The following is a 67,830-nucleotide window of genomic DNA, read 5'->3' on the forward strand; positions in this document are numbered from 1 at the left end:
GGGCTGCTCAGGAAGTTCTAGGGACAGCTGGACAGCCTGCACTCGGGCGGAGGTGGTCGGACAGAGACACAGGGTATTCGTAGGCCATGATTATGGATTCCTTGCGAAAGGTGACAGGGCAGGGATATTGCCCATAGTTGCCCCAGGAGTCGAGTCCCTCGGGTCCACCCTCCCTGTTCTGTGTGCGAGACCAGGCCAGTGAGTTCCTGTGGTCCTGCCACCAAGGCCTGTGGACTATGGGCACAGTTCGCCGGTAGCTGACTCTGCTGTTGCTTCATTCTACACCAGGCATGCCTGGAGGGTGGGGACACAGAGGACTGAAAAAGTTAGGCCCTGTCTTTCAGGAAGCTTCCAGCCGGGAAGGTAGGGAGACTAGGAAGGGGGAGCAGGCCAGCAGCATGGAACCCTGTTTGTAACTCCAGAGGACTAGAGCTGCCAGAGTGAGGAGGGCACGGCCTGGGGGCATTGGGGTGCACCTGTCCCCGGGCTTTCTGGACAAGGGAGGCAGGAAGTAAGCTGTGGAAGTCCTCAGTTGGCCAGACTGCCACCTGCTTTGTTGGTTCCAGAATCCTAGTAAGCAGAGGGCCCTTCTCCAAACCCAGTGTGGAGTGCCTTTCCCAAGCTCACGAGCCCTACATGGCCCAGGTCCGCAAACCCCCAAGGTTGCCCATCCTGGGCCAGTCTCCTTTCCCCCAACTTGGCTTTCAGCCCGCTGCTCCCCTCTGCCTGGCCGCCTGCAGCCACTAGCCCCAAGGAGCCTGCTCCGGCCATCCCGCTGGAACCCAGTTCTCTGGCATGCTACCCATGCGGGCCGTATCCTCACCGGCCTTGGGCTTAGTGATTTGTGTACACAGCTCCGCTCTCCACCAGAATGGTCCGCTCCTTGACACGGGGCTGGGTTGAGGGCGAGTGAGGTGGGCCCAGTAGGATGAAGAGTTTGGAGGCTGCGTAAAGGGGAAAGGATGGGCTGTGGCGTCTTGAGGACCCAGATTCCCGGGTCTGTGTTCCCATTTCTGAGCTATGTGGGCAACCCGTCTTTTGTCTTCCCATCTCTGTTTCTCTGCACACTGGGGTGCTGGGCCGAGCGCCTGTTGTACGCCCCACGCCAGGGATTACCATGAGCCACTGCGGGAGACGGGCTAACATGGGGAGCGGCATTTGTACCCCAAACATAGTGGGTACGGAACACAAGTACTCGTAGAGCGAGCACTGGTTTATACCCGTCCTCTGTCACCACTGGGTTGGAACCTGAGATTCTGTGGGTTGGGAAGGGCAGGGCAGCCAGGGATGAGGGCATGGGAGGCCTTCGGCACTCTGGGGCTGGGGAGAGACTTGTCTGGAAGCAAACTGGGCCGGCTGCGAGCCTCTGTCCCCTTGATACCACTGGGACCTCGTCAAGCAGGCCGTCTGCTGTTCTGTGCTCATCCAGGACTTTTCTCCTTGCCGCCTTTTCCATAGTGGATTACCCCCTGCCGCTGCTGCACACGCCCCCTGCCCCCGTGGTGAAGAGGCCTGGGGCCATGGCTGCCCACCACCCCCTGCAGGTACTGTCCCCTCCACCTTGCTCCTGGCCTGGGGCAGCCTCCCTTGCGTGGGATGGCTGGGGCTGCCTCCCTAGGGGGTGGGGGGGCCCTCCTCTGTCCTTGCTGTCCTTGTTCACCTGTTCTGCCATCTGCTTGTCTGTCCCCGGTATGCTGGTCTGTTTCACTGTGACCACGTGTCCCCTCTGTCCCTCTGGATCTCCGTTAGTGTCTTTCTCAGCCTCTGATCTCTGGGGTCTCCCTCAGGAACCCTCCCAGCCCCTGAACCTCACGGCCAAACCCAAGGCCCCCGAGCTGCCCAGTGCCTCCAGCTCCCCCAGCCTGAAGATGAACAATTGTGGACCCCGCCCCCCGAGCCATGGGGCCCCCACACGGGACCTGCAGGCCAGCCCGCCCAGCCTGCCACTGGGTAAGCTTTCTGCCAGGAGGGCATCCTTTGGCCCTGGGCATGTCCTTCCCTTCTCTGGGTTATAGTTTCTGGAAAATGGGTTAGACCTGCCTTTGTTTCCACACTTAGCATCTCAGAAGCTCCCCTGCTTACTGGCCCTCCACCAGATCTGACCGGGCATCCCCACATCAGGGATCCAGGCCACTGAATTGCACAATTTCAGGGAAAGCGGTTCTCTAGTCTTTGGCACACTGTGCAACAGCCAACGTAAACAGTGCCCCCTTGGAGATGTGCGGTGTAGGGGGCAAGAGGGGACCCCGAACCAGGTGAATAACTTGCAGGAGTAGCTTGGTGTGGACAGGGTTTACCCCCTCTGCTGCCCTTTGTCCTCCCATAGGCTTCCTCGGTGAAGGGGATGCTGTCACCAAAGCCATTCAGGACGCTCGGCAGCTGCTGCATGGCCACAGTGGGGCGTTAGAGAGTTCTCCCAATGCTCCCTTCCGGAAGGTATGGCCCCCCACTCCCCTGCACCAGGGCTTAGGGATCTGACAATAGACTTCGGCTGGGGCAGAAGACCCAAGTCTGAGGCCACCAGAGGAGGGGTGAGTGAGGAAGGCAGTGGGGTGATGCAGAGGGCAGTGGAGTGATGTGCCGATTTCCTCTGTCAACCCCAGGACCTCATCAGCCTGGACACGTCCCCGGCCAAAGAGCGGCTGGAGGAGAGTTGCGTGCACCCCCTCGAAGAAGCCATGTTGGGCTGCGACATGGATGGTGAGGGCCTCAGGCGACGGGCTGGTGTGGAGGAGGGCTCTCCTCTGATTCCCACAGGGCCCAGGGAGGGTCAGGTTGTCTCTGTCCCTGATGCCTTTTCTCCCATAGTCTGTCTCTGGAGTCCCCTTGTGTGTCTGTCCCTTCTCAGTCCCCAGTTTCTGGCTGGGCCTCTGATGAGGTCTTCTGCTGGTGTCCATGGTGGCTGTGGGCGCCCCACCATCGCCCCCTAGTGATAAAGTTGGAGATAACTGCCGGCCTGGGAGGCCTCCTTACCCTAGAGGAGCTGCCCTGCTTGGCTGACTTCAGCCCTGTCCCCTAGGCTCCCGCCACTTTCCCGAGTCCCGCAACAGCAGCCACATCAAGAGGCCCATGAACGCCTTCATGGTGTGGGCCAAGGATGAGCGAAGGAAGATCCTCCAAGCCTTCCCAGACATGCACAACTCTAGCATCAGCAAGATCCTTGGTAAGGGGCAGCGAGTGGGGTGTCAGGGGGCTCCAGGAGACCGTGGTCTCCTTGCTGGGTGACAGTCCCCATCGCCCTGACTTTCAGAGGAGTCTGGAGTCACAGGGGTCAGGCAGGATGTTTAGAGGCTAGGTCCTGGGGTCTTGTATCGTTGTAGGGCTCTGCACCTAAGTAGTAGGGTGTGTGTGTATATGTGTGTGTGTACGTGTGTGTGCACGCACATGTGTAGATACACATTTTTAAACACCTGGTCTCTCCCTAATCTGTTATGCTTGCCCAGGCCCTTGGATCTCTGGCTCTGGCAGGAAACAGGAAGGACTGGTGTTTCTGGGCTATCATTAGAAAGGTCTTTTAATTTTATATAATAATTTTTACAAAAAGTTTTAATTAAACTCTCGAGAGTCAGATGCTCTCCTGACTGAGCCAGCCACTGCCCCAGGAGAAAGCTTTTTTAAAAATTCTAGGTCCTGACTGGAGGTCAGGGAGGGATGGAGGGCAGGTGGGGCTAGAAGTTGGTCGTTGTCTTCAAGACAGAGGCCCCCACGTCTTATCAACCAAGACAGTTGACAAGGTGTTTTGCCTTAAGCATGGGGCTGGGGGACTGTCTGTTATTGGTGGCCTGGTGTTGGCTGTTTTGTTTATGCAAATCATGCAGACCAGAGGCCTCCCAGAAGTTGCTGGGTGGTTGGAGACATGGGTGTTGGGTGTATAGACACCAGTACATGTGCCAGCTTCATTCATTCATTCATTCGCTCCTCGGACTCCGAGGAGCACCCGTGTTGGGCCGGGTTCTTGCTAAATGCTGGTGCATAGATTCCCTTGTGGTCTCACTTGGGGACCCACGTCTCGGGGGGCCCCTGCAGGGGCTGGGGAGGGTGGGCGGAGCCCCGCACTGATGCCCCCCCCCCCCCCCGGCGGGCTGGGCCAGGCTCCCGCTGGAAGTCCATGACCAACCAGGAGAAGCAGCCGTACTACGAGGAGCAGGCAAGGCTGAGCCGCCAGCACCTGGAAAAGTACCCCGACTACAAGTACAAGCCGCGGCCCAAGCGCACGTGTATCGTGGAGGGCAAGAGGCTCCGGGTGGGCGAGTACAAGGCCTTGATGAGGACGCGGCGCCAGGACGCCCGCCAGAGCTACGTGACTCCGTGAGTCCCACGTCCCTGCGCTGCGAGGGCTGGTGTGGGGCTCCGGGGTGCTGTCTCTTGGCCTGGAACGCCCGTGTGGGGGGGGGCGTTGTATGTGGGTCTCCCTGCGTCCACCCCCCCCCCCCCATGGGGCTGCAGGGGTGTAGGAGATAGGTTTGTGCCTGGCTGGGGGGGGATGGCCATGTGTACCTGGAGGAAAATGTGCATGTGAATCACAAGCTCCATGAAAAAATTCAGGGCTCCTAAAAACAAAGGTGATCCGGTACAGGGAGTGCCTGACTTGACAGAAGCAAGTACCTTCATGGAGTCTTGCAACTGGAAACACAACTCCCCCTCCACCCTCACCCCACGCCGGGGCATTTAAGTTTAACTTCCAAATGCTGGATTTGTACGTGATTCCCTGGGAGTATCCGGGGAGCACGCTCAGGCCCTGAGACCGCAGGTGTGTGCTGGTCTGTGGCTGACTGTGAACATGACTGTGGGGAGGCCAGCCCTGGGGGTGAGAGAGAGCTGAAAGCACGGTGGTGGGGAGGGAGGGCATGCCCCAAAGTGGCTCAGGTGGTGGGGGCTGTTAGGGGGTGCAAAGTGAGGGTCCCTTGAAACGTGCCTCTTCTCTGCCCTGTAGCCCCCAGGCCGGCCAGCTGCAGATGAGCTCCCCCGACGTCCTGTACCCGCGGGTGGCAGGTGTGCCCCTGGCTCAGCCCCTGGTGGAGCACTACGTGCCCCGGAGCCTGGACCCCAACATGCCTGTCATCGTCAACACCTGCAGCCTCAGGGAGGAGGGTGAGGCCACGGAAGACAGGCACTCGGTGGCGGAGGGCGAGCTGTACCGGTACAGCGAGGACGAGGACTCGGAGGGCGAGGAGAAGAGCGACGGGGAGCTGGTGGTGCTCACAGACTGATCTAGCGGGATGGATGGGCCGGGCCTCCTCCCCCCGGGAAGACCTGGCCCTCAGCCCATGGGTGCAGCCAGCCGGCCTGGACTCTGTTGGTACTTGGACTTGGGCCTGTCGGGGAGAGGGGCGCAGCTGTGCACTTGTAGATAGCCTCCTGGGGGGGAATGCCCTCCCCACCACCCCTGCGGCCGTGCCCAAGGAGCTGCTGGCCTTGCTGGGCAGGACCTGTAGGGTGCTCTGGGGCTGAGGGCCTCGTCCGGCGGGGCTCATGTCCGGTGGGGCTCATGGCCAGCGGGCACTGTAGTACGCTCCCCTCCTGCGGGTCTCCTCACTCCAGGGGTGTGGCAGCTCCAGACCTGTCCCCCTGGGACCACATGCTTTGTTTCCATTCTCGTCCTGGCTGGACCAGCCCCTGTAGGACCAACACCCTCTTCCATCCCACACCCTGCCCCCCTTCTCAGATCGCTCCTCTATCCCAGGATCACTTTGTACTCCGTGCAAAAAGGTCTGGCTGTCCTTCGCTGTCTTGATCTTCTGCCAAGCCTGTGGTGCCTCTGGCTGCTGTGTTGATGCGGGCGCGTGTATGTGTAGGGTTGCGCACACGCGTGTTTCCATCTGTTCACTTATTGCACAAGGGATTTACTGAGCGCCTGCTCCGTGCCAGGCACCGTTGCTAGGTTCCTGTGGGTGTGTCTCTCGATGCCACTCTTGCTTCTCTGGGGGCCTCTCCGTGCTTCACTGTCCCCAAATTGCTACCTCTTTGTCAGTCTGGGTGTCTCAGGTTGTGTGTGTCCTGTGTGTGTTTCTGTCCTCGTTTCTCTGCAGGGCTGTGCTTTTCTCCCTTTCTTGGGGTCTGCCTCTGCCCTTTTGGACACTGCTGGTCAGCCCCAGGGCCCACCAGCCGCCCTGACCTCCCCCTGCCTTTCCCTTCATTCCCTCCCTGCCTCTCCTCTGCTGGCTGGTTCCCACAGAGCCATTTTTAGCTCCGAGCAACATGGGAATGTGCTCAGCCTCCAAGGGGGTCTTAGTGCCCCAGTCCCTGGTCCCAGCCTGAGTGCTGGGAGTTAAGGATAGGAGGATTGATGCCCCCGCCCCCTTCCTGACAGTTGATGGAAGCCCTGGAGAACCAGGGCTGCTCCTCATGGCAGCGGGTGAGTGGGCAGTGGGAGGGGGCTCCCCATTCTCGGTCTGGTGAGGGGAAGACTGCCCCTCCCACCTGCCCCTCCTGGCTCCTTTCCCCTCCCTCACTCACTGGGGAAGTTGCCTCAGCTCCTGCTCACAGGGACAAGTTGTGTCCCTAAGAAGAACCCCACTGGCACCTGACTCCAAAGATCCAGAACAGCCCTTGGGTCAGGGTGGGAAGGGAACCCCAAGGTTCCATCGAAGCAGTTGTGGTGTCTGTGCCAATCCCCTCCCCCAGTCACTTTCTCTTCCTCCCCCCCCTTCCCTTCCGCCCAACTTCTCTCCAGGCTGTTTCTTTTTTTATGACTGTAAACATAGATAGTGCTTTATTTTGTTAATAATAAGATAATGATGAGTAACTTAACCAGCACCTTTCTCCTGTTTACACTTGGGGAATTTTTTTGTTTTCTGTTGGCATAATAAAGACAGACCATTTCAGAATCTGGTCCTTGTGAGTGGGGGACCTGGGAGGCTGGCCTGGAGCCACGAGTCCTAACTGGCGCTAGCCCAGGCACCACTGCCCCCTTGTGGCAGCTCCCCAGAACTTCGGGTGTGGGTTCTGGGAACCAACCTCTGAGCCCAGGGAAGCCCAGGCCAAGCCTTTGGAGGGACAGAGGCCACCCAGAGAGCAGCCTGCACCCCGAAGAAGACACTGCCCCTGCCTCCAGGAGGTAAGCTAGACCTCCCCACACATTGGTCTACCCCGGTCCTAAGAAGGTAAGGCAGCAGGGAGAGCACCGTAAGCAGTCAGGAGGCCACTTCTGGCCTTGTGGCCTGGGCTGGTGTCAGGTCTCCCGTCTGGGCTTCATCTGTGGTTAAGCCTTAGCTGTAGTCCTTACCTCCTTTTGGAGAAGGAGCCCCATGAAAACCTAATGAAAGTGGTGGACCCTCCTCCCAGGAAAGGGCTCCCATGGATGCCCCAGTCCCATTTAGGAGCCCTCCAGGATACTGAGTAATGAAGCAGGGGCGCCAGTGATGTGCTTCAGGGCGCTGTGACCTTTGTTTTGAATGAGGCTTTCAAACACGTAAGGCACTGAGAAGTAACAGCCCATTAGACTTAAAAGGGCTGATGACAAACCAAAACTTCCAAAATGCTTAACCACCATCAATAAAAAGACCAACTCTTTATCAGATATCAGTCCCGGTGTATGGAGTGGGGGCAGCAAAGCTGAAGGGTAATTCTAGTGGAAGAGTGAGACCTGGGTCAGATTAATAGAGGTGGTGTGTTCACAACCGAGGAGATAGAGAGTGGTGATGAGAGAAGTTAGGTGTGCTTCATTCCAGGGTCTTTAACTTGGGAGTGAAGATTCCCCCAGGAATTACTAGGTCCTGGCTACTGGCCTTTGCGAGTTTTTCCTGGCCCACACTCCCAGAGCTTCTCCTCTTAGCTCAGGTGGAATTAACAAGCACAATCCAGCCTCCCTGGCCCCCCAGGGAAAGACGGAAGTGGTCCTTGGGAAGATGAGCAAGGGTGCCCTCTAGTGGTCATGGGGAGAATTGCTCATTTTAACTTGGCACTGACATCTCCCATCAGACTCCACTACCTCCCACAGTGTGTTTCTAACCAAATCAGGGCCGTCTGTCAGGACACTCCCAGCCAGGCTCACCCTCATCCTCTGCCAGTCCTGAGTTCCTCTCACTTCCCCATTCCCAGGTCCTCTGTGGCCTCGCTGACTGTGGCCAAAACCATCCTCCTCCCACTACAGGAACCCTTGTCCTGCCCTCATGGAATCACATGCTCTGGATCCTTCCAGGATGGACAGTACCCTCCATGAGGACTGTTGGTTGGTGCCCTGGAGCCCTACCCCTTCTGCCCTGGGAGAGGCAGCATAGGGTCAGGCAGGCGATGAGGCCAGGAACAGAAGGTTCTAGTCCTTTCCGGGAAGCCTAGGGCATTCTCTGCCCTCTCTGTGCCTCCTGCAAAGGCTGAGGGTCAGAGCCCAGCAGAGATGAACCTCTGCCCTGGTGTGCTTTGGCTAGAGCTCCTGTAGAGCCCACGCACTCTCTGTTCTGCCCCCTCCCCATCCCTGGGGAGCTGGTTAGTCTGGGGTTGGCAGTGAAAGGCGAGAGAGGTCTCCAAGCTTTGAGGGGGAGGGGTGTCCTAAACTACCCCTCCCCCCCAACCCTACCCCCCACCTGTCTCCTCCTCCTGGAGCTCTGGAGGAATGAGGAGGTTTTCTCAAAGGCAGTGGGGTGGTGCCTGCAGGTTCGCTCCTTTGGTGCAGGTGGTGGCGGGGGGCCGTAGGGGCACAGGATGGTACCTGGGGGGCCCTGTCCCAGCCATTCCCTGCTCACCACTGCAACACCGTCTCCAACGCTGTGACATCAAGGCCCCAGGAGGCTGGAAACGAAGCTGCCTTCACAGTGGTTATTTCTGCCCTCAGCTCCAGAGGTGGATCTGAGAGGAACAAGGAGGGTGGGCACTGCCCTTTAGTCCACGAGAAGACCCTGCCCACGAACACCTGACCCCATGGTACCCTTGAGGGGCCCTGCCTGCCCAGCCCTGGCACATCACTGGGCAAAGCCCCCCCGACCACATCCTCTCCCATACCCTTCCTGGGCTTGGTACAGCTACCCCCCCACACACACACTGGATCACCGTGACCTTGAAGGCCCCAGCTGCTGGGTCTAGCTCTGCTCCAGTGGTTGCCATGGCATCCGGTACTTTCGCCGTCAAAAGCCAAACAGCCAGAGTCTACCTGGCAGGCGGCCACTGCTCTCCCCGCTCTTCAGGGTACTGGGTACCTTCCGGCGGGCCCTGGAGGCAGCGCAGCGGTAGCAGCCCAGGCTGCCGACGGGGGTACCCTGGCTCTGCTTTCAGCTTCTGGTCTCCCTTCCCTCCGGCCTTCTGAGAAAGTAACAGATTCGTTCCAGAAATCATCCTTGCCTTCCCTGCAGCAGAACAGTACCCCCTCCCCCTCAACAGCTAGGAGCTAGGCCGGGGGGCAGTAAGAAATCCTGAGTACCCTCCCCACTGGGTCTCTTGTCTGGTTACCTACCACCTGGCGGAGCCCCAATTCTAGCAGGACGGTCAGAGGCAGAAGAGTGACAGCACTAGCTATGCCCAGGCCTACCCCGGACCAGGAGCACAGGCCTCATGAGCCAGGTGCTCAGAGGGTAGGGGAGGAAGGGGGCAGCCCCAGGGAACCCTGGAGAGGGGTGCAGCCACCCCTACCCCCCACTGTGGGAGAACTAGTCCATTATACCCTCTATGTCAAAGTCAAATCCTCACCATAGGCACTCAGACACAGAGTGGTCCAGAAATGGCCATTTTAATGCAGAAAACCATGATAATTTACAAATGAATCACTTTTCTAGGCCAGAGCCTGGAGGCTGTGAGGGCAGAGAGGAGGTGGAGGCCGTCGAGAGAGTTGGGGACCAGGACCAGCAGCTCCGCACCTTCACGACCCATCCCGCCCAGGCTCTTGGCCGCCTGGCGAACCCCAAAGTCCCTAGCCCCGCCCCCTTGACTCCCACTACTCATTTCCTAGCGGGAAGTCTTTGGGCCAACTTCAGGACAAAAGGTGAAGAGGGAGAGATAAATCCTTGGAAGCGAGGGCCTGGGGGGCAGGGAAGGGAACAAGGTGGGAAGCTGCTGGCCATGGTGGCCACCCTACTCTGGCCAAGCACAAAGCAGAGCTGGGCTCCGGAGGCCCAGGAGGGCACCACTCCCTTGCCTTCCCTCCCAGCAGGTGGCAGAGGGACAGAACACAAGCACAGAGCCAAAAGGGGAGGGGAGGGGGAACACAGGTCCTGGGGCAGAAGTGTGGGAAGGGGTGGTTTGATTGGATCTGGCTTGGAGAAAGGAAGGGGATCTCGGAGGAGGCGGCTTTAGGGGAGCCGTTAACCCTAGTTCTAGATCATTCCCCCCAGATATATACATCCATCTGTCAGAGTTGGTATGATGCTGGTTTGGGCTCATCAGCACCTCCCACGTGGGGCGTGCAGGGGGAGATGGGCTGGAGGCTCAGGGCACTGGAGGTAGAAAGGAGCCCTCCCACCTCCCCCTTTCCCCAAGCCAGGAAGGTCAAAGACACATCTAAGGCAGCCCCGATTCCAGCGTGGCCTGAGGCCAGGAATACCGGACTTCCCAGAGGTGGTTGTGGTCCAGGCCCTGGCTGACTGCAGGCACTTCCCCACCCCCAAATCTGGCATGGTGAAGGGGACCCCCAGAGCTGGGTCCTATCAGCCCCTCCAAACAAAGGAACGTGGGCTCCAGCAATATCCATGGGGTGAGGGCGGGGGCTGGCAGCAGGGGTGGGGCCTTCTCCGTGGACACCCACCTGTCCCCTCTCCCACCTTGTCCAAGGGGGCAGACCCCAGAGCAGGACTGAGCCCCGGAGAACGGGTCTGGCCGGGCAGGTGGGTAAGGGAGAGATGGGGAAGCTGGTCACTTTGGCATCTCCAAGGCTGACACCTGAGGCTTCACCTTGAAGTACTGATGGAACCGGATCACTGCGTACCTGCGAGAGGGAGAGCAGGGGAGCCCGGCTGAGAAGGCCGGCCAGTGGGGGAACTGGGGGAACTCATACCCTGAGCAATTCTCACCAGCTCCACCCCCAGGGCAGGGGAATTTTTTTTTTTCTTTCAACTATTTATTTTTCTTAGACTGGAGCAACCCTTCCCTAAATGCCGCCCCCCCCCCCACCCAGTTAAGCAGTGTAAAGTACACTTACATCTTTATAAACAGCCCTCCAGGACTTTTTTTTCAGTTGGCAAAACTGAAACTCTACCCCCCTTAAAAACCACCTTATCCCCCCCCCCCCCCGCCCCCCAGCGCTTGGCAAAAGCCACTCTAGTTTTATTTTAAAAATTAAGTAACCACACCACATGTGGGGCTCACTCCTAACCCCGAGGTCAAGAGTCATGCTGTACTGACCAAGCCAACCAGGTGCCCCTCTGCTCTGGTTCTGTGAACTTGACTAACTCAGTTACGTAAGTGGAATCCTACAGTGATGGTCTGTTTGTGACTGGCTTTCGCTTAGCAGGTCCTCAGAGGTCCTACGTTCTAGCATGTGACCTGGTTTTCTCTCTTTAAAAGGCTAAGTAATACTCCCCTGTGTGTGGAGACCACCTTTATGTCCTTAGTCAGCCGTCATGGACATGGGGTTGCTCCCGCCTCTGGGCTCTTGTGAATAAGGCTACCGACACGGGTTCGCACATCTCTCTCTGACCCCCTGCTTTCGACTCTGGCTGCGCACCCAGCGGTGAGAATGCTGGATGGCCCAGGCATTCTATTTTTAAATTTTTGAGGGAGCTCGGTATTGTTGTCCCCAGCAGCTGTGCCCTTTTATGTTCCCGCCAGCAGTGGCCAGGGGTTCCGATTTTCTGCATCCTTCCCAATGCTGGGTTTCTGTTTCTTTGATAAACAGCCATCCTAAGTGTGAGGGGGAGATCTCAGCTGTGTCTTTGGCCTTTTCACCAGTCACTGTGAACACTGTGAAGTCGGGGTAGTGTCTCCTTCCCAGCTGAGGGTGGGTGAGTTAGGGGCGGGCAGGGCAACAAGACCAGACCAGAATGGAGAAAGGCTAGACCACACGATTCCTGGTCCTTGAGGCCATGTGTATCTGAGATGATGGAGCCAGGAGTCAGTACTCCAATACGGACCCCAGGTCGGCCCTAGTACCTCACTGGGAGGAGCTGAGCCTGATACCCCCGGCGGTAAGCGTTAAAACCGCCCCAGTGGCCTCAGAGAGTCACTTCTGCACTCTGGAAGAACTCTGCTCCCTCTGCCATATAATGAACACTTCCTTTCACCACCAGGCTCTGTGGCTAAGAACAGTGGCTGCAGAACGGGGTGCAGTGAACTAGGTCGTTAAGATGTAGGAGGGAAAGTCGTTAAGATGTAGGAGGGAAAGTGAATCTGCTATGAGGCGTGATGGGAAGGTGCGAGAACTTCTGACTACTTTCAGCGTGGTGCGCTGGGCTCAGGTGTTTCCCCTAGAGTGGTGACCCCACTGGATATGGGGTGACTGGATTGGGGACAAGTTAGCAGAGCAGAAGAAGGGACTTTGGGTATTGTCTCTGGACTGTCTTTGCCCCCACACCCTTGGCTCGAGCTACTCCTTTCTCCCACTCCCCATTGCCCCAACTCGCCCTCTGTACTCACCTGAGGAAGTCAAAGTCGATGGTGGAGAACTGGTTCTGGATGAGGGCCCAGAGTGCCCAGAAGAAGTGAGATGCCTGGAAAGGGACCAGAGTAAGTCAGCAAGGCAACCACGCCTGCCTGTCAGGAACCCCATAGAGCCAGGCGCTGGTCAAGTCACTGGTCAGCATTTGGAGGCTTCACTCCCTTGAGAAAAAGGCAGAGCTCTACCTGCCCCAGGTAGGGGTCCGCCGGATGGAGCTTCTAATGCTAAGCATAGCTTCATTCCTGGCATCTCCCCTGCCCAGGGGAGTCTCCTGGGTCCTTCAGGGCCAAGGCACCAGGATGAGATGAACCCCTCCCCCAGAGCACAGGCCCAGTCCCATCAGGGGGACCCCCTTAACTGACGTCCGCCAGCCCCTTTCCCTCTTCTGTCTAGATGTGGGCTGGGTTGGGAAAGGAGTGTGGGTGTGATAGCACAAGGCCCTGAGTCTGGGCTCTAAGCCTTCAACTGCTTCCCGCCTTGACCAGAGGAGCCCTCAGGACCAGACCACCCCAGGCTCAAGAAGCCAGAGCCTGCTCCCAGCTGTCCCTGAGCAAACAGTGGTGACATCATGACTAGCCCGAGCCAGGGCCCCCTACCCCACCCCACATCCTGCTCAGTCGGGGCTTGGCTGCATAGCACCTACCTCCACTTTTCAGGACTTCAAGGGGCATATAGACCAATTAGCAAAGCATCAGTAATGATGTGAAAACATTTAGCAAGAGGCCTAAGTGCAACAGTTAAGAAGAAGAACCTGATGGGAAATCAGGTCTGTGCCAATGAGGAAAACAGGAGCGGTAATCCAAAATGACAGGTAAGTAAAGATTCTACGTGAGCTCCACGCTGTATTGTGAAATTCAGGGCAGTGGACCTGTCCTCCTGCTTCTGCGAGGCTGACGTTAATAAGACTAGTTAGCAATCCCCTGGGCACACACTGGAGGAGTCCGGCCATGAACCAGGTACCCTGGATGAATGACACTCCAAATCGAGAACTGACAGCTCGGTAATTTGAGCAGGAAGAGCGTGATGGGAGAAACTTATATGCAGTTGAGTCAGTGGCGGTCCTTAACAAGGAGGATTGGAACGGACATGCTTTATCTCCTCCAACGGCTTAAAAAAAATGAGATGCATTTAACGGCAGCATGAAAGGCTCAAGTTAGACACTAGAGAGAATTACTGGTCCAAAGGAGAGAACTGCTGAAACAGGAAGCTGGGCTCTTTTTTGAAAGTCTTTCCCTAGGAAAGAGAGACTTGGATAGGGGATTGCAGGCAAGAAGGCACCTCCGAATTCTGGGCATGCCCAAGAGGGCTCTTCCCAGACCTCACTTCCAGGGTGGGGATTCAGGAGCAGGGGCTGGGGCCTCAGGACCTCACTTCTTACCCTGACCTCTGCTTCCTTTGCCCTGGGCTATTGGAGGAGCTGGGGGTGCCCCCCCGACCACCACCACCCCTGCGAAGGCACTTACCAAGGCGAACTTGTTGACTTGCACATAGAGTCTCTCCACCTCCCTGGGGGTCACAGCCATGCCCTTTTGTGCCTGTAGGTAGTAGTGCAGCCATTGTAGCTGGGTCTCCCGGCCAGGGTAGCGGCAGTAATCCACCTCGTTCACACCTGAGGGGGAAGTGGCCATGAGGCAGTGCCTGAGAGGCGGGCCCACCTGGGGCGGGGGGACTCCTCCAGCTCACCGGTATCCCCTGCTCCCCTAGAAACCTTTGTGTACATCCTGTGGGGCTGTGCCTAGGAATACAGCCTCTCGACCACCGAACTTATCCAGTGTGGGGAGCCAGGGGTGCTGCTTTCCATGGGATGGAGGAAAGCTGAGGCAGACCGGTTGCAGGGCAAGGCACAGTTTTGGGTGTGACAGGGACCCCTAAGACAGCATTGCTATACCCCTGTGCCTTTCACAGCAACTACGGCCCACAGGAGGTGCTCGGCCACAGCACCCCACCCAAGGCCGCCTCTTTGGTGGGATGCAGACCAGTGAGCCCCGCACAAGGCCTTTGCGCCCACGGGCCAGGGTCTCCCATCTGGAAGTGTGGGTCTCTGACTGCCTCCTGGACCAGTGTTGAGCTGGCTCCTTCAAAATATCACCCAGGGAGCTTGGTAAGAAGTTCCCAGGCACATCTAGCCCCGTGTCCAAATCTCCAGATAACTCAGAAATGCAGCCAGGCTTGGAACCCTGGACCAGGCGGCTTCCATTCCTTCCGGTCCTGCCCTCGAGTTCTCGAGCTGCTGCCCGCCCAACGCACCCCAGCCACATCCCTGACCCGGTGGCAGAGCCTGGCCTTCGAGCTGGGACGGAGAGCTGCAGTTCACTTAAGACAGGAGCAGGGCCACCCTGCCCATGGTTTCTTCCTCTCTTTTCCTCCCTGTCCTTCCCAAGCTCCCCTCACTCCTGGAGAAACACACTCCATCTCCTGGGGTCCCAAGAGGATGGCTGAGAAAGAATCCTCTGGTGCAGGTGTAGAAACCCCCAGAGTAGAAGCTGCTCCCAGGCAGCCAGGGAGAGGGGAGGTTAGGGATGGAATGCTCACCTTCTGCCTCCCAGGACTGGGTCTTCCTGCTCCCAAGAACCCAGGAGTGTTCCTTCCCCAGCTCCCAGTCTCCTTCCCTGCCTTCCTCCCCCTCCTTCATAACCTGAGAGCACAACGCAATCTGCCCCTTGGGAGAAATTCCAGCTGGATCTTGCTCCATGTGGGGCAGGAAGGCTTAAGATGCTTCAGAATGATCCCTTCTGGAAAGGCCAGCAGGTCTGGCAGCAGAGTGCCCACAGGCCCAGGGCCCTGCCCAGCTGAGGCCCCACTGTCCCGTAGGTTCTTAGATGCCGCTGCTGGCCATCCTGGGAAGTCACACTCTCAGGTACAATGAGTGCTTGACAGACCCCGTCACCTGGGCTTCTCAAAGGGACACAATTGGGCAGGCTTAGGCTGGGGAACGGCCAAGGCTGGACCAGGTACGTGGTGGCTTGACAGCTGGCCTGGGTGTGCCTTACCTGTCCTGCGCCCCAGGGGCTGGCCCCATTCCCCTGAGCACCCCACACTACCCGATTGTCGCTCCAGCCCCAGTGTCCAACTCCATCCCCGAGTCGCCTCTCTGGTCCCATCAGATCCTTTAACAATGAAGCTCTCAAGCTGGAAAAACCTGCCCAGCTTCTTTCACACAAATGCTGCTATTGTACAGCCTGGGCCTTTCCTCAACTGGCCAGCACAGCCAGACACCTCTCATCCAATTGCATCCGTACCGGTGCCGGCCTCCTTAGCTACCAGAAAGCTAGCTACCCTGCCTAGTACCAGTGAACACCAGTAGGAGGCTTAGCATGTGCTCCTCTTGTGTGTGGAGCTCACGCTGATGAGAAGTAGGTACAGTTAATACCTCCACTTTCCAGAGGCCCAGAGAAGGTAAGTAACCAGCCTCAGGGTCACACAGCTAGTAAGCCTCAAAGCCAGGGTATGAACATGGACAGTAAAGTTGCAGAGTATATGCTTTTAATGAGTTCCACCTAGATTCTCCTCAGGGCACCAGCTTGTTCTGCTCCTTCTCTGCAGGCAGGATCCTTATGATCATGCAGGCAGTGCTGGGCAGAAGGCAGCCTGAGCAAAGGGACAGGCAGAGGCTGTGCCTGGCCCATCTACCAGGGGTAGAGGAAAGGGGGCTTTTTCTTAATATTTTTTTACTTTTCTAAAGTAATCACCGATGTGGGGCTTGAACTCATAACCCCAAGATCAAGAGCCACATGTTCCGCTGACTGAGCCAGCCAGGCCCCCAGGGGTCTTTTTCTAACTCTCATGCCAAGCCCAGGATCCTAGGGAGGGGACACTGTCCTCATGAGTACCCAACTGTCCGATGGGCTGGCGGGGGTCTGCTCTGTGTGGGGGTCTGGCCTCACCCATGAGCCTTGGAGCCCCCTCAAGGCAGGCTGTGCCTCCCCTCCCTGAGCTGTGAGATTTTGGAGGATGGGCTGTCACGCCTCCCCCCCAGGGAGGGCAGAGCCCCGCCCCCATCCTCACCCCGGACCTGGACCTCCATCACGAGGAAAGTATCTTGGACTGAGACAAACAATACCCTTCTCACCTGCAAACTCGTTGAAATGGTTGCCAATGTCAAAAGCTTGGTAGTTGTAACCGGCGTACTCATAGTCAATGAACCGTACGTGGCCTGTGAGGGAAGACAGCGGCCATGAGGGTGGGTCCCGGGAGAGGGAGACGGAGCCCGTCAAGTCCCCACAGACCGGAATGCCCCTGTGGCAGCAACCCAGCCCAACCCACCCTCCCTGGGGGTGCCCTCGAGGCTGTTCCTTTGTCCCCCTGCCCCTGAGCTGTCCGCACACAGATGGGTACTCAAGACATCTGTCCTCCACGTGGCTGAGGACCAGAGGTAAAGGTCGGGGCTCCCCGGGGGTGGAGCTCTCATGGGGCACACAGAAAGGTTCTGTCCCTAGGAGGGCCCAGGCCACCCCAGACGTCCTCAGAAACCCAGAATATTGCAGCAGGGGGAATGGCTCAGGTAGCCTCACACGGAGGACCTCCACAGACCACAGCATAGATTTTTTCCAAGTGGAAATTTATTTCCTTCTCCCTTTTCTTAAGTCAACTTGAGACCTAAACCGGAAGGCCGCCTTTTGCTCATCCCAGGGCCGGTCTGAGCAAGGGCAGCCGGAAGGCCGCCGATCGCCAGGGTACCGCCCAGCTGTGGCCCAGCCAGAGCCGGGGAAGGCATACCTTGGGTGCTGTCGTAGATGATGTTCTTGCAAAGCAGGTCATTGTGACAGAACACCACCGGGGAGTCCAGCTGCGACAGGTGTTCCTTCAGCCAGGACAGCTCCTGCTCCAATACCTCCACCTTGGGGACATCTACGGAAAGGCTGGGCGGCGGCAAGAAAGGATGCAGGTGAGGGGGAGGGCCGACAGCAAGATAGGCGCTGGGCCTCCGGAGTCCTGAGTGCTGGCCCCATCGCTACCTGTTCCTGCAGGGGACCCCTGGCCAAATGGGCCGCCCTTTAGACCCTCACTTTTGTCGTCTGACGCTAAGACGTCCTGATCTCCTGACTTCCTGCAGTTACTCTAAGCAGCTTATTAAAACACGGTGTAAGAGCCTTTTGCAAAGCACGTCTGTCCCTGATCCAACAGTGTCCCTGCCACTTCGTGAGAGGGCGGGGAAGGTAAGTTAGGAGGCACAGGAGGACAGGAGGGGGCAATGCGTGTCTGCACTCAGTTGTTCCACACGAGAACGAGTGCAGAGGTCTGCTCTCTAAAACAAGACTGGGGAGGCCTCACAGTGCCCTGCGGAGGGGCTGGAGAGCACAGACACTCCTGATCCGTCCCCCTCCTCCTCCAGGAGCTGGTGTCGCAGGAGGAAAGGCCCAGGGAGCTCATAAAGGCTAACTTCTCATTCCCAGAGAGGCCACTCAGGACCACTGAAGGAAGCAAATAAACTGCTTCTTGGGCTCACTCCTCCAAGACCAAAGGAATATTAAGGGCTTTCAGTCGAGCACTTGCTCTGTAGCTCCCCAGTGACTTGTCCCCTGCACCCTGAACTAGGAGCATGTGTGTCCTTGTCCCAGACCACGCCTACGTGCGCAACTTGCATGCAGGAGCACAGATGACAGAGGCCACCACTCTTTCTGCCCTACCCCTTCTCGTGGTACCTAAGGTCTCGCTGCTGAAAGAAACCTGTGTTGAGGAACGAATGAATGAATGAATGAATGGGTCCTTTGGTGCCGGGAGCAGAGGTCATGGGGAGGCTGTTGAGAGCACACTGTTCTGGGACGCTCTGAACTTTGGTCCCCAGGAAGCACACAGGTCTGTGTACACTGAAAAGCCAAACATTTAGCACAGCCCTTAAAATCCAGAACCACCAGTGGGTGGAGGGGAGTTGGCTGGGGTTTTATCTCCTGTTCTGTCTCCATGTAGCTCCTGTTTGCTCTCTTACCCGGGGCAGCCCGAGTATGTGCGGGAGGATGAGTGGGACATCCGTCCGTCCTCCCCACCCTCCCAAAGGATGCCCCGTCCCCCCAACACACGGCCCGGAGGCCAAAATGTGGCAAAGAGCATTCAGCGACTAAGGCGTCCCCCTGTCCCCCCGGGAAAGGCTAAGCGGCAGGCTCCCTCCCAGGCTTTGAGACCCGTCAAAGCTGAAGAGGATCTGAGGCCTCTCGTCCAAGTTGTCAAGGAAATGGAGGCTCAAGGAAGAGCAGAGTCCTTCCAGCTTCCAGATGTTTCTTGCACAGCTGAACCCTCTTCCCCCTCACCTAAGGGAGGCAGTCCTCAGCCTATTCACGGATGCAAAATCAAGCCAGACCTCCTAATGGTGAGGGTCCCGGTGCCCCTCAGAGGCTCTGCACAGGCCACTCTGGGCTCGGGGGGAGCCTGCCGGGGAGGATCAGGGGAGGCCTTCCTTTATCCTCACTGGAGTTTATCTGGGATGCCCGGTCTACATAAACGCATTTCAGTCTTGGCTCTCCTTAAGACAATATACTTCAAGATTTTTTTTTTTTTCTTGCTCCAAGACCATCTAAAGATAAGAATTAGGAGGCCTCCTTTGGTTTGCCCAGGTCTCAGCCTGAAAACCACGTCTTTGACATCTAAGATACGTGCTGCCCAGGCCCTGACCGCCGCCTGACCCCACCTTACCCAACCCCAAGGCCACGCAGATGGTTACTAGAGGAGCCATCCAGGGCTTCTATCTCCCTGAGCAGCCTCCCTCTGCTGCCCCGCTTCCCACCCCGGGCCACTTGAAAGCCCGCCAGCTTTGCTACCTCAGCCCTGACACCACTAGACTTTCTCAAGGCTGTGGGGTTGGCAAAATAGTAACCGCCACCGCGTCACAGAAACTGTCACACCCCAGGCAGCCTGCTGCTCCTAGTCCCTGGTCCCTCAGAGGCAGCAGGATGAGGGTGCAGGGTCCCCGCACCCCATCCCAGGGAAGCCTGGGGGTTCCTGATGAAAACACTGCTGCTTGGGGCTCAGTTAGTTATCCCAGGGTCGTGATCCCAGGGTCCTGGGATGGAGCCCCATGCTGAGCTCCCTGCTCAGTGGAGAATCTGCTTCTCCCTCTCCTTCTGACCCTCCTCCCCACTCATGCTCTTTCTCTCTCAAATAGATAAATAAAATCTTAAAAAAAAAAAAAAAAAAAAAAAAAAAAAAAAAAAAACAAAACACTGCTCCCTGCCAAATGTCCCCACAGCTCTCCGGATATGGGCGGACGGAAGTACCTTCTCCCACAGCAGACAAGTGTCCCAGCTTCCTGGCGTATCACCTTTGCCCTGATACCACACAACCCATCTGCGTCTCCTCCTGGTCCCCCAGAGCAGGGACCACCCCCACCCTCTATGCCCAACCAAACACCAAGGCCACCAAATCTATTCCCACAGGGTCCCTAATACACCTGCCACTCTCCACCCCACTCTCCCCCCCACATCACCATGACGCTGCCCAGGGATCTTGTTCATTCTTCCTGAGTGGGTCGCCCTATCTCCAATCCCTACCCCCACTTCCCCAAATCCCGCCCGACTCTGTCCCTTACAACACCAGAGAGCCTTTGTCCTAAACCACAGTCATGGTCCCTGCCTGGCGCAGAGGCCCCTGCAGTGACTTCCCACTGTCTGCTAAACAAAATGTTGGCTCCCTAACCTGGCTTCAAAGGGTCCTCCCCTGGGCGCCTGGGTGGCTCAGTGGATTAAGCCGCTGCCTTCGGCTCAGGTCATGATCTCAGGGTCTTGGGATCGAGTCCCGCATCGGGCTCTCTGCTCAGCAGGGAGCCTGCTTCCCTCTCTCTCTCTCTCTGCCTGCCTCTCTGTCTACTTGTGATTTCTCTCTGTCAAATAAATAAAATAAAAAAAAAAAAAAAAAAAAAAAAAAAAAAGGGTCCTCCCCGTCTCATTCCGCCCCACCACCCACAGCCCTTCCCAATCTCTCCAGAAGGCCCATTCCAGCCACCCTCATCCACTTGCCACCCATGAGCCAAGTGAGTTCACACCGTCTCTGCCAGCCCGAGCGGCCTCACTTCCCAGCTCTGCCCCTCCTGCCTCTGCCAGGAAGACCAGCCCTGGTTCTCCCACCCTACATGCCTTCTTTTGTCACTGTGCAAAGGCAGGTCCTGTTTACCCAGATGGTTCCTAAGCTCCTTGAGGGCAGGACCAATGTCACGTCCATATTTTTCATTGTGAAAAATGTTGATGTTTGTGAAATGCAGGATTGACTAAATCAGGAGTATTAAACTGTAACTCGAGCTCGCGAGTTGCATCTCGTCCCGGTGACTGCTCACCACTGCCCCACTTGGGGCAGCTTAGGTCATTTACGACACACACTGTCCCTTAAAGAGGCTCTGAGAAGTTAAACAGCTCAATTTGCCAAGGTCAAAGGTATGACAAGAGCAAAGGTGGTCAGTTCTTCAAGGACCACTCCACCCCTGAAGGTTACATGGAAATAGTACAGAAGTCTAGGCCTGGAGCTGCCACTGACCTTGGGCAAGACCCATCCCCTCTCTGGACCTCAGTTCATCCATCTATCAAATGAAAGTGGTGGGCTGCACGATTGAAGGGCCCTGTTGACTCAGACACCCCAGGGTCCTGCTCTCCATGTGCTGTTTTTAGCCCTAGGGGATAGGCAGTCCTTGTCCCAGAGATAACATTTGGCATCGAAGGTCTGAATGTGGGCCATCCTGGACAAATAGTCTGAAAGACCGGCTTGATAATCATTAAGTGCAAGGATCCAGATAAAGTCACGTGTGTGTGCGTGCGTGTGTGTGTGATAGAGACACATGATTGGGATAGAGTTAATTATTGTCTTGTCATCTTGGAGGAGAGAAGGAGATACCCCGTCTCCCATGAACCTTTGGAACAAGGGAGATGTTCAACCCAGCAGGGTACCTGGAGGGATCAGAAACTCACTACTGCCTTTCCCTGCAGGGGTGACACATTCTTCTCTCAACTCTCCATGCCTCCTCCAGCACTCAAGCTGGGGACAGCCAGGCAGCCAAAGGCTAGAAGGACTTTCAGGTTGCCGGCTGGAGAGCCCGCTGTCTGGGAGCCCCGTCTTCCCTGGGGAAAGGCACAGTCGGGATGGGTGGAGTACCGATCCTTGGAAAGGGCAGTGAGGAAATGGTAAGCTGTCAGTGTGAACAAGGTGAGAAGCAGGGTTCCCAGGGGCATGTGGGGACAAGAGGCGTCCAGGCAAGTAGCAAGAGTCTTGATGTCTCAAGGGCTTATCAACTGACAAGCTGAGTTTTGACTGTGAACTCGGCCTCACCCCATTCTCAGGGGCCAGGCTCTCCCTTCTGGTTGCTCAGAAAGCAGCTTAGGTAGAAAGGGCTCTGGGCTAGGAAACAGATCCCTGCCCCCCCAATGAGCCCCACATCCTGGGTCAAGGCTAGTCTCTGAGCTTCAGTCTCCTTTAAGGAAAGGGAGAGGCACAGTCCCCAACCCTCATCTCTACTACAACCAGAGACTCAATGAGACACAAGCACACAGGCGTAAAGCTGTGGACCCAAGATCCTGAGATTTAGTCTATCAGCCCAGCTCTGCTTGGAGACACAGACTCAGCAGTCAGGACCTAAGCCCCTCAGCCTCCAGGGGCTGGGGGTGGGATGGAGCCTGAAGAGTGAGGGGTAGAGGGATCCCATGAAGGCAGCAGACACAGGGGCAGCCTTGAACCCTCCCAGATCTCTGTACCTGGGGTTGATCTCGTTCTTCACAAGGGTGAAATAATTGTGCATCTTGTGCCAGAGGGTGGGCTTGGGCAGGCTGCCGTTGGCGTGGATGGTGTGAATCTTTGCCATTTCTAGGGCGATTAGCCTACACAGAAAACAGGAAGGGGAGAGGATCAGCGTGGGGGCAGGCCCATCCCAGCTCAGCCCCTCCTGACCAGAAGGGGCTCGAACAGGGGGACGACTAGGACCAGCCAGAGGGCTGGGTGTGGGACAGCTCTCTGAGGGACTCTCGTTCCTGCGGGAGGAGGGTCTGAAAATGACATCAGGCCTTTTAGTCCAGCAGCAACTTTTCCAGAAGTTAGGGCTGGAGCTGCTTCAGGGAGCAGGAAGGCAAAGCTGCGGGCCGCTGGCCACAGGTCAGTGACCCTGCCCCACCCCAAGGTCGTGTACCCACAGCAACCCGTGAGGACAGAAGGATCACCTAGGGATGGGGGCAGTGGCCCGCCTCCCTCCGGGGACTCTGATCCATGCCCACAGCGGGGGGAATGAGGGGGGTGGTGATGCCTGGCTGGGAAGAAATGCCTGCCTCTTATCAGCCAGGCCAAGGTGGGGAGGGAAGCAGGCCGGCCCAGGGCAGCCCTTTCCTCAGCGGCAGGGAGTTGATGCTGGCGGCCGGGTGCCAAGGACGCAAAACAAACCAGCGTTCTATTTTCAAGTTCTCCTGTGGACATTATCCAAGGTCCCGGGAGAGAAGGAGGGGGCGGTGGGGAAGGGGGCTGGGAGAGGGCGGGGGCGGATGGAGGGCTGACTGGTCAGAGAGGGGGGGCCTTGATAAGGACCCCAGCATCTGAGGCCCTGCGTCCCAGCTGGGCTCCCCCAGTCCTCTGCCGGCTCTCCCTTCTGGAGCCCCACCCCCAACCCGGCTGCCAAGCCTCCAACATTCAAGCTTCCTTCGCCTCTGCCTGTTGCTCGAATAATAATCACTAGGAAAGACAACAAAGGCATTGGCTGTTTGAAACCTTGTTACTGAGCTGTTCCAGGGACAACCCCTCCCCTTGCCAGGTCCTGGGAAGGGGCGGGCTGTCACCTAACAGGATAGCAGGGCAGGCTAAGGTCTCCTCCAGAAGCCCCCCAGGCTCCCACCTCCCGAAGGGCAGGGCGGAGGGGGCAGGAGGCGTGGCAGCCACGAGAGGGTGAGCATAGAAGGCTGTGCTTTCAGAGGCTAGAGGCCCCGGGGGCAGGAGGGAGCCCGCTGGGGTTTCAGGCGAGGCAGGGAAAGAGACCTGAGACCCAGGCCTTTCCTTCCAGAAGGAAGATTCCGACTAGAGCATGAACAGAGCGTTTCCTTGAATATCAATAGGGCTGTTGTCTGAAAAGGCAATGGAAGTAACCTCAACACTCAGCATTTTTGTGCTGCAAAGCCTCGTAGAGGTTGGGAGGTGGGGTTCAGGGGAACATGAGGCCGTGGCTCCCCAAGGCCTCCTCCTCGCCTTTTCCTCAGAGATCCACCTTCCCCTGAGAAAGATAATGGGCTCTCCTTGGAAAATCATCAGGGAAGAGCCTACTTCCTACACCTACCCCAGCTTCTGGCTCTCCCCCAAGTGTGAAGTTGCTATCGAACCTACATCCATCTTCAATCTTCCTGATGGTAACTGTTCCCACGAGAGCACGAGGAACGGCACCACCTTCCCAGAGGTGGCCGGACACTGCGAGAGACCCAGGGACAACGTGCCAGTCTACGATCTTATTTACACAAGACTGAAGGAGCGCCAGCAGCGTGGCGTGGGAGAAGCCAACCCACGGTTCCCCGGGCCCCCACCCTGCTCTGACCGTCTGCTTCCAGGCAGGACACTCAGCAGGAGCCAGAGAAGACCACTGGACAGGTTTGTACGTCCCCAGACAAAGACACACACACACACACACACAGATACGACATACAACTCGACATATGACATAAATACCCCAGAGCCTGACCAGCCGCAGAGGGAGCACTAGAGCAAAGGCATCTCAAAGTCCCTTCTAAGTCCCTGGGGGGCCCATCTGTCTCCACAAATAAGGCCAGGTGCACTTACTTGGGGTTAACTAGGTAGCAGGTGAGGAAGCACAAACTTCTTGGTCTGCTCCCTAGATGACCTTTTACTGTTTCACCTGGGTTATCTGGAAAGTGCCTTCTCCTTGGCAGGGATGGGACTGAACCCGAGGATCCCAGGCTGCCCCCAGGATCAGAAGTCAACCTCAGCCTGCCTGGGGACCTCGCTTGGCCAGAGGGCTCCGCATGCAGCGGTAGCATGGGAGGGAGGGCCTGACCTCCATACCCACAATGGTTAGAGGAGAGAAAAGGCACTAAGGGCTCCTCTTTAATTCTCCCCCTTCCAGACCTCACAGAGGCAACCACGGTGCTTAAAGGTAAAGTCTGCTTCCTGGGTGCTACACATCCAGGCATTGGGAGGGGCTCCCAGGGGATCATGGGTTCTGGTGAGCCTTGGGAAGGAAGCCTTGGCAGCTTCCCAAACCTGGGCTTCCACTTTGTCGGGGAACCTGGACGGAGCTCAGACTGGGGGAGGGCTGGTGTCTCTCTGGGCTGCTAAACCCAGGCTCCCCCTGGATAGGGCCCATTCTCCTAGCATGCCTGAGCTCCTGGCAGGAGGGGAGGGGCAGGAAATCCTGGGCGCTCTGCGGATTTGGCTCAGATTTCATTTCCAAGGTTTCAAGATGTTTCCAGGTCAGACGTGGGATGGGCAAAGGGCGGAGACATGAAGCCAGGAAGCAGAGCCCTGCTGCATTTAGGGAAAGCAGATCCTTTGGTCCCAGGTTCACCAAATTCTCACTTGCCTAAGAAGCAGATCACCTTTCCAGCGGATGCCACTGAAAATCCATACAGACCGACGGCCCCTCTCTGCAGAGCCACGCGTGTGCACACACAAACACACATTTTCATGCAATTTCAGGAAGTTCACAGACCTTATGACTCATTCACAGACTCCACTCTATGCCAAGGAAGTTGGCCAAGGCTTGAGGAATCGTGGAAATGAATGGTAACCCGGGTCACCTTCTCACCTGAAGAGCCGGGGCTCCCGGATGTGCTCGGGTCCCAGGGCCATGCCCCTCATGTACTCATAGCACAGCCCATTCTGGAAGGTGCAGTAGAGTTTGGGGGCGCAGCCATGTGCTCGCAGCAGCTGGAAGTTCCTGACCTCATTCTCCCGGTCCACCAGCAGCTCAGTGCGCTCCCCGTACACCCGGACCAGCACGCAGTCCCGCATGTCCTCCTCCACGTAGCAGGCCACCAGCTTGTTGGTGATGCCATCAGTGAAGCGCTGGCATGGGGAGGAGGAGCACAAGGGCGTGTGGGGCAGGGTCTCTGTTCAGGCCCATGCCCATGGCTTCCCCACCTCTAGCAAGGGGTGCTCATTTGCATGCCCAGCACAACCATGCAGAATCCTGCCCCGCCATCCTTCAGGAGCTCAGCACTGTTCCTAATGCTTTACCCTCCTCAGTGCTTGGGAGAGCCTGAGTTCTAGAAGAAAACCTCAGCCCAGGCACCCTCACGTCTCCTGGGTCCACTTCTAGCAGATGGGATTTGGCAGTAGAGGAATTTCCACACTCCTTGGTGGGAGAAGCCCCCTCCTCGCTTCTTACCCCTCCATCCCTGAAAGAAATCTCTATGGACCAGATTGTGGCCAGGGAGGATCGGGAGTTGCCCAGGACAAGTACATCCTGACCCAGCTGCCTCTCACCCTCTGCCCGGCCCAGGACTCTTTGCTACACCCCACACCCCATCCAGCCAGGGCGGTGTGGAGTTTACGGAGGCTGGAACTCAGCCGAGGGTTTTAGGGGTCAGAGCTCCTTAGGGCCTCAGAGTTCCAAACCAGAAGAGACAAGAGGACATGGGCTGCGGTTGGGGGAAACAGACTAGACTTTCTGGGTACGGTGACAAGGAGGACTGAACCATGGAATTGACGGGGCACAGTGTGACAGAGCCAGTAGGGGCTTTAGAGGACATCTGAACCAATTCTAGGTGGGGAAACTGAGGCCCAGAGAGGGGAAGGACTGGCACGTAGCATGTTCCATCAGTGCTGAAATTAACCTCAGACCTGCTCAATGCCTTGTGGGTCTTACAACTGAAGCGTGTCTTTTATTTCGAAAGTGCTACCCACCCATCTGTCCCCCAAGAGGTGTCTGTCAGCCTCTGCACTGGGGTGGGGGAACCTGGCCTCTCCCCACCCTGAAGACCCAGCAGCAGGGAGCCCCTGTCACTCCAGAACTAGCTGCAGGTGCCCAGCTCCGGACTTCTTCCTCCACAAGCAGCTCCCAGAGGGGCTGGCGTGGGAGGGTGAGCAGGTGAAGACCCTTTAGAGGATGCAGATCAGCTGGGAGGTCTGCCTGAGGCTCCTCAGTGGAAGGCTCTACCCACATCTGTGTCCCGGAGAATGTACCCAGCTGGGGATGAGGAGGCCCCCCCTGTGTGGGGGTGCAGAGCCTGAGCCTGGGGCGACAGGGAGGGTTTCCATCCGGCGCAGGGGCCCTGGGCTAAGCCGAAATTCCACACGGTGGCTCTTGGGACCGGCTCAGAGCCTGGAGACTTTGCTCCCACCACGGGGCAGAGAAGGCAGGGATGTGTGTGTGTGTGTGTGTGTGTGTGTGTAGGTGGGGGGCTCCCTTAAAAGTTCCTGCCTCCTCAGGTTTCAGCGCCGGCCGCGCGCTCCTCGGGCGGCGAGGGGCACCGGCGCGCGGCGACAGGGGGTGGGGCCCGCGCGCGCAGCATGCTGACGGTGGGCAGGTGGACCTCCGGGCTGCCCACGAGCCCCGGGGAGGAGGGGGGTGTGGGGACCCGGGGAGGGGGTGGGTGGCCGAGGAAGGTGGGAGCCTGGCTCTGCTTGGGGACCAGAACAGATGGAGCAAAATACACACCCAAACCACCATTGCAACCCTGCCCTGCACAGCGGCCGCGCACCCCTGGGACCGCCACCCGGACGGATGCACGGACAGACTTTCACGCATCCCCGCTCCAGCCCCGACAGGGCCCCGGCGCGGCCCCGCGCCCCCTCGGCTACCTTGGTCCGAACTTGCTCGGGCTTCCAATGCGGCCGCAGCTCCTGGATGAGGCGCAGGGCTCCCGGGAGGATGTCGTCCTGGTCCACGGATATGCCGAAGCAAGGGACGGCGGCGGCCCTCGGGGCGCCTGGCGGCTCCCGGCAGCCCGCGCTGGCCGCCGCCTTCTCCTCCATGCCCCATGAGCACTGCGGGCACGGCGCCTGCCGCCGCAGGTAAAAGGGCGAGCACGGCAGAGGAGCCGAAGGGGGCACAGCCATTCCCAGCAGCCCCACCCCCTCGGAGCCGCCGCGCGAGCGCTAGCCCCTGCGGGGGGGCCCGGCGCGGCGGTGGGAGTGGTAGAGGAGGGGCCAGGGGAAGTCCATGACTCAGGAGCCCGCTGCCCGCTCCGATCCGCGCCCGAAGCCGTCCCGGGAACGCCGTGGCCCGCCGCGATTGTGACATCATCACGGGCGGCGGGCCGCGGGGCGGGGGCCCGGGAACGCCCCCGCCCCGCCCCCGCCCCGGCCCGCGGGCCGTCGCGGACTCAGCGGCCGCCGCTACCTGGAGCTCGGGGCGGGGGTGACGCCCTCGGGGAGGCCGTGACGCCAGGGGCGGGGCCTGGGAGCGCCCCGCCCCGCCCCGCCCCCACCCGGGTCCCAGGACCAGCAGCGCGGGGATCGCTCCCCCGCCTCTGAGCCCGCGCGATGGCCAGCCTCCTTCCCCTTGCATCGGCGCGGACCGCTCTCCCTGGGCGGCCTGGGGCAGGGCCGGGGGAGGCCTCTTCCTGCGCCCCGGTTCCAGCCTAGTGGATGGAGATCTGGCTGCCACCAAGAGGTCGGCTTGGACTCGCCCACCTGTGCCCCAGGTCCCCGCTGAAAAGGAGTCCCCCGCTGCATCTCAGAGGCCCTTGGCCCTTCTCTGCAGGGAGCTCCCCCAGACAAATCCTAACCCACCCTCCCACCCCCCGTCCAATGCATGTATTAGGTGGCGAGGTGACATTGGGTGGTGGATGTGGAGGGTGTGTGTACGAGTGGGAACTAAGATCGCTTGTCTTCAGCCCGGGTGGGAGAGCTCTCGCAGCCCCATCCAGAAACGTGCCTACAGAGAAGGGGCCTTCTTCTGTTTCTCCGAGTTGTTCCTTTGGCCTCTTCAGGAACCTCTCAACCACAAGGCCCTATCATTATTGCTGCCCAGAATCCAGCTCTGCCCAGCGGAACTTCCGCCGTAGTGGAAACGTTCTATATCCGTGCTGTCCAGCACAGTGGCCACTAGCTAGCTACATGTGACTGCCCAGCACTTGAAATATGGCTAGTGTGACGTTCGACTTAATTTTAATTTTAATGTACATCGCCCTATGACGCTATCGTTTTGGACAGCTCAGGAGACGGAGAAGCCTGCCTATTTCAAGGTCATGGAGCCCCAGGATATAGAGCTGGAAAGGATACTGACTCCAACTCTGCCTTTTGGCAATGAGGAAATAAAGGCAGGCTGGCAAGAGATCTTAGAGAATGGGGCAGGGGGTCCCAGGCTAGGATCCAGGATCCTGAACACAGACTCAGGCTCTTGGCTTGGGGCGAGGACCCTGCAGACAGCTCCTGCCTTCGGGCATCTGCTCTAGAGGAGCCCCAGGGTCCCACACAGTCCCAAGGGGTTGCAATTCTGGAGCTATGAGGTTTGCCAGGGGCCTGGTTGGGCCACCCTGTGCTTCACCCTTTTTGGTCAAAAGAGGGGTGAACAGCTACCGTGAAGGGGGCCAGTATCCACGACTTTAGGTCGGTGCTGCTTCTCATTCCCCAGCATACCCACCCCATGCTGGTCGCCCGAGGAGTAGGAGTGGGAGAGGACCTCAGCCTGTCGCGTTCCATGTCTGTGAGAGGGGGCACAGCTGTGTGTGTGGTTTTGGGCTTGTGCATGTGGGCCCCTCTCCAGGGCACGTGCGACTCTGTATCTGTGAAGGTACACCTGCATGGGTTAAGGGGCCCCCGGCACCTGAGTCATACGGGCTGGCTTCTAATCTTTACATGTATCGATGAGCTGTCTTGGTCCCATGCCTTCCGTTCTCTGAGCCTCAGTTTCCACGCATGTACAAAGGAGTATCAGTCAGATCTCTGGTGTTCCATATTGCCAGGCGATGGTGTCTTAGACTGCATGTGTCAATGGCGACGTGGGCCAAGGGACTAAGGCGTGTGCCATGCACAAGGGGCCGGGTGGAGCCTGAGTTTGAGGCTGGCTTCTGCCAGCTGGGAGCACCTTTCTGACCCACAGTCTCGCACGGAGCTGGCCGTGTGTGTCAGCAGCCCCACCTGAGCGAGGATGAATGGCATCACCCCTGCACGCAGGAACCTGTGTGTGCGGGTAAGTGTATAGTTTGTCATTCTATGTCACATTCCTGTCTGCACATGATCCCTGGCTACGTCTCTCATCTCAGACCCCAGTGAACCCAGGTGCAACCCAGGGCTGTGAACATGAAGTCTTTATTCTGTTTGTTCTCCAAGCAGGGAAGCGCTGGTGCTGGAGGCAAGCATCCGGAAGGAGCTCCACACCCCAGGCCCCTGCATGAGGGGTTGGGTGGGGGAGCGTCCCGGAGTGCTCTAGCTCTGGGCTAGGGCTGGAGGAAGGGCCCACTTGGGCAGCAGAGGGCCTCTCAGCGGGCCAAGGCAAAGCCGATGCGATTGTTATGCCGGTCAAACTCCGTGTAGAACTTGCGGATGAAGCTGGCGCCCAGGACCCAGACAGGCCCGGTGGGCGGTGGGACATCCAGACCGTGGAGGGCCAAAGTGCACAAGTCATCATTACCATAGGAATCCTGGCAGGAAGCGAGAGGGTCTCCACCACTGCCTGGCACACGACCTTTCTCCTTTCCCCTTGCCTGACCCCAGCAGCTGTCCTCAGCAACATTCACCCCTTCCTTTCCCATCGACTCCAGCCTCTCTTGCCCTTTCAACCCAACATGCATCCTCCTGGATGCGGGTACTGAGCTGGACACCGGGAAAACAATGCATCTCTAAGAGCTTACATTCTGGCAGAACTCCTGATCCTACGCAAGTTATTTAGCTGCCCTAAGTCCGTTGGGCATAAAAGGGGTTAAAAGTATAGTCACATAGCATTACTGGGGGCAGCTGCTGAGAAGGTGGAGACAAGGGGATGAGCACAGTGATTCCCAAACTCGTCTGTACATTGGAATCACCTGGGGAATTTTGAAAAACACGGATGCCCAGGCTTCAGCCCCAGAGGTTCTAATTTAATAGGTATGGGCTGTGGTCCATTACTGGGATTTTTCAAAGATTTGTTTGCTTCTTTATTTGTGAGACAGCACCGGCCTGAGGGGCAGAGGGAGAGGGAATCTCAAGCAGACTCCGTGCTCAGTGCGGAGCCCAAGGCAGGGCTCGATCTCACAACCCCAAGATCACGAGCCTGAGGTCATGACCCTGAGATCATGACCCCAAGCAGAAACCAAGAGTCGGACACATAACAGACTGCACCACTCAGGGGCCCCTTGTTAGTGGGATTTGTAAAGTTTCCAGGTGACTCTAACTTGTAGCTTAGTTTGAGAACCACTGATGGGGCATAAGACCTGGTCTCTTTTAGAGGCCCCTGCACACACCCATGCTCCCTGTTGCTGAGGGGCAACTTGGACCCTCACCTGTAACACATAGTCTGAGCTGGTGAGGGTGTAGGCTCTTCCTCCAAGGTGGAAGGAGATGTCAGGGAGCATCGGCACCTGGTTGCAGTTCACGACATACTGAGGGGAAGGTAAAGGGAACCCGCTGAGTGTGGGAAGTCCCCCAGCAGACACAGCCCCATGCCTGTGGCTGGGCCCCTCTGCTGGAGGAGTGAGAGGAGAGGAGGGAAGCCCCAGAATGGCCCCACTTGGAACCTACTGCTTCTGGGGTAATTCTGGGGCCCAGGTTGTGCTCCCAGCAGCCTCTGGTGCCCCCACTCCCCCAACTTACTTCATTTGTGCTCAGTTCCTTGGCCCCCAGGGTGTCCATGAGCAGCCTCAGGGAGCTTGTGGGACCCGAGATGTACGATGCACCAGTATCGACCACCACCATGCAGCCCTCCTCGCAGACCACGGTGGCTGACCTCACAGACACCCTGGGGGAGGCCGGTTGGAGCGTCAGACAGACATCAGGCTGATGGGACCCTGCCAGGCTGCATAGTTTCTCTGAGTGAGGCCAGTAGCGGGGGCGGGGGCCCATGCTGGTGGTCCCGGGATGCACTGGAGGATGGGAAGGCATGCACTGGAGGAGGAAAGGTGCCATCCCCGTTCCCAGCATACTGCCTGGTGACCCGCCGCCTCCTCTCATTGGACCCCCTCCCCTCTGCTCATCATAACTCCGTGTTCCCCAGCCCTGGGCAGAGCGCCCAGAGAGCAAATGTAGGCTGTGCCTTAAGAAGGTACTGCATTTTAGGACAGAGGACAAGATGGTAAGGCTGCCCCTTCCCTCCCCTACCCGACCCCCACCCCCCGCAGCAACAGCAGCAGCAGTTCTGGAGAGCAGGAGGGTGGAGGGTTCCTGACCCTTTCATCTTGATCTGCCAGGAGCCAGTCTGGCTGACGCTCACATAGTGGAAATTCCCTTGGTAATACTGGGGGTCGCTGCCTCCCAAGACAAGCTCTCCTCCGAGCAAGTGGGAATCCCTAGAGGAAAGATCAGAGCTCCTGAAGACCCACCACCTGGAGACCCGGCACCCCAGCAACCAGGGCAGTTGGGCAAGGAGACAGGGGTGGGGGTGGGAGGGAGAGGGCAGAGGACGATGGGAAGGGTGGCATGGCCGGGAAGCTGCAGGAACACCACTTCTCCACCTTCGTTGCACCCGCTCAAGCATCCCCCCCAGGGAAGGATCCGGCGCAAGGACCGTGAGCAGAAGGCAAGGGGACAGTTGGCTGCAGCCTCACTTGGGTTTGGGGAGCTGCAGGTTGAGCAGGTGTGTGGGTTGGGGAGCTCTCGGGGACCGGTGGGGTCAGAGTGGGTAAGGGGCAGGAGGCGAACAGGAAGGAGGGGTGGACAACTTCGGCATCGGCAGAGCCGGGGCCTGCAGAGGTGAGTTGGGCTGGGTGGCCGCTGTGAATCTGACCCTGGTGTTCAGGAGGGTCAGGGTCAGGGCCAGGGGTCGGGGGTGGGGCTCAGCTCCTTACTTGGAGTTTCTGCAGAGAAAGAGACCAGCAGAGAGGGGGCCTAGGTTTCAGCTGAGCCTCACCAGTCTCTCTGCTGGGCAGGGTGGGTACCATGCCCGCTTTTCACCCTTTAGATGGAGTCACGCAGCAGAGGGGGAGTGGAGTGAGCAGAATCAGGCTCCTGGTGCCCCGTCCACAGCTAACCCTTTTGCCTTCCTCACCTCCCGGCTGCACCGCACCTCCCACAGCTCAGGGCCTACCCCAGGGGGCTGGTTTCCCATGTGCATGTGGGGGTTGGGGGTTTTCCAACGGGCGCCTGGGAGGTTTGGCACATGCTCTGTGGGCACGTGTACCTCACTGCCCTGGTACAATGTGCACGTGCAAACACCAGCCACCTTGGCCCCACTCCCAACACTTCAAGATCCTTCCGAGGTTCCCTCCTCCCTGTCCCAGGGTCAAGGAAGAAGCAGGCCCTCTTCTCCACAAGGCCCTTCTTCTTCCTGCCCGCTGGATTCTCCTCCCTCCCGTGGCCTCCAGGCTCCGCGCCCTCCATGTTCCTCTCCTTTCTTCCAGAGTTTCCATCTCTCACTTTCCATTGGCTTCTTCCTCCACCTGCAAGCAGGCTCCGGCCTCCGCCAGCATTTCCAAACACCCACCCTTCTCTCTGCTCCTCACCTGTACCCCCTTCCTGACATTTCCTTCCCTGTCGAATCTCTCGGGGCATTCTTCATCCGCCCTCACATCTGCCTCCCAACTGCTGGCCGCCTGGCCACGCCCCATCTCCGAGCCAGCTCTGCCTGGGACTGCCCCCCTGGCTACAGGGCCGGTTGGTGGCCTTTGTGTTTCCTGGTCTCCCTTTCACCTGTGTGATTTCTCTGGGCCCCGAGCCTCCCCTGCACTCGCCTTGTGTTCTTCCCCTGAGGACCCCTCGTGTCCAGCTCTTACATCTTTCCAGACCCAGCAGCCAGCCCAACAGCTGGCAACGGCTTCCCCGAGGCTGGCTGAACGCCACATAAGCTCAGCCCAGAGTGGAAAGGCACCTGTGGGTTTCAGCCCCTCGCTCCCTGTTGCTGCACATTATGTCCTGCTGTTTCTTGTCTTCCTTCCAGACCGTAAGCTCTGTGAGGGCAAGGACTCTCTCCTGTGTAATGTGTTCATGGCTGCACCCCAAGACTTCTCATGGCGTTTGGCACTTGAGCACCCAATATTTGTTGAATCAATGAAGGGGCAAATACATGAAAGAATTAATGAATGAAGTCCTCTTTCTGTGTGAGTGGGGTCGTGGGCCCTTCACAGTAATGCTTTACTTTCCATCTCCCCCAGTTTGCATTTTCCTCTTGTTCTAGAGCAATGCTAATAGAACTTTCTATAATGATGGAAATGTTCTCTATCTCTACCTCCCAGTATGTAGCCACTAGTCACCACGGCTGCTGAACACTTGAAATGGGGCCGTGTGACTCAAGAACTTTTTAAAAATTTTAATTAATTTAAATTTAAGTGGCGGCTTCCAACCTGGATAGTGGTTTTCTGTATATGAACTGAATGCCTCCTAGTCATAAACATGTTAAAATTCCTGTCCTGGGGTGCCTGGGTGGCTCAGTGGGTTGAGCCTCTGCCTTTAGCTCAGGTCAGGATCTCTGGGTCCTGGGATCGAGCCCCACATCCAGCTCTCTGCTCAGCGGGGAGCCTGCTTCCCCCTTTCTCTCTGCCTGCTGCTCTGCCTGCTTGTGATCTCTCTCTGTCAAATAAATAAATAAAATCTTAAAAAAAAAAAATTCCAGTCCTGACTCTTTTCCTGCTCTCCAACCTCCCTCCCTCCCTCCCCCTGCCTCAGCCCCTGAAGCCCCAGGCTCACCTGCTGTAGTAGACAGAGAAGACATCTTCCTTTAGCACCCCCTGGGAGAGGATGTGGTCAAAGACAGGGGTGACACCGCCAACAGCCTGCGCTGGGAATCCCATGCCCAGAACCCCATCAAACTTAGCCAGCATGAAGGGGATCAGGGGCAGCTCTGTGACCTCTCCAAACGTCTGTGTCACTGTGATGCCGCCCACCTGTGGGAGAAAGGACCAGAGGAAACCAAGCCTTCTGTCCTGTTCCTGCCCAGGGTCTAGTCTAGGGATCACATGCCCTAGAGTGGAGAAATTTGGGATGAGACCATTTCATCAATCACCCCCACACTGGCCCCCCCATATCCTCTCTTCTAATACTTGTGCAGGCTGTGGGGATCCAGAGAGAACAGGGCTTGCCCCAAGGGCTGGGAGGGGCAGAGGCTGAGAAGATGGTTCTGCCAGAAAGTAACAGAAAAATGCACCAGGAGCTCCCACACCCCTTCCCCAGCTTCCACACTGGCAGAATTGGGCCTCAGTTCCCCACCCCCACTGTGGGTAAGGGTTTCTTTAGCCCAGCCAGGCTTCCTCCCCTGGTTTCACAGACAAGGGGAGGGTAAGGAGCTAATCCTACTGATTAGCTCTCACATTCCACGTGTACCCCTCCCATAACTGACAGCAGGAGCTGGAGAAATCCCAGAATGGAGAGGGTCAGATACAAACCAAATAAAAAAGAAAACCAAGCCCTGACCATAACCCAAACTTTAACCTCGGCTGTGAACTTAACACCTATGTCCCAACCTAAAACAAATTCTGACCCTAACCTCACCAGTACCACTGACCCTGACTCGGACCCTGATTTCAGTCTGGGGTCTGGTTAAGAAGAGCGCAGTCAGAGCTGGGTGAACTCAAGGTCAAAGGCTCCATAAAAGTCCCCTCATGCAGCCAGGAGCTCAGGTTTGCTGGGTCCCAGATCCTGTTGTTTTGCCTCCCTGGCCCCTGGTAGGTGGCGGGTCAGGGTTTCTCCCCTCCCCAGGCTCCAAGGTAGACTGAACTGTACCCTCCCCAAGTATGGGCCCTCAGGCGGTAGGAGATGTCTGGAGACCAAAAAGGGCTGGTGTCAAGTGACCTGGGGCACTCCCACTTACAGTCACCATGTCCTGACTTAAGAAGCCTTTGACCTTCCCGGATCCGTAGTGGATGGTGAATGCCGTCCCGTTCTCCATGTAGCTGGAGGATTCCGAGGAGTCATAGAGGCTGTGAATCTCTGTCAGGGAGACGTAGGCTCAGGGCTCTCCGATGGAGGCCTGGCCGGGGGGGGCAGGGAGGCAGGTGCCCTGGGCGAATGGTCCCTGTGGTTGAGGACTTAGGAGCAGGGGTGGGGTGGCCCTGTGGTTGGAGGCTTGAAAATGTGTTTCATCCATCAAGGACTATGTTGTTTCTTGGGCCCCTGTCAGGTGCCCAGATCTGTGAGAATTTTGTCTGTAATGAAGCATTTCTAATGCAGGGGTGTGGAAAAGATTCTGGTCCCAGTGAGCATTAACTAAGAGGTTGTTGACTAAGGAGAAGTCAGTCCTCTCCCAGTCTCAGGAAAGGGGAGAAATGGCCTTGTGGGCAGGCTGGGGACTCCTCTGGCTTGCCATTTTACCTTGGTGGTCCTATCGGGAAAATGGGGGGCATTTTCATCTCTCCTCTCAGGGGCGGTGAGAGCAGGGACAGAGAGGAGATGGATCTGATGGTGGCAGAGGGTGTGAGGTAGGACTGGCCAGGTGTGGTGGGGGCTTGGGAGAGGAACCTCAGGTCTTGCAGGGACGGGCAGGGGTAGGGCGGGGGGCTCACCACAGGCCGTGTAGAGAGGGCTGCACTTGGTGGAGGGCACCCAGAGGTTGGCTGAACCCGTGTCAAAGATGACTTTGAAGGTCTGGGGTGGGGTGCCGATGCCAATCTCCCCATAGTACTGGGTCTGTGGGGGTGAAAGGAGACAGCTGGGGGGTGGGGAGGCTCGGGAGCCTTGGGCCTTGGGCTTTTGCCTGATACCCCTTCTGGCACGTGAGGTGAGATGAGGTAGCTCACACAGCCTCTCTGGGTTTCCATGTTCTGGCAGGGCCTCGGTGTAAGGCTGAGTACCATCTTAGGACTTCCCAGGAAGTGAGACAAGAGAGCAAAATAAAAATATTGAAAATGAAGCAGGAAGGTGTCCCACATTGGGGGGATACTAATGCAATCAGTAGTCATGATGTACAGAGCCTGTCACAGAGACCTGCCCCTGAGGTCATGTACCTGTCCTGTCCACCAGGGACACCTGGGCTCGAGGCCCAGAGCCTGGATTCCTGCGTTCCCAACCTAACTCTGCTTAGGTTTCGGCCCTCTGTACCTCAGCCTTCCCAGCTCTGAAATGGGAATTTTATAGGCTGCCCAGTGTGGTTCAACAGCTCCATCAGAGACAGCGTGGAAAGAGCACAGAGAGCCTTGGGTCCGAGAGAGAAAGGAGACGGAGGAACAAGGCCCCAGCCGGGCACTCACGTCCAGATAGTTGGTGAGGACCACGGGGGAGGTGCCGTTGCCGAAGGAGAGTCTCTTGGTAAAAAGGCTCCAGTCAGCACCAAGCCTGGCCACGTCCACGCCTCGCTCCTTCAGGCTTTCCCGGATGGAGGGCATTTTCTTGAGGAAGATCCTGGTCCAGGGGGAAGGAGGGAAAAACCAGAAGAGCTCTGCACTCCCCCATGATAATGGTGGGGTCCCCAAAGCTTCTGGTATAATTCTCCCTAACCGAGCCCAGACACTGAAGCATGGCTCCTGTGCTCTAAGGCGTCTGAAAGAGAATTTGCAGGCCTCCTCGAGTCAACTGCACTGGAATTAAATAATCCTCCGTGCACTTCCTTCTGCTGTCGAATTTTGATCCCTATCACGACAAAGGCATTTGTTCATTCTTTCTTTCATTCCATAATTACATGCTGAACACTTACTCTGTGCCCGCACTGCACTGGATACTAGAGATAGAAAGATAAAGATCATCGCTGTCTTCAGGGAGCTCCAGCAGGCGAGGGGCGGGAGGAGGAAGAGGAGGAAACCCAACAATGACATCCCCTCTAAGATGACGACTGGCGTGCTCCCCTCAAGGCTGGACAGGAGGATGCAGTGCCGCGGGAGGCCTGTAGGTGGCGGCAGGCACCCGCAGCAGCCTGCAGGGGCTCTGGGATGCCACTCGGGGTAGACACCCAGCCAGGGCTGTGGGCTGGAGCAGGAGGAGTGATCCGGTGGGGTGGGGAAAGCAGCCAGCATTTCCAGAGTGCCTGTGCCCTCTGTCCTTGGAAAGAGAGGTCTTCTTGAGTCCGAGTCCCAGTCCTTCAGTTTCTTTCCCTGACGCCTGCCTCTCGCCTTTGGGAGGTGGAATTAAAGACACTGGGGATGGGGGGTAAAGCATACCGAGCTGCCACTTGGTGAGCACCAAACACTACCCTTTGCCCCCACGTAGCCCTCATGAGGCCATCGTCATCGTCCTCATTCTATGACCAGGAAGCAGAGGCTCCCGGGGTGGGGGGACTCAGAAAGGACAGAGCAGGGATTCGAAGCAGTGTGTCTAGTCATGTTCTCCAGAGGGCAATCCCAGGGCTTCCACGTGACGTCTCTTTGTGGAAGCCTGAGGGGTGTGTGTGTGTGTGTGTGTGTGTCTCTAGCTGTTGGCCGGGGGGGTCCCGGGAATGCAGCCCAATTTACGGGGAACCTGTCTTTTCTAGCTGCTCATCTATTTATACTGCCCTTTCCTGCTCCTATCCGGCGTTGCCAGACCCCATCATGCCCACGGACCCCAGTACAGCTTTCCTGCCAGCCAGTGTCCTATCTTAAGGGACATGACTTATCATTGTCATGTCACCATTTACTGTTCACAGAGAAGTTTCACAGTGACGATTTTATTCTCCGCCATCCCTTGGGGGGGGTGATTATTCCCACTTCACAGACGGGGAAATGGAGTGGCAGAGAAAGCCTGATCCTAAAGAAGGTGCATTTTCTACCACTTACCCTGAACAGCCTCTGCTCTGGACCTTTACTCTTACTATTCTCCTTTCAGAAAGTCCCCTTCCCCCACACCCCACCTCTGCTTGGGCTCCAGCTTCATTTTCCCTCGGGCGCTCACAGCCAGCACTGCAAGCACAGCCTCGGGCTTGTGCACACAGTGGTGTCTGGTGGTGAGGATGCAGCAGTCGTGGGTTCATGCTTAAATCCCTTATTACTGTGTTATTCGGGTCAACTTACCTAACCTCTCTGGTCCTTTTTGTGCGTCCAAAATGCCCTCCCCTATGAGATCACGGTGCAGATCAAATGCACTGCCCACTGCTCAATAAATGGAAAGTGTGTGTGTGCAAGAGCTGGCAGAATGCCCTATGAACTAGGTCCTGTGTTCAGATCTCCCGGAGCGCCCTGTACGACGCTGCACACACAGCAGGGGGAAACACTGTGTGTTTCAAAAGCCTCTTCATTTCTGGCCCAAACCCTTCTTCTCTTTTTAAAGAGAACAAGGAGAGGGGGTGGACGCCTGTGTGGCTCAGTTGGTTTAGTGACTGCCTCTGGCTTAGGTCATGATTCTAGAGTCCTGGGATCGAGCCCTGCATCGAGCCCTGCATCGGGCTCCCTGCTCAGCTAAGAATCTGTGTCTCCCACTGACCCTCCCCCTCCCCCATGCTCTCTCGATCTCATTCTCTGTCTCAAATAAATAGAACCTTTAAAAGAATAAAGCGAACAAGGGAGAATGTTTTTTATCTTGTTCTGCCCTTACCCTGGGTGCAGGGGCTGCACCCAGGCATAGTCTGACCCCACACCCCTGACCTAGCAGTTACCCTCTGGGAGCCTCGGAGTGAGGGAAGAGGCTTTGGAAACAAAAGACCCCGTAGGTGTTGAGTCTCAGCCTCTCCCATGTGATCTCCCTGAGCGTCGGTGTCCTCACCTGTGAAATGGAACTGCTGGGTTGTCGGCAAGAGGATTTGAGATACGCGGAAGGATCCTGTGAAATCCTAGGCATTTTATAGGCTTAGTAACTATGACCATTGTTGAAACCTATCCTCTTAGGGGCCTGGGGCTGGCTCAGTCTGTAGCACGTGACACTTGGTCTCAGAGTTATGAGTTCAAGCCCCACGTGGAGTGTAGAGATTCCTTAAAAGTGAGATTTTAAAAAAACAAAGCACCTCACCCTGCCTTTTTACCTTGAGATCTTCTGGTCCCTCCTGCCCTCCCTACCCTGAAGCCCTTTCTCCTTGAGGTCCTCATTGTTCTGCTTCTCCCCCTTCTGCAGGCTTAATGACCCTCGTGAACTTAATGGGCCCGGTTCCCACGGGTCTGGCCCTGGGTGCGGTGCAAGCTCGGTCCTCCTCCCTCCCTCCTCTGGGCTATCTTAAGCCTTTCTTTTAACACCGGTGACAATCCTGCCTGTAGGACTAGCACCAGCTGGTTTCTGCCGCTTGTCGGTATCACGCTGAGAGCTCTATGTACGTTATCTCATTAAATCTTCAAAGCAGATCTGTGAAGTAGGTACTGTTATGATCTCTGGTTTTAAACAGTTAAACTGCGCCCTTGAGAGGTTAAGTAACTTGCCCAGGCTCCCTGAACTAGTTAGATCAGCCGCTGGGGCAGGATTTAACCCAAGACAACGAAACTCTGGAAGGCTGGTGTTCAACCACGGTATTCTTCCTTGGTGGGCTTCTCCATAGCACCCCCTTCTTCATCATTAGGCTGTGAGCTCCTTGAGAACAAGAGGTAGGTCTTAATCATCCCCACAGTGTCTTGCATGGTGATTCATGCAGGAGCAAAAGCTTTGGGCAGAGATCAAAGGACGTGGCTTATTGGACTGAGTCGTGTGCCCCTATTGGCCATAGGATACCGGCGAGTCACCTGTCTGAATGGGACCGCACCTCCCTGCCCAGCTGGTCGTGAGGACTGGGGGACACCCCCTGTCTGGAAGCCAGGAGCCCCGGTGCCCCGGCCCCCACCTGCACAGCCCATTACCTTCCGAAGGCGCCAGTGTCTGCCGGGAGGCCGCAGGTGCAGACACCCCAGACCACCAGTAGGAGTCCCCAGCGAGGCATTCTGCTCCATTGGTCCATGCTTGGCCTAGGTGCCTGACTCCCTCAGGGATCCCCTGAAGCCTTGTGGCTCCCAGAGCCCTTCTTTTATGCGCTCCACATTTGGGAGGTTGTGATTTTGCTCTGCCTTGATTTATGATCGTGGGGCAGATGGAGGACGGCCAGTAATAAATTCCCCCAGGGGACTAGCGGGGGTGAAGGGTGACCAGGTTTCGACGCAGAGCTGGGGAACCAGGGGAAGAACCAGGGCTGTGGGAAAGCAATGCCATGCCCCATGACGCCAGCGGCCCCATCTCAGCCTGGCCCTGTGGCCCCCGACCGGGCAGAGGCTGATGAGAAACAGCAGTGTTCAGGATCACGGTCAGGGCCAAGAGAGGCGCATAGCCTAGGTCTCCCACCTCCCGGCCAGACTCGCCCCTCCGTACCCTTCAAACTCCATCCTCTGCATTACCCCTAGCTGTGTCCCTGACTGGCTTCTCCCACGCTGTGTCCCAGTTTTCTTCTGGAACATGGGCAGCTCTTCCCGGCTTGTTCATGACTAGAGCCAGACCCAGGGTCTCTGGGCCCCTGTTAGCTGCAGCCATTCATGGGGAAGTACACCACAGTGCCTTGTGGGGCCCCCGGGAAGCAGGGAGCTGGGGGAAGGGGTGTGTGTCTCCCTTCAGTGGACCCGGTGTTAATGGGAGGTAAGGGCAGCTCTCAGAAGAAGAGGTGGGATGCTGGTCTCCGAACCCCTCCTTCCCTTCCAGCTTCGCCCTGAGCCCTTTCTGGGCCCTGTCTCTGCTGCCTTCCCTTTTCCTTGTAGTTTACAGTCCAGGCCAGCCCTCCGAACAGACACCTGGCCCCCGAATCCCAGGATGGGTGCTATTTATTCAGCCTCCAATGTCCTCTCCCGGCCTTTCCCCGATCATTCCTCCACGTGCATTTCAAATATCACCACCTGTGCTGGGCAACAGGACCCCGATTCAGCCTGGAACTGACTGCCTTCTGCTGTGGGTTTCTACAGAGTGATGTGAGCTCTTCCAGGAGAGTGCGGACCTCAGCTGTCTCTTATCAGAGTTACCTGTGTGGCTATATGTCTGCCTCCTGCCCAAAGGGTGGCTTAGCACTTATCAAATGAGTGAACTGGGGACCAGGGTTCTGGTTTTGACTCTACCACGAACTTGCTATGGGACATTAGGCCCCTCCCTTCCCCTCTCTTGGTCCTAGTCCTTAAATCTGTAGCACAAGGCAGGTGCCGGATAGCCTCGAGGCTGCCAGACACTCTAGTGTTCTGTTCTTTGCCTCCAGGATGCTGCTCTCTGCACCAGCTGGGAGCAGTAAAGACTTAGAGGAGATGGGGCACCTGTGTGGCTCGGCTGGTAGAGTGTCTGACCCTTGATTTCAGGGTGATGAGTTCAAGCCCTGCCGTGGTCATGGAGCCTACTTAAAAGAAAAAAAAGACCCAGAGGAGCTCATCTCTGATACTAATGTGTTGGCTAATGAATGTTTGGTCCTCTGAGATTTTAACACCCTCACCGAATGATGGGGGGACCTGCTGCTTCCTGGTGTAAACTCTTATTGGAGAATTTTCAGGCACTGTTGTTGGTGGTGAGGGAAGGCTCTGAAGGCAGGGGAAAAGTCTAAAACTCCTCAGAGCTGGGGACCTTTTTTGTCAGATTGAAAGAATGTTTAGGAAGCATTCCTATAGGCCTCTGCTCTTCATTCATGAGACAATATTCACCGAACATTTATTATTTGTCAGATACTTTTCTAGACGCCGGGATTATGAAAGTGACAAGAATAAATACCATTTCTGCTCTTGTGGATCTCGTAGTCTGTAGGAGAGATAGATTATCATCACAACATAAAAAACATAAAATAGGGGCACCTGGGTGGCTCAGTGGGTTAAGCTGCTGCCTTCGGCTCAGGTCATGATCTCAGGGTCCTGGGATCTAGTCCCACATTGGGCTCTCCACTCAGTGGGGAGCCTGCTTCCCTCTCTCTCTCTGCCTACTTGTGATCTTTCTCTGTCAAATAAATAAATAAAATCTTTAAAAAAAAAAACCATAAAATAATGATGGTGACTGGTAAGTCAGGGGCCTCCAGGAAGTTGTCTCTATGGAAACGACACTTGGGTTGTGATTTGAAGGCCACATAGGCAGGCAATGGAGAGCTGAAGAGGGAAAGAAATAGAGTCTGGATGGCAGGAGCTTATGCAAAGGCCCTGTGGAGAGAAGAAGCACGATGAAGAGTAAGGGCCAAAAGAAAGCCAGTGTGTGGCTAGACGAAGGGCAGAGGAAATGGCGTGAGAGATGATGGGATGGGAAGGGCAAATGCTTGCTGAATGTTCATTATGTGCCAGGAGCCATTCTAAATGCCTAATGCATTCAACTCTTATGAACATCTGTGGGAGGTGGTTGCCTTATTATTCCATTTTATAAATGAGGAAACAGATACAGGAGGATTCAGAAAGGAACTTGCCCAAGATCACACTAACAATACAGATGTTGTCAGCTTGTAAGCTTAGACGGTATGTCCCCAAACTCATCACACAGCCAACTCAAGGGTCAAACCATGACAAGTTCTTGAGCTCGGTGCTGTGCTTACCTGAAGGGAACAAGTGGCAAGCCGGTGAAGATGGGAATGATGATGTAACCAGATGTGTTTTGCAAAGACATGGTGGCTACAGTGTGGCTTAGCAGGGACTTTAGAATGGTCCCGAATCATGTGGCATATGCCCATTAGACAACCACAGCCACAGAACTGGGTTGGACCAGGAGAGGTGGGCATGGTAGAGAGAGATAAGATTGGATGGCTTAGAGAAAAATTCAGGAAATGAAATTGGGTGATGGATGGGATATGGAGAGTGAAGGAGCCAGAGGTTTCTGGACTCCTGGTGATGCCAAGGATGCAGGGAAGAGGAGTGGGATCCCAGAGAGAAAGGGGCCTGGGGAGACCATGAATTTGAGGACCTTTTGAGGTCTTGCTGAGTGTGGGGTTCCTTTGAAATATGCCAGGTGGAAGGGAGGTGGGGAGGAAAAAAAAAAAAAGAAATGTCCCAGGTATGACATGAAATGGCAGGTGCACACGTGGACCTGGGTGAAAGATTAATGTGTTGTTTGCAATTGCTCGTTAATATCACAGATGTAAATAAAATTAGTCAGGGGGACAGCAAAGAACCAGAAGCCTCAGATTCCAGCTTTCATGGGTCAGCGATGGAGAAAGAGCCAGCACTAGGAGACCACAAAAAGGAGGACAGAGAGGCAGGAGGAGAGCATCAGGTGGCCCCAAAGCCGAAGGAGGAGAGCAATTAAGGAGGGAGAGTGATCAGGGGCAGGTAATGCTCCAAGGTCAGGCAAGACATGGGTTAAAATGCAGAGAGGTGGCCATAGGGGCTGTTAGTGGGAGCTGTTTTGGTGATGCAAAGGGATGGGAGCCCAGGCAGGGATGGTGGGGGAGTGATGGGGAGGAGGGAGATGAAGGTGATATGGTCCAGCAGCTACTTTGAGAAGCTGGGGATAATGAAGGAGGAAGTGATGGTTGGAGAATGAGGACCAAGTGAGCAGTTGCTCTCCGTTCCCCTGCCTGCCCCTCTCCCTCCTTTCTTTCTTTCTTTCTTTTTTTTTTTTAAATATTTATTTATTTGACAGACAGAGATCACAAGCAGGCAGAGAGGCAGGCGGGGAGGGGGCAGCAGGCTCCCCGCTGAGCAGAGAGCCCGAAGCGGGGCTCGATCCCAGGACCCTGAGATCATGACCTGAGCTGAAGGCGGAGGCTTAACCCACTGAGCCACCCAGGTGCTCCCCTCCTTTCTTTCTAATGGTGGGAGGGAGTGGAAGATATTTAAGTGCCTAGTAAGGACTCGATGGAGAGGTGGGATGACCACCCCTGCAAGACTCCTGAGCAGGAGAAAGGAAGACAAGCATGCAGGGAGCTGTCCGGAGTCGTTTACCTGCCAGGCCCGGAAGCCAAGGACCTTCCTCTGTGGCGACTGTTAGCTTCTCAGACAAGTTGGGAGCAAGGACTTCTGCTGAGACTTGGGGATGGATGGGGTCTGGAGGCGTGAGGGCCGTGGAGGAGGCTTGAGATAGGGAAAGTGAGAAGGAGCTGACTAGGGAAACAGAGAGGGTTTCTGGGAGGAAGGTGGACATTGAATGGCTGGAGATCACACCTTCGTTGGAAGCCAATCTGCCCTGTCCTCTGCCTCCCTGCTCCCACCACAGTGCTTGGGTGCTGGGGCACGGGCCCCAGGACAATGTGTGGTTGGCTTCACCCAAGGCTGGGGTGGTGCCAGGTGTGGTGATCAAAGAGGAGGGACTTAGGGTTCCCCAAAGGGATTTAGGGTCCTGGCAAAAATTGTATAGAATGATCGACCCTAGAAGGGGGATGTGGGAAAGAAGAACAGCATAGAGCAGGATGGACAAACGGGAAGGAAGCGGAGGACCATGAGCAAAGGAAGAGCAGGGGGTTGGGAACAGAGGAAGCCTAAAGCTGGCAGACGACAAAGGGCTGGTCAAGAGTGGGACGTTTGAGAGAGTCTTTTTCCAGGTAGAGCAGTGACAAGCGATGGCAAAGCCAGAGCAGGATGTGGGGGTGAGGTCCTTGGCCGGAGGGCACTCAAGGAGCCGAGAGGCCAGGGTGCTGGCCAGGTCACCGTCTGCGTGGATGGTGATGTCATCTAGAAGGATCACAGAGGGCATAGGGTAGAGGAAGGCTGTAAGTCAGAAGCCAGAGTCTTTGATAAAGGAGGGGGTGGGACCGGCACATCCGGAAATGACGGCAGTGAGTGGGGGAGGGGAAGGTCCCACACAAAGAGCAAGGGCCTGGGAGAAGGGTCTCCTCCCAATGTCCACGTCAGCCCTGGGAGGCAAGTGGATCAGTATTCCTCTAACACAGGAAGAAACCGAGACCTAGCGGGGGCTCTATGTCACGGGTCCTAATTCATAGCAGGTGCGTGGCCCTGGATCTCCCCTGCTGCAGCCATATCCAGTGAGGGGGAGGGGCAGCTGCCAAAGGGTGGATGTCCTGCCCCAGAATCGCACTTGTCCCTTGAGGCTCTCTGCTGATGGAGAATCAGTCAGGAATCTCACGGTCTATCATTCTATACTATTTTTGCCAGGACCCTAAATCCCTTTGGGGAACCCTAAGTCCCTCCTCTTTGATCACCACACCTGGCACCACCCCAGCCTTGGGTGAAGCCAACCACACATTGTCCTGGGGCCTGTGCCCCAGCACCCAAGCACCATCTCACTGAAGGTGAGATGGTCTCCTTTCCCATCTGAGACCCTGACAAGCTTGTGACCTATCCTGACCAGTGCAGGGCACTAACCACTCCCCTCCCTACACCCCTCTCCAAGGCCCAGAGCAGAAGGAACAGCAGGGGCAGAGAGAGCAAGTGGGGATATAGAGTCAGCCTGGAGGCTGCCTCTGAATGCGAAGGACCCCCTTCCACTTTGCAGAGCCCCTGTCCTGCCCCATGGAGTGTTCTCTATTCTCTCGGCAGCCCGAGGAAGGAGGTGCTCTGGTGCCCACTGTTCAGACGAGGAAGCTGGGGCTTCAGAGAGCTCAGTGAGGGATGAGCTGAGCGCTCGCCCTGTGACCCCAGCCCCTCTGTGGCTCTAGGTGTCAGATATGCCTGGCAGAGCCATGGGATTCAAAAGAGGGATGCTCAGCTATAGCCCGTAGCTTTCTAGAGTGGGGGAGCTCTTTGAAGGCCAGCATCCAGCACCCAGCTGCTGCTTAGACACCCAGTAGCAGTGGCGGCGGTTCGGGGAGGCAGGGTCCTGAGATACATTCTAGGTTGATAAGGCTCTTCTGGAACAAAGACAGGGCTGGGGATTCCAGCCCACAGACGTGGGTGCCCTGTGACCCTAGGCACTCTCTAACCAAACGCCACCAGCTATGGGACACAGGTGTGAGTCAGGAGTGAGGACAACCCACAGGAGAGCAGCTGTGAGATGGAGGAGGGGCCCCCCAGGAGGTGGGCAGACAGGCCAGGCGAGGAATCAGCTCCCAAGGGGTGACAGTGCCCAGAAGTAACTATCTCCGGTGCCCACTCTGTCCCTGTCACTACGGCTCAGAGGCTGGGAGAGAGGCAGCTGTTCCTTGCTCTTTACCCAACTCCCCTCAGGCCTCCTTCTGAACTCCTCGACCAGGAAGCCTGAGACCAGAGACCAGGTCCTCCTGGATTTAGCTGGCTTCCAGAGAAGAATGGGTTAGCATTCGGCACTGCCCAATGAGAGCAAGTACCCTGCCGGGAGGTATGCCCTGATCCTGGGACAGTCCGCCCTGGGATCTGGGATTCCGTGGGTCCCGACTTCCTGCCAGGTGGCCCGACATGTGATTCTACCATTCTACCATTTCCATTGTCTTGAGGATAATCCAGAGGGAGATAGATGGCTTTACCACGGGAGTCTCTCCTCTCTGCCCTATGGCTGTGTGGGGCTGTGGGCCCCTTATCGGGCTATCTCCCAAGCCCCCACCCACCCAGGTCTATTTTTTCTCATGGAGGCTCCCCAGGATCCCACATCTAGGCCCCAGGCTGCGTCACCTCGAGCTCGGGGGTCGTGGAGCCGGTGGAGGCCAAGGGAAGGGTTGTGTTACACCTGCCCTTTCCCAGTGCGGGCAGAGCCCGGACATGAGAACCTGACAGGGAAAGCATAAATCCTGCCCGAGCCTGGCCCTCTGGTCAGATCCCACGGCCGCGTGTGCGCGGTGGGGTTGGGGCTTCCGGAGCCCGGGTCTCTCTCAGGAGACAAGGGGTACCCACGGTTTCTCTAAAAATGGCCCCAAATCCCACTCTGCTCCAGGATACTGATCCCAAGGAGATTCGGGTTTTGTGACCAAGGCTGGGAGTGCTGAGTGGAGGCCGAGGAGGGAGGGAGAGAAGGCTAGCTGCTCCAAGAGCCTGATTTATGCTGTTGAGAGCAAGGCATGGATTTATTCTGGCCATCATTAATTTAGTGGGAAACTCTTGCCATGACCGCCGCCCTGGGGAAGGGGTAAGAAGGTGGAAATTGACCTTACGGGTTAAGGAGATAAACATCTTCTGGCTGGTTCTGCATCTGTCCATAAAGAGTGAACAGGGAAGTAGGAGAAAAGATAAAAAACCAGACATGTCTTTCTTCTCCCTGACCTCCTGCCCACATCACGCTGAAGTCCCCAGCCCTGGAGGGCCCCAGCTGGCTGCTTGGAGGGATTTCTCTTTCTTTTTTTTTTTTTTTTTGGAGGAATTTTTCAATCAGCTGGGAGAACTGAGCTCAGCAGCGATGAGCAGCTGGGGCCTTGAGAAGGAAAGAAAGACCCAGAATGGAGTTTAATAATCAGCCCAGGCTGCCGTGTGTGTGGGTGGTCCTCCAGCAGTAATTACTTGGAGAGCTCTGGAGGAGGCACCAGGGCTGGGACCAGAGCCTCAGAGCTCGTGGCAGGGGCCGAGAGGATCAAGTGTCCTTATCGGCTTGTTCTGGGAACCTTGGAGGAACAGGAACTCAGCCATGGGGTTGGGGTGATCCCAACCGAAGGCCTGTTCAGGTGATGATGCAGGAAAACGGAAGGCAGGTCACACAGGTCTTGGGAGCTTTGGGGGCCTGAGGGGGAGAGAGGACTGGCAGGGGCTGGTGGGAGATTCTGGTCAGTGGGTGTTCCTGAGACGAGATGAGCCCAGGATCCTGGGACCAGACGCCAAACCCTGAGGCATGAAAACGAGAAGCTTCATAAACTGCTTTCCCCCAAATGGTGACGGAGTTCTGTTTCATTTTCCAAAAAAGCTTAAACTGGAAAGATCCCTTTGCCAGAGGATGGCGTGCAAATAAAGGAGCTCTCAGTGGAGGGAGGGAGAGAGAGAGAGAGAGAGAGAGAGTGTGTGTGTGTGTGTGTGGTGGTGGTGGTGGTGGGGACAGTCGTGGTGATGCAGGCTGAGTGTCTGATGGAAGGTGCTTAGGGGTTTAGGTGCTAATGTGTCACAGGCAGGAGGATAGCTCGGGTGGGGCAGGGTTGTTAGGGAAAAAATACCCCAAGAACACCATCCTAGAAAATGGACCTCTTCCTTTCTCCCTCCTTTCCTCCCTCCCTTCTGTTTTTCCTACCTTCCATCTATTTTTTTTTTTTTTTTAAGTAAGCTCTACACCCAATGTGGGACTTGAATTCACAGCCCCAAGATCAAGAGTCACATGCTCTACGGACTGAGCCAGCCATCTCTTACAGAAGAATAAACACTCTAGTTAAAAAACAACAAACAAACAAACAAACCAGGGGCGCCTGTGTGGCTCAGTGGGTTAAAGCCTCTGCCTTCCGCTCAGGTCATGATCCCAGGGTCCAGGGATCGAGCCCCAAGTGGGGCACTCTGCTCAGCAGGGAGCCTGCTTCCTCCTCTCTCTCAGCCTGCATCTCCGCTGACTTGTGATATCTTTCTTTGTCTAATAAATAAATAAAATCTTAAAAAAAAAACAATAGAACTAAAAGGCTGATAATGAAACCTAGCAGTCATGAGTCCTGCCCCAGCCCCCAGCCCCCTTCTGTCCCCTCACTGCCCACCCGCCAGCCCTCAGTCCTGCTACACAGAGGCACCACCTTTTTTTTTCCCTAAGATTTTATATATTTATTTGAGAGAAAGCACCAGTGGGGGTGGAAGGTGGGGAGAAGCAGACTCCTTGCCAAGCAGGGAGCCTAAAGCAAGGGCTCTATCTCAGGACCCCAGGACGGGGAGATCATGACCAGAGCGGAAAGCAGACCCTTCACCGACTGAGCCTCCTGAGACAACTCCACCTTTGGACTCGCCGGGCTATTGGCTATTGTCGGTCTTTTATACTTCCCAAGGTTATGCTCCTCCTTCCGTTTATTAATTTTTTCTATCTCATACATTATTTATTGATCGCCTTTCATGGCACATGAAGATTTCTCTCTCTCATACTCCACCCCTCCAATTTTGACAAAATCAGAAGTCAGGATTTACATTATTATAATTCAATTATTGTTCACAGCGTATAATGCAATTCCTTCCCCCATATAATTTTTTGCTTTTCCTTAAGTTCATCACTGAAAACCCCTTCATCTTCTTCCCGCTCCTTGTTTTCCTATGAGCCTGTGAATTCCGCCCGGGTCCTCCAAACTCCAAACCTCCTCCCTGCCTCGTGCCATGTTCACGGACTCATCCGTGGGATTTTCTCCTGGAAGCTCCCAGTTTCCAGGCTGGCGGCACACTATTTTTTTTTTTTTTTTTTTTTTTTGAGAGGCGGGGAGAGAGGGAGAAGGGGCAGAAGGAGAGAGAGAATCTCAAGCTGACCTCAGCTGGAACCAAGAGTGGGCCCACTAAACCGCCTGAGCCACCGAGGCGCCCCCTGGGGGCACACCGTGGCCTGGGGCGCTCTTGGCGGCTCCCCACTGCATCCAGGCTGGGGGTGGGGGATGCTCCTGTCCTCAGGCTGCACTTCTGCCAACTGAGCATGCGCTTAGAGCTTTCCGAGAGAGCCTGCCAGACAAGACAACGCTTCCAGGCCTGGCTCATCTACAAATGTTTCCGTTCCACGCTTCCTCTTTCTAGTTTGGGTGTGAATAGAATTCTAGGTTGAAATATATTTTCCCTCTGAAATTGGAAGTTGTTTTTCAGATTTTCACAAGTCTGGTGCCACTCTTGAGTCTAGTCGCTCCCGTGGCTTTATCTCTGGGGACGTGGGGCACCGATTCCGGGTCCCTGGTGTGGGTCTCTTCCAGGGCTCAGCGCGTGCCCTCAATCTGGAAATCCATGTGCTTCCGTTCGTTCTGGAAAACTGTCTTGCATTTGATTCCTTGATCATTTCTTCCTTCCTATGTTCTCTTCTCTCTTCTGGAACTCGCATTAGTAGCATACTGCAAGTTGTTTGTTTTCTAAGTATTGTATATTTTATCTCCTGAGTTCTCTCTCTCCCTCTCTCTCTCTCTCTTTTAAAGATTTTATTTTTAAGGCATCGCAACCGACTGAGCCAGCCAGGCGCTCCTTTTCTGTGTGGTTTTTTTTTTTTTTTTTTTTTAATTTACTTTCTAGGAGATTTCCTTAACTTTAGGTTCCCAACTCCTCAATTTTTCTATGCATATTTTTCTCCTATATTTTATATTTCCGAGGGCCTTTTCTAATTCTTGACTATTCTTCGTTTATTGCATCCACTACTTGTTTGATGGATGTAGAATTATCTCTTATGCCCCCTGAGGATATTAATTACAGACCAGTTTGTTTGTTTTTGTTTGTTTGTTTTAAATGATGTCTCTGTGTTCTTTGTGTTTCTTTGGTTTGGTCTCCGCCCAGATGAGGTTTTTTGCAAATCACCAGGACTCTGTGGCTCTCGGTTCATGGTTGAGAGTCAGGTGGCATGGCCTAGAAATTCAGTGTCACAGCAGGCTTATGCCAGGTCACCCCACTTTAGATGGGGATTCTGAGCTGGCTTTTCTCTGGAGCACTACTGTAAACCGAATGCTCGTGTCTTCTCAAAGTCGTATGTTGAAATCCTACCTCCCAAAGTGATGGGAGGTGATAGGGTCATGAGGGTAGAGCCTTCCTGAGTGGGATTAGTCCCCTAAGAAAAGAGACCTCAGAGAGGTCTCTCCTTCCTGCCATGCGTTGACACAGCAAAAAGACAGTCATCATGAACGAGGTAGTGGACCCTTACCAAACAGTGAATCTGGGCCCCCTTGATCTTGGACTTCCAGCCTCCAGAACTGTGAGAAATACATTTCTGTTGTTGCTGTTTTTGGAGATTTTATTTAATTATTTGAGAGTGAGTGAGAGAGAGAGAGAGAGAGCACAAGAGGGGTGGGGTCAGAGGGAGAAGTAGACTCTCCACTGGGCAGGGAGCCTCGTGCAGGGTTCGATCCTGGGACCCTGCGATCATGACCGGAGTCAAAGGCAAACTCTTAACTGACTGAGCCCCCTTGGCATCCCCAAATTTCTGTTGTTTCTAAGCCACCCAGTCTATACTGTTTTGTTAGAGCAGCCCAGATGGATGAAGACAGGCACCTCCCATGCCCATACCCGAGGTCTTCTCTCTGGGGCCTTCTCTCTGGCAAGGTAACACTTTGCTACCTACATCTGGGAACAGAGATTTGGGATGGGGCTGGACAGACATCCTCAGGCTTTCACACTGTCTTTTTAGCCACCCTCTTCAGCTCCAACCTCATGGTGGCTGTGTCCCCATGACTCAAGGTCTCCACTGTGTCCTCAAGGGACGAAGCTCTAGCCTCTTCCTGGGGCGTAGCCTGGCTGTTTGGACTGGGGAGGGGGGATGCAGAAGTCTGAGCGTTCTGTGTTCAGATTTCCAGCCAGCAACTCCCCCAATGCTGCCTCTGCCATTTTCAGTCCAGAATTCAGCCCAGCACCTCCCAGTCCTGAGACTATCCTGGCGTGCCTCAGGAACCTCCTTTGCTGGCGTGAAGGTGGCAGCTTCCCTCATTCTGCCAAGCCCTTTGTCTACTTGCCATCTTCAAAATCTGCTCGTTATTTTTCATTTGCTGCGGCTTCCTGTCCCTTCTCTTTGTCCTTGAGAATTCATACCTCCCTGTTCCTTTGGTGTCTTTTGTAAGGGGCTTTGGGAGGGAACAGACAGCCATATGTCCAAAGTGGTACTTTTTAAAGGTTTTGTGGAGGTAACACACTGAAAGGACAGTAGTTAAGACTATATTGGACAGGGGCGCCTGGGTGTCTCAGTGGGTTAAAGCCTCTGCCTTTAACTCAGGTCATGATCCCAGGGTCCTGGGATGGAGCCCCACATTGGGCTGTCTGCTCAGCAGGGAGCCTGCTTCCCTTTCTCTCTCTCTGCCTGCCTCTCTGCCTACTTGTGATCTCTCTCTCTCTGTGTCAAATAAATAAATAAAATCTTAAAAAAAAAAAAAAAGAGAGAGAGAGAGAGACTATATTGGACAGCTTTCGAGAAAACAGAAGCAAACAGAACCTGAGAAGGTGGTAAAGCGGAGGGCTGTGTGTCCTGTCCCGGGACTCCCAGCTCTGAGGCAAGCACGGAGATGCACTGGGCTCTGACGGCTGTAGACTGGCAGCCAGCACTGAAGGTGAGGAAGGCCGGGCTGGCTCTTCCTGGACTTGCCTTCCATCATGCCCTGTGACGAAGTCATGCCAAGACTGCAGAGGCCGCTTCCAGAGAGAGAAGGAAAACAAAAGGGCAAAATTCAGATACCTGGCCCTTGACAGGAGCTTGGAGGGGAGGAGGCCTGCTCTGATCTTCGGTGACCTTGATGGTGTTGTTATCAAAGCTGAAGAGGTGAGGTCCCTGGGTGGCTCAGTCAGTTAAGCGGGTGCCTTCGGCTCAGGTCATGATCCCAGGGTCCTGGGATTGAGCCCCAGCTCAGTAGAGAGCCTGCTTCTCCCTCTCTCTGCCTGACGCTCTGCCTACTTGTATTCTCTCTCCATCTCTCTAATAAAAAAAATAATAATAATAATAAAAAATCTTATTTAAAAAGCTGGAGAAGGATCAGTTCGGTGTCACACTGGCTGCCAGCCCTGCTCCCCAAGACAAATCATGCAGGGAAAAAGGTGGCCCCACGCACAACAGGGCTGGAGAGAAAGGGACCGTAGCGGTGTGTAGGGAGACTGTGGTGTTTGGAGTGAGAAGAAAAGCTCTGGAGCTTTTCTGCTATGTAACTTTGGGCATGCCCCTTACCCTCCCCCAGCCTCAGTTTCTCTTTTGTCCAAGGGAATGACATTGCGCACCTCATGAGGTTGCTGTGAGGGCGAAGGGGGCAGCCTAGCACATTGCACGTACTTGCCCTGTCCTTGTCAATATAGGACGAGTGATACTCGAGGCAGTAACATGACTGCCTATGCCTTTCCACGGGAATATGAGACCAGCTCCCTGCTATTCTAACAGGCTTCCCAAAAGGGGTGGAACTTGGGAAGAGACCCTGCCTCCTTCCCTTCCTCCAGCCCAGACCCTCCTGATTATTGGTCCCTTGGGGACTGTCCAGAGATCCCAGGAAGGAATGGGTGTGAGTGCCCTAGGCAGGCTTACCTCCATACCACGGGCTCCCGTGCTCTAGCAATCCCGGCTCACCCAGAAAGTCTGGAGAGGCTGATGGGAGCCCCTGGGGCCAGGAGTGTGTATAGTCCCTCACAGCCTCCAACCTGCATTGAACCTTCTTTCCGATTTAGGGAGCAGAGTCAGGCTGGGAACCCTATGAAACCGAAGATCCCTTTGTCCCAAGATACGGGGCAAAGAACTGGAAAGCCCAGAGTCTTCCAGGCTGCAGTCCTGGGGCAAGAAGCAGGGGACCAGCTCCTTCCTGCTGAAGCTGGGTTCTAACTCACCTAGAACAGGCATTCTGGGGGGCACTCGATAAAGCCTGGAATGTAGTTAGAGGGGCCCACAGCACACACAGGGTCACACCGACACGTGTGTATGCACGTGCATGTGGCTCTCATGGTTACTCCTTCCACATGCCCTTTTCACACAGACAGGCTTGCTTCTCTTACGAGAGCCTCTCCCTGAAGCAGCACGCGTGTGCCTGCACAGGCACACACGTGTGCACACACATGTGCACACACACACGTGCGTGCTCTTATCTCCTATCTGCCTAAACCTAAGGCTGTGAGGAAGGACGAGGGGGGGCTCCACAGGGACTTTTGTAAAGCGGGGGTGCCTAACAGCATGTTGGAGACCCCTCAGCCTCTTCCCACCCACAGTCTTCCTCAGAGAGAGGCCTGGATCAGAGAGAATAGGATAACTCACTTCTCAGATCGGTGTTGATAAGACTCCTCTCCCAGAGGCACAGAGAGGCACCCTAAGGCTGTTTGGGGGAGGAAGGGCCTTGGAAACACCAACTGCGTGGCCCTGTCCTGCGGCGCTAGGACGGAGCTCACCGCAGCAGGGATAATTTGAAAGATCCTGGAAGACGGTTCCAGGGTAGAGATGGGGGTGGGGCAGGTTGTCCTGTTCCCATGGCAGCCTATCTCATTGCTATAGCAACGCATCCGCCTTCATTCAGTGGAGTCCTGGTTTCTGTAATGGGTGGAACACTGGGGTGCTTCACGGGATGCCGGTGGCCCCATAATCCTTCTGGGAAAGAACAGTTCCATCCCAGACCAAGCAGGGTAGGAGTAGATGCGGGCTGCCTAATAGGGCTGGGTTTTCCTGTGGGCGGAGGGGTGGATTTCCTCTCAGTTTCCCTACTGACCAGCCTCTACTTCTTACTGCAGCAACCCACGCCCCAGCTCTCCTGGGGGGGCTCCAAGAACGTCCCCACGAGGCAGACTGACCTTTCCGATGTAGGGCCTGGCTGGCTCAGATGGAGTCTCAGGGCTGACTGTAAAGCGGGGGAGCCAGGTGCTGGTGTTGGGAGCCTGATGAGGCTGGCTGGTCAGGGGCTGTGTGTCTTCAGGGAGTTAGGTATCTTTCAGACCCTCAGGGTTCTCGCCTGAGAAAATGGGGCTACCACATGCCCAGCCCTCTGGGTGAATCCAAGGGTGCAGAAAAGAGATACACATAAAGAACTGGACCCATCCGCGGCTTTCCCTGAGGGAGGGGCATGGACAGCCCGGCCATTTCTGACACCCCCTTGCATGCGGAGTGGGGCATCAGGGCCTCCGTCCGAGCGCCCCAGCGGTGCTCTGGACTGTGGGGCTTCGGACAGGGCAGTGGTTGGCATCATCTTCCAGATCAAGCTGTCCCGCTGGCTGTATACAGACGCCGTCTCCCCCAGGCCTAGATCAGTGCTGCTCAGAGTGAGGGCCAAGGCTCATGGCCCTCTGCAAAATGTTGTAACCTGTGGGCAATCAGAGAAGCCTAGGCATGAAGAAGACAGCTTCAGAAATTTTAACAGAAACCCGATATTGCCGAAACACCGAAACAGCATCCAGTTTGGGTTTCTCTTCAATTATTTTTAAAATTTTTTCAGTTTTTTAGTGATTCGCTGTGTGTGTTTGTTAAGTATCGCTCTGCCCCAGACTGGGGAAAAAAAAAATCTGGTCCTTTGAGTCTCTAGTTCGAAAAGCACTGTTATCTGTGCTTGATAATGCGAAAAGCTATTTTACAATCAGCAAAAGATCCAAGTGAGGAGAGAAGGAAAACAATCTCATCTGTGCTGCTCGCAGGAATTAACCACAAATCACTCGGTGTGTCGGCAGTTTTCCCTTTATTACTTCCGGACGGAAACTCCAGTCCCCTTCCCACTGCTCTACCCGCCCACCAACCCCGCAAGCCCGGTTCCCTAGGCCGGGTTTGAAGTTCACGGCCCCTCCACCTGCACCCCGCGCTCAGCCACGCCAGGCGCTCCCGCCCAGTTTCGCGGGGGGCGCAGTCTGCCGCTTGCCGTAGCGCAGGCCGAAGGAATTCCAGTTGTAGGCGGACAGATCCTTTTCCCGCTGCACCAGCACTGAGCCCCGGGGGGCGGGGATCAGGCGGCTGCGGGGGGCGCACAGGCCCCGCCGCTGGGGCCCCGCGGGGCTCTCGGGAGGCGGGCACAGCGAAGCCGCCCGCGGGCTGGACTGAGCCCCGGCTGCCTTCCTCTCCGCGCACCGCTGGCTCTGCTCCCACGGGGCCAGGAGGGCCTGGGGTCCGAGCCGCTGGCCTAGGACAGAGCCACAGAGAGAGGCTGCGGTGAGGCCAGCGCCCGGGTGAGACGGCTTTGGAACACCGGCTCACGTCCCTAACTTGAGCTTGCCTTTCTTTCCTTGACCTCTAGGAACCCAGAGCACAAGGCGAGGCAGGACCCTGCCGTCTCAGCTCGGATGGCTCCTCTCTCTTTCTACACAGCTTCAGTTTCAAAGGTTTTCCAGGATGATCTTAAACATCTTTTATATTAAATTATTTCCTTTTTGGAAGCAAACGTGGTAGAGCTTGGAAATAAGGCTGCAATATTTGCTGGACACTCAGCATTGCCGCTCTCGGCTCCCTGCCGGGGCCACGTGCCTGCAGTGGGGTCTCAGATGCTTATTAAATATATAAAAGTGAATGAACAGCTTGTAGTTACAGAAATGAGAGCAGAACTAGGACCACTGTGCCCCATAGCCCTCCCCAATTACTCTGACCCCTATTAAGCTCCAGGAAGACTCCCTGAAGAATGGGAAATGATTTGGGTCACCTTGACCTGCTCACCTCTCCCACTGTCTGTATAATCTCTCCCCTTCACGCTGAAGGCTAACAAGGCTAATTTGGAACCCACTTCACATGCAAAAGGCTTGTTAAGTTCACTCTAATTTTTGGCAGGAAAATAGTGCCGCTAGCTCCGAGCAGACAAGAATCCCAGCCAATAATGGCACGAGATTAGTGGAAATGAGGCTTGGTGTGTGCGTGGGTGTGTGTTGGGGGGGGGGGGGGTTCATTGGCTTTGGGCCCTGCTCCTCAATGCCTTGGCATACTTTGAAGAGGAGTGTGGGTGTGGTTCAGAGTTAATGCTCATCTTTCTAGAAAGCCCCTCCTGACTTGCTTCAGGCCTGGCTGAGGCCCCGGGAGGGATGATGGCTTCCTTCCTGGCTAAACCCATCATCCCTGTGGTAGGATTACTGCTCAGGCTCTACTGTTTCTGGCCTCACCTAAAGCCATTTGCCGAAAAGAGCCAATAGGTCAATGTCCCTGGGGCTATGGGAGGGTTATTCTGTGGGGGACCCTCGCTCAGCCAGAAAGAATACCTGATCCTGGAGAAAAGACACTGTTGGCCAAGGACCCCCTCCTCCCCCGCACAGGGCCATACCCTCTTTGCTCTGGGCTATCTTCCAGGCTGGATGGTATCCGGTGTGTAGAGGGTACGCTCCGAGTTCCATAGCAGAACTGTGGGCCAGAGAGGCTAAGCCCCGTGCTAGTTTGCCCAGGAAACTGTCCCCCAAGCGGTGTTAAACCCACAACTTCTGTCTCGGGGACCAGCTTGTGCCCCTCAGAAACACACTGTTGGCAGCTCTTGCACCTGCTGGGATGCTGTGGCATTTGGTTGACTTTGGGGAGGCTTCTTTATCTTTGGGCCTCAGTTTCTCCAGCTAATCAGCTGCACATGGACTCATAAGGTTGACAGGTAGTAAGGATCTGTCCTTTTGTTTAAGTCTCCCCCCCCCCAACTCCCCACAAAGGGCCCGAGATCACTGATGAAAGAAACTTGCCTAGTAAATTCCTCCTCAATGGATCTGCTCAGACAGGTGGCTGGTGTAGAGCAGAGCACACAGTGGGAGAAGACCACGAAGGAGCTCAGTGGTTAACAAGCACCTGAACCTAGGGGGGCCCACGGATGCCCAGAGTAGTAAGCCATCCCTTACTTGCAAGATTAATGGGGTCCCCAAATACGTTGCATGGGTTAGTCTTAGGTTCCCATTAAATGCAGTGTGAAACTCACATCAATAGACTAGCCTCCCTCTCCTTTGCAACAACTCCTCCCTTTCCTCCCAGACAATGCATACCTGTCAGTCCAGGGTTCTCCATGGGTGCCTCCTTTTCAAATGTTTCTCTGAAGACAGTGGCACAGAGGAAAAGCATCAGCTGCCAAGAGACCAGTGAGTTCATCGTGGTGAGGAGGCCCAGGTCCTGTCAGTGTCCTGAGGCTGAGACAGAGGAAGGGGGAGGGGACTAAGCCAGGTGCATGGTTTTGTGGGCTGGGTGTTGGGGACAGAGCCCAACGTGAAGCGAAGAGGAGAGCCCGAGAGTGAGGGGGCAGCGTGTAGGGGTGAGGAGGGAGTGATGAAGTCAAGCAGGGCAAGGAGCTCCACTGAGTGGAGCGCGCTGAGGTCCAGACATTTTCTGGAGACTGGGAGCTCTGTGCAGGGCTCTGGATACATCCTGGACTTCCTGTGCCCAACTCTCCTGTGAGATTGCACTTTCCAGAACCTGGCCCAGCTCCCTCCTGCTGCAAGAGGCTCCATTCCTTTCATTTTTCAAGAAAAAAGGAAGAAAGAGGAAATCATCTTGTTCTCCCTCCTAGCCCTTCACATAAGCCTTGAGGACTGTCACTAAATTGTCTTATTGTCCATAATACAAGGAAGAGAAAAAACTTTCCCTGATTCAGCAGGTCAATTGTCTTCTTATTCTATTCTTCATGGGCTCCAAGATGATAGGAATTGAACTGACCTCGTGATTTTGGCCGCTCAGATGGGAGCTGCGAACCCAGCCCTCACTAGGTCCCTTTTACCTTCCCTCTCAGGCCCCGCCCCCACCCCAGCCCTTCCAGCTCTCAGGTTGAGCTGCCTTTGAAAAAGTCATCGGGGGCGCCTGGGTGGCTCAGTGGGTTAAAGCCTCTGCCTTCGGCTCAGGTCATGATCCCAGGGTCCTGGGATCGAGCCCCGCATCGGTCTCTCTGTTCAGTGGGGAGCCTGCTTCCTCCTCTCTCTCTCTGCCTGCCTCTCTGCCTACTTGTAATCTCTGTCAAATAAAATATTAAAAAAAAAAAAAAAAGAAAAAGTCATCCGGCACTGAGATTGTCCAACAAACATGAGTAAAGACAAACTGATGGGGAGGCAGGTCCAAAGGCTGGACAAAAAGGGTGTTGACTGGAGCCTCAGTGGTCTGGGGGGCGTGGCGAGTGGGAGGGGCGGTACTATCACAGGTGCCCAGGGCTGCTAATGGTCTGCTCAGCCCTGTCCATACTTTTGATCTTGCCCCACCCCCCATTCCTCTCCAGGACCTGGGCACGGGGCAGAGAGGAAGACTGCTGAAGTGGGATCTAGAACATGAAGCCTGGCCCCAGCTCTGCCTCACTCCCTGTGGGGCGTGAGCAAGTTATTCCCATCTCTGGACCATACTGCTTCTCTGTTAAAAAGAGCATTGCATCAGGCTGGTCACCGACTATCCCTTCGGTTGCCTTTCCTTACGGACTTTGATTCTGGGATGCTCTGAAAGCCAGACAAGGCTTTCTCCACGTGCTCTAAAGAGGCAGGATCAGATCATTAGAGCAGTGTAAACCCATTTCTTTTATCGCTTTAGGCTGTGCGTGTGCCCAGTCCACGTTAGTGCAGAGATCATTCCTCATCACAGCACCAGCTGGGCGCTCTTCTAGGGGCGGGGGGGGGGGGGGGGTGGTCACAGGTGTGCTAAGACACAGTGTTGCTCGTTTCCAGCCCCTCCCCAAGATCTAGCTTAAGAAATTGAGTCCTCTTAGCCGACCATTTCAAAATGACACCAGAAATGATAGGGGGTGTGTGGGTACCCAGGGAGCTGGGGGAGCCCTTGGAGCTCATCCCGGAGCGGGGCGGCGGCTTTGCCACAGGGGGCGCTCCGGAGCTGAGTTTCTGAAGAAGCTCGGATCGGCGGCTTGAATACAGGAGTAAGGCAGGCATTTCCAGCAGGGGGCGCGGGAGCTGTCCCACAGTCCCGCTAGGGCCGGGAGCACCGGAGCTTTTCGGGAGGAAAGACAGTGGTGAGGCTGGAGGAGGGGCTCAGGGGGGCTTTATCCCAGAGTCGGCAGAGCCCGAGGGGGGCATGTGTGTTGCATTTTAGATGAAGCATTTTGGCCGCTCTGCAGAAGCAGGGTGGTGAGTGGGGAAGGTGGTGGGTGGGCAGGCCGTGTGGTTAGGTTAGTGTTCCTTCTTCCAAGCTCCTCCCACCTGTAGCACCTCCTCCTCGTTGATATCACCACCTGGCCAGGTGAGAATGCGCGCGCGCGTGCGCGCACACACACTCCTCTCAGTTCTTTTCCCAGCACAGAAGCCTTTAACATACGTGGTAGAGTTGAATTGTTTGGAAAAGAACCATCACCTTTCACGGGGACAGAGAGGCTGACCAGCTGTGGACAATTTTTGTGCCCCTACCGCAGGCTTTTTACGAAGTGGGTAATAGATTCTGGGCGTGGTGGGAGAGCTTTTGAAGTGGGGTGGCTTCCTTCCTGGGATAACCCCCGGTTCTCAGTGTAGGGGGCGAGCACAGTGGCTGGGGGCTTTGGTTTGATTTGTACTCACCATCCATACGTTGGGAGAACTGCTTGGAGGAGTCCTGAGCCCCGAGGGGTTCCCCAGCTCCCTCCAAATGCTTCTGTGGCCTCTCATCCCAGCCAGAGCTCACTCACTATCTTTATTCCTTCCACGGTAAGGGATCCCCAAGGTCCTGGTTTCATAAACGTGAGTCAGGGTATTCACGGAGACATCCCCAGAATCATCTGGCCAATGTGATAATCAGGAAAGATCAGCACCCCCTTTTGCCTGCCTGGGATAGGTTTGTCAGTCTTAGAAGGAAATTCCTGCTCCTCCCTGGAGATCCTCACTGGGGCTGGACAGACCCTTCTCCAAGTGCGGATGCCCTCCGCCCCCCACCCCACCCCGTGCACCTACCTCAGCTCTGTTCGGTGGGGTCGGAGCTCAGTGAGGTCTCCAGGCGCTACTTGGGAGGGTGAATACCCACAGAGAGGGGAGCCGGGCTCAGCAGTGGCCTGATCACGTCCGTTTTATAAAGCCCAAGGTGACGTGTCCAGGCATAGGCCCACCTCTGCCTCCTCCTCCCCCTCGGACCCCTCAGAGAGCCCAGCGTTTATGCCTCCCACAGCCTGGCTCTCATGACTGAAATCAGCCTCTTTCTCCTCCTCCAGAAGCCCTCCAAGGCTGGCTTTCTGATTCTCACTGGTCCTTCCATCCTCCTCACTCCCTTCGCCCCAGACCCACTTAGCTGGAGACCCATTCTGCCCCCAAATGACTTGGAAATAGACAATCTGAGGGGGAAGAGAAGGGGGGCTCGTGCCCTCCAGACAAGAGCCACAAGAGCACCCAGTACGAAGGCAGCGTAATGAAGGGGGCGGAAGGGAGAGAAAGGCACAGTCTGACCTAGGAGGCTAAGAAAGTAAAATCAAGTGGCAGCTCTAGAAGCTGCATGTCCGTGGGATGTGCCCAGGAAACCCAGAGAGCTGACCTCCAGGTACAGCCCCTGATGCTGCTTCTCCAGGGACCCCTGCACGTCTCACGGTCACGCTGCTTTGTGATCACCACGTACCTTGTTCCTAAGGCAGCCACGGGCTTCCCACTCCCGTGCTCAGTATAGCTCAGCATAGACACCAAGGACCCTCACAGACGGTTAGTAAATGTACGTGTTGAGAGGCACTCTTGTCTCCTTCCCAGGCCTGCAAGAACACTCTTTACCCTGGGCCGAGGTGCTTCCCAGGACAGAGAATGTCTCCTCCATCAGACGGGGGCTCTCCAAAGGCAGGGGCCATATCGTCACCCTCAGACAGGAAGCTCTCTCAGCACCGGGGCTATCTGGTGGGTGCGCTCTGCCCACATCCGCCTAATTAATGGCTGAGTAGCATTTCCCACCAGCGTGTGGGATTAATACCCAACACTTGTCTGATGCCTGCTGCTAACAGGGGTTTGCAAACATATTATCTCACTCATTAGGACTGTTAACCACCAGGATAAAAATGATAGCCTCCGAGAGCAGGCCTGCCCCTCTCTCCAAGGAATGCTGTGCATCGGCCTGCCCTGAGTCAGAAACTGGACCCGACAGGCTGGAGACAGTGACTTTGAGTTTCAGACACACAGCTTGGGGATTTAATCTTTGCTTTCCTCCCATAAATATGGGCCGGTCTGTGATACCAGCCCCAGTCCGGTCTCCATGGGGGACCCCCTGGATCTCTGCTCCCAACTGCGTCAACAGCTTTGTGAGCTGACTTGGGGATCTGAGGTCATTCATTCAACTCCGTCCTTCCTTCTGGACTTGGAGAGCTCTGGGTATGAGACAGGAGATGAGCCAGTGCAGGGTGGGGGGGGGGGCCCAGTTCCTTTTCAGCCCCCTCAATGAAGGATCCAAGTTCAAGGAGCTCATCTCTGTTGTTCAGACCATTGATCTGGTGCCCTGAAGCCTCTGGAACAGCTGTGGGAGCCAAGAATCATTACTTCAGACAAAGAGCAAGGAGCACACTCCATTTCTATCTTTGTGGAGTGGGCCTTTAGAGCTGGGAACAGAGCCAAGTGCAGATAGGAAGAGGGGGGCCACGGGGATGAGCCAGCTGGCTGCAGGGCCTCCCTGAGCTTCTCAGGGAGCTCCTGTTCTGTCAGAAAATATGCTTTAGAGAAAGGGGGGGGGCAGTGGCTGACTGTCCCCTGCCTGCCCCAAGGAGACAGTAGAATCTGCCACGTGCTGCTGCTGTCATTGGCTGTCATGCATCCCCTCCATGCCTGGAGCTGACTCCGCCAGCTCTCCAGAAATCTCTGGCACTTTCTGGCTGCATCACCTAGACTCTCTGAATCTGTTTCTTTGGCTCTAATAAGGAGCCATGAAAAGCCACCTTCCTCTCTACCCAGGCCTCAGGCTCAATGCTCCGGCCCCCTCCCCTCCGCTGCTCCTGTTGGACGGAGTCGGTGTGGGGATGGGAAGGGATGCTGAGGCTGGCCAACCTGGGGAAAGGGGCTTGAGGGGAGATGGGGGAAGGGTCTGCCCCGTGGGGACAGCAGTCTCATCTGGGACCCCCAGTCCACCCCAAAGCCCGTGCGTTATCCACTTACCGCGCTCAGAAAGGGGATGTTGGAGGCATTGCCCAGGAAGCCAAAGATGACAGGGAAAAAGCCCCTAGGAACAGAGGGTGGGGAGGGGGTCAGCGATGGCCTTGGGGGCCAGGGGAGTGGTCCAGGCTGAGGTCCACCCAGAGGCTCCAGCTTTGGTTCCCAAGAAAGTGGGCCCCTGGGCTCTGGGAGCAGGCTTGGATCCGCATCTCTGGTTTTAGGGAGACAACCACGTGGAGAGCTTAAGAATAAAGGGCCCGGGGGCGCCTGGGTGGCTCAGTGGGTTAGGCCTCTGCCTTCGGCTCGGGTCATGATCTCGGGGTCCTGGGATCGAGCCCCGCGTCGGGCTCTCTGCTCAGCGGGGAGCCTGCTTCCTCCTCTCTCTGCCTGTCTCTCTGCCTGCTTGTGATCTCTGTCTGTCAAACAAATAAATAAAATCTTTAAAAAAAAAAAAAAAAAGAATAAAGGGCCCGGAGTCAGGCTCCTGGGGTTCAAATCTTGGCTCTGCCACTTCCTGGTGCCATATAAACTTGGGCAAATTCCTTAATGTCTCTGAATCTCAGTTTGCAGCTGTAAACGGCTTTAATAAGAATAGTATTTATGTCATAGGGCCTTACATGAAGAAATGTTGGGGAAGCTTTCCTGTGTAGGACTGTGACTGTCTTTGTCTCCCTGGACTGGGTGTGGACCGCCGGCTACCGGTCTCCTGGGCTCCAGACACAGGCGGCTGCTGGAGCAGCTCTTGCGCAGACTGTCCCCCTCGTCCAGGCATGCGTGGAGCCACCCTTTGTTCTCGGCACCCCCAACTCTTTTCGGACCTGCCCTGGCAAGGCTTGGCCGGGCACATGTATGGGATCGTTCAATGGGCTCGGAGGCACTGAGGTCGGCATGCGGAGGGAGCCGTGTGTGTGTGCAGAGGTGAGGGGGTTAGAAATTTGAATTCTGGCTACTTCCTTTCCTTGGGCTTCATTTCCCTGAGGTTCCCCGGCATCGCCAACATCCCATGTAGCTCCCATTTTGGTTTTCTCCCCCAGCAGTGCTGTTGACAGGGAACCCTGTCAAGCTTTACTGTTGGTTCACACTACGGACTCTGTGGGGGCCCTGCTCATGCTTCTAAACCCTCAGAAGACGGTCCCTGTTGTCAGAACTTGTCTTCTCAACTAGGCTGCGAGTTCCCCGGGAAGCTTCTCCTGGTTCAGCCCCACAGCCCCACACCTAGCTCTGGATTTGGCACGCAGTAGGTACTTTTGACGTTTCTGACTATTTGAATAAATGACTGAATGATGACATATTTGAGCATTAAGTAAGTGAATGGCAGAGTGTGTGTGAGAAAATTTATGTCTTTGAAACCACTTTATAAGATGTCTAAGAGGTCTGGGGCATTTGGGCTCATCAAGGTGTTTTCAAGGGTGCTGTGAGCAAGCGGAAGGCCATAGGAGAGCCCGGGGTCCTGACCCTGGCTCCTTCCCATGATTCCATAAGCCATGCTTCTTCCGGTCCCCGTCATCCCGGTCCCCAGAGACACTGGGAGTCTTCCCTTCCTCGCCTCTCCTTCCTCAGCACCCTTTCCTTCCTTCTCCGTAAACACCCTCCAGTCTCCTCGTAAAGCCTGCCTGTCCTCAGGCCCTGTCCCGGGTCTTGCTTCCTCCAGGACACCTCCCTTGGCCCAGGCAGTGGTCACACACCTGCTGACTTCCGATTCACTTGTCAGCAGGCCAGGCCGAGGGATGTGGGGCCGACAGCCAGGCCCAGCTGGGTCCAGTCCAGAAACTCTGCACACTATCTGTGAGACCTTGGGCAGGAGGCAGCCTCTCTGAGCTGGCTTCCTTATCTGCAGAGAGTAGGCCTACAGCGGGTCATAGGGACGTCAAAGTGCGATGATGATAGTGAGCGTGCTTGGGGCATATGAAGGGCAACCCTGCTGGGTTGCTGAACTTGAAAACAGGCCCTGTGTCTCCTCCTTAGGGGAAGGCACAGTACCAGGCATGTGGTAGGTGCTCAATGTTTGTGGATGGGGGGGGGTCCGATCCCTCCAATTTGGAGTAGGATGTCTTGGACAGTGTCTGCCTGATGCCCCTCCTGCCTTTTCAGGTCTTCCACGACTCCCACCTGCAGGATAAAGTCCCAGCTTCTGCACACCCTGCCGGTCGTCCTGCCCAGACCTGGTGAGGGGTGATCTCAGCTACTCAGAGGCCCTAGTAGGCTCCTCCAGGGGAAGGAGACCTGTACTCACTTGAAGAGGCTAAGGAATCCATAGGTCTCCAGGACCATTCCCAGGAGGGGCCAGCGCAGCAGCACAATGACCACACCCCCCAGGAAGAAGCTGGTCCCTTTGAGCTTGTGCCTCTGGAAGAAGAAGGAAAATGTCTTCCTCAAGCCGATGATGAACAAGAGGCCGGTCAGGAAGAGCAGCTGTGGGGGAGGGAGGGAGAGAAGCATGAGAGCAAACCCACCAATCCCCCCTGGGAGTCAGGGGTCAGGCCTGGCGCCCCCCATCAGACATGGGGCAGGACTTGCTAACTCTTCAAGGAGGAACCCTTCAGAGAGGGTGACCCCGCAAACTGGCAAACTCCCAGAGCCTTGGGTCCTTTCTGCCTGTGGGGAACAGAGCTGCCCAGAGACGGGTAGATGGACAAGGAGAACCTTGGTCTCCGGCTGCTCACCCAATTCTTGGATCCCAAGTGCTTCTTTGTATATGACTTCATTTCTCATCACACCTCGAAAGGAAGGCGGCATAGATAGAGTTTCTCCATTTTATGGAGGTGAGCCCTGAGGCGTAGGCAGCCAGACCCGGAGTCCCACGGAACCACCGGGGCTCCACTCTCTGGCCCACTGTCTTCAGCTTGGCTCCTAATAGATCCATTAGGAGTTCCCAGGTGTCCATCAGATTTAACCCTCTGGCTTTCTTCCAGCATGTTCCATGTCCTCTCTCCCCTCTCCATGCCTTTTCTCTGCCTGTTCATTTGCCTGGAAGTGCGTCACCCCCCTTCACACCCATTTCCTTTCCAAATTCCTTTTCTTTCTTTTTTTTTTTTTTTAAGATTTTATTTATTTATTTGACAGAGAGAGATCACAAGTAGGCAGAGAGGCAGGCAGAGAGAGAGAGAGGAGGAAGCAGGCTCTCTGCTGAGCAGAGAGCCCGATGCGGGACTCGATCCTAGGACCCTGAGATCATGCACTGAGCCACCCAGGCGCCCTCCAAATTCCTTTTCATCCCTCTACAGTTGGGTGTGCTTTCTTTCCTCCAGGTACCTTGTTTTATATTCAATGTGCTCATCTCACTACGACTTTATGGCTGCCCCTGCCTTCCTTCCCAGTTACAGATGTGCAGGTTATGTCTCTATTGCTAGACGAGGGGGATCCTGATGGCAAGGACAGTGGCTGATGCATCTTGGTAGCTGCAGGGCCTCACCCAGAGCTTGCCACAAGAATCCAGGTCCTAAGATGCTCTGTCACACCTCGCTGTGCATCTCCCGGCCCCCTCACCTACCTGGGCTTGATGGTGCTGACCCCCGGATGGGCACGATCTGAATGAACTTGGGGCTGACCTTCCAGGCAAGAGAGACCTCAGGTAGGTTGGTGGGGGAGGTACACAGGCTGGGGAACTCACATTTCCGAAGGCCAGGAGCACCGAATCAAAGTACAGCAGTATCCCAAAGAGGATGAAGAAGACGCCAAAGCTGGTGGTACCCACACCAATCTCTGCAATGGACAAGCAGGTTGGGGTAGGATGGGCTTTGGGGGGGGTTCAGGATGGGGTGGTGGAAGTTTCCCCCATTGCCACTGGACAGTTGCTCTCTGAGGAGTGGGGGTTGGGGTGGCTCCATTTTCACCCAGGGATCTCAGCTTCCGTGCTTGCGGGGAATGACGGGACAGGAAGGGAAGGGAAAGGTACAGATTTACGTTTAGCGCCTGCGCACTGCTGGTCAGTTCTGTACTCGGGGCATTCTGTCCTCACCACGGCTCTGCTAGGTCACTTGCACTGTCCTAGCTGCTTTCTCTCTTCAGCTTCCCTTTACTTGCAAATGCTGCATGAGCCAGATCATGGTCAGGGTTGGGTCCCTCCTATCCTGTCCTCCTGCACCTGGGAGCCACGGATGCTTAGACACAGCTGTCTTGCTTGATTTCTCAACAGGTTTGCCCTCCTAGATAACTCTTCACACTGTGTGCTTCCTTCTCTAACTGTCCCTATCCCCCAGCTGTCAGGAGATGACCTCTCACACTGGATTGGAAAAACAAAAGAAATGTGCTCACCTGGGAGTCTACACCCTAGCCAGGGCTTGCTGTCCCATTCTGCACCTTCCCTCCCGCTGCTGCACCTCGGGTACTCACCCCTCCACGCCCCTGGGCTTTCTCTAACGTCAGTCCCACAACTGGGCAGCTCTGCACCAGGTTGGACCCACACTGACAGCACCCCACTCTACCCTGTACTGTGTGTTTTTGTTTTATGTCTCAGGGCAATCTCGGAAGCTGCAGGAGTTGGCTGATAGCCAGTGAGCCCAAGGGCAGAAGGGCAGGATATTAGGGACCCCCTGTTTGGTCAAGGGCTACATCTCTGACGTTCTGATAATTTTTTTTTTCCACATTGCTTCCCTCAGGAAGAGTTGTAACAATAACAGGATGTGAAGTTGCTTTTCTGAAACCTTCTTCTGCATCACGCAAAATTGTTAATTTTTACTTATCTTTGCTACTCTGATAATCAACAAATAACAATTCATTGTATTGCTCATTTTTTAATTGAATGAAACCCCCCCTAAATTGTGATAAAATACACATCAAATTTAGCATCTGAACAACTTTAAGTGTACACCCAATGGCGTGAGGCGTATTCACGTCGTGGAAGCATCACCGTCATCCGTTTCCAGGACTCTCGTCTTACAAAACTGAAACTCTGTCCCCATTAAACACTGGCTCCTCATTCTCCCTTCCCCAACCCCTCGCAACCACCACTCTACTTTCTATCATTCTGACTCCTCTAGGAAGCTCATCTGAGAAATGACACAGTGTTTTCATGTGACTGGCTAATTTCACTTAGCATAGTGGCCTCCAGGTTCATCCAGGCCGTAGCAGGTGTCAGAAGTTCCCCCTTTCTAAGCTGAATAATAATTCATCACATGTTGTGTGGCTGGGAGGATCATTCATTACGCATCTGCCTTTGGCTCCGGGTCTTGGTCCCAGGGTCCTGGGATCGGGCCCTGGGTCGGGCTCCCTGCTTGGCAGGAGACCTGCGTCTCCCTCTCCTACTCCCTCTGCTTGTGTGCT

General features: G+C 55.8%; 5 protein-coding genes across 7 annotated transcripts in view; 1 reads left to right on the top strand and 4 right to left on the bottom strand.

Moving 5' to 3' along the window:
* SOX13 (SRY-box transcription factor 13) overlaps positions 1–7,514 on the top strand; it is a 45,482-nt gene extending 37,968 nt beyond the window's left edge. For all 3 annotated transcript variants that reach the window (XM_059413172.1, XM_059413171.1, XM_059413170.1), the window contains 7 exons: positions 1,459–1,544; positions 1,788–1,950; positions 2,327–2,436; positions 2,604–2,700; positions 3,020–3,163; positions 4,092–4,308; positions 4,934–7,514. In XM_059413172.1, the coding sequence (XP_059269155.1) occupies positions 1,459–1,544; positions 1,788–1,950; positions 2,327–2,436; positions 2,604–2,700; positions 3,020–3,163; positions 4,092–4,308; positions 4,934–5,210 (1,094 nt within the window). In that variant the 3' untranslated portion in view covers positions 5,211–7,514. The remainder of the gene's footprint in view (positions 1–1,458; positions 1,545–1,787; positions 1,951–2,326; positions 2,437–2,603; positions 2,701–3,019; positions 3,164–4,091; positions 4,309–4,933) is intronic.
* A 2,128-nt stretch (positions 7,515–9,642) lies between these two features.
* Positions 9,643–27,707, bottom strand: ETNK2 (ethanolamine kinase 2). The gene is made up of 8 exons (XM_059413174.1): positions 27,215–27,707; positions 25,218–25,477; positions 22,183–22,305; positions 17,234–17,376; positions 16,587–16,670; positions 13,981–14,126; positions 12,496–12,569; positions 9,643–10,849 (listed from the first exon to the last, which is right to left on the bottom strand). Exons 1-8 carry the CDS (start codon positions 27,470–27,472, stop codon positions 10,777–10,779), a joined length of 1,161 nt encoding a protein of 386 aa, XP_059269157.1. The 5' UTR covers positions 27,473–27,707; the 3' UTR covers positions 9,643–10,776.
* Positions 27,708–29,652: 1,945 nt separating this feature from the next.
* REN (renin) lies at positions 29,653–40,290 on the bottom strand. Its single transcript, XM_059414085.1, has 9 exons — positions 40,141–40,290; positions 36,667–36,817; positions 35,983–36,106; positions 35,292–35,410; positions 34,172–34,368; positions 31,720–31,839; positions 31,148–31,292; positions 30,838–30,936; positions 29,653–30,000 (listed from the first exon to the last, which is right to left on the bottom strand). The coding sequence occupies exons 1-9, from the start codon at positions 40,236–40,238 to the stop codon at positions 29,839–29,841; spliced, it is 1,215 nt and encodes a 404-aa protein (XP_059270068.1). The 5' UTR covers positions 40,239–40,290; the 3' UTR covers positions 29,653–29,838.
* A 15,085-nt stretch (positions 40,291–55,375) lies between these two features.
* On the bottom strand, positions 55,376–57,686 carry KISS1 (KiSS-1 metastasis suppressor). Its single transcript, XM_059414086.1, has 2 exons — positions 57,556–57,686; positions 55,376–55,739 (listed from the first exon to the last, which is right to left on the bottom strand). Exons 1-2 carry the CDS (start codon positions 57,656–57,658, stop codon positions 55,426–55,428), a joined length of 417 nt encoding a protein of 138 aa, XP_059270069.1. The 5' UTR covers positions 57,659–57,686; the 3' UTR covers positions 55,376–55,425.
* Positions 57,687–61,578: 3,892 nt separating this feature from the next.
* GOLT1A (golgi transport 1A) overlaps positions 61,579–67,830 on the bottom strand; it is a 14,588-nt gene continuing 8,336 nt past the window's right edge. Inside the window, exons 2-5 of the mRNA XM_059414088.1 lie at positions 66,179–66,270; positions 64,802–64,980; positions 62,572–62,635; positions 61,579–61,939 (exon numbers count right to left, since the gene is read on the bottom strand). Of these exons, the coding sequence (XP_059270071.1) occupies positions 61,901–61,939; positions 62,572–62,635; positions 64,802–64,980; positions 66,179–66,270 (374 nt within the window). The 3' untranslated portion in view covers positions 61,579–61,900. The remainder of the gene's footprint in view (positions 61,940–62,571; positions 62,636–64,801; positions 64,981–66,178; positions 66,271–67,830) is intronic.

The sequence above is a fragment of the Mustela nigripes genome, chromosome 10, assembly GCF_022355385.1.
Source record: "Mustela nigripes isolate SB6536 chromosome 10, MUSNIG.SB6536, whole genome shotgun sequence".
Classification (NCBI taxonomy): domain Eukaryota; kingdom Metazoa; phylum Chordata; class Mammalia; order Carnivora; family Mustelidae; genus Mustela; species Mustela nigripes.

Coding starts and splice junctions, on each gene's coding strand:
- ETNK2 (XM_059413174.1), bottom strand. CDS start 27,472: ATGGCTGTGCCCCCTTCGGCTCCTCTGCCGTGCTCGCCCTTTTACCTG. Junction 12,570..13,980: donor AAGTCAACAAGTTCGCCTTG/GTAAGTGCCTTC, acceptor GTCCCTTTCCAG/GCATCTCACTTCTTCTGGGC. Junction 10,850..12,495: donor ATCGACTTTGACTTCCTCAG/GTGAGTACAGAG, acceptor TCCCTCTCGCAG/GTACGCAGTGATCCGGTTCC.
- REN (XM_059414085.1), bottom strand. CDS start 40,238: ATGGACCAATGGAGCAGAATGCCTCGCTGGGGACTCCTACTGGTGGTC. Junction 36,107..36,666: donor TCCTCACCAACTATCTGGAC/GTGAGTGCCCGG, acceptor TCACCCCCACAG/ACCCAGTACTATGGGGAGAT. Junction 31,293..31,719: donor TGGCAGATCAAGATGAAAGG/GTCAGGAACCCT, acceptor GGCCTCCCCCAG/GGTGTCTGTGAGGTCAGCCA.
- KISS1 (XM_059414086.1), bottom strand. CDS start 57,658: ATGAACTCACTGGTCTCTTGGCAGCTGATGCTTTTCCTCTGTGCCACT. Junction 55,740..57,555: donor GGAGAACCCTGGACTGACAG/GTATGCATTGTC, acceptor GCTCTGTCCTAG/GCCAGCGGCTCGGACCCCAG.